Source organism: Pyrus communis, chromosome 15 (genome assembly GCF_041283825.1).
Source record: "Pyrus communis isolate YQ-2024b chromosome 15, ASM4128382v1, whole genome shotgun sequence".
NCBI lineage: Eukaryota > Viridiplantae > Streptophyta > Magnoliopsida > Rosales > Rosaceae > Pyrus > Pyrus communis.
In genome coordinates, this window is record NC_142579.1 from 6665057 (window position 1) to 6736376 (window position 71320).

The 71320-nt window shown below is 37.0% G+C and overlaps 6 protein-coding genes and 1 pseudogene across 11 annotated transcripts in view; 3 read left to right on the forward strand and 4 right to left on the reverse strand.

Annotated features, from left to right (window-relative positions):
- Positions 1 to 309: 309 nt before the first annotated feature.
- LOC137748793 (uncharacterized) lies at positions 310 to 5490 on the reverse strand. Its single transcript, XM_088684914.1, has 5 exons — positions 5415 to 5490; positions 4069 to 4314; positions 3135 to 3240; positions 2915 to 3029; positions 310 to 548 (listed from the first exon to the last, which is right to left on the reverse strand). Exons 1-5 carry the CDS (start codon positions 5488 to 5490, stop codon positions 507 to 509), a joined length of 585 nt encoding a protein of 194 aa, XP_088541040.1. The 3' UTR covers positions 310 to 506.
- A 498-nt stretch (positions 5491 to 5988) lies between these two features.
- LOC137748779 (14-3-3 protein 7) lies at positions 5989 to 9758 on the forward strand. Of its 4 annotated transcripts, XM_088685619.1 has the most exons (8): positions 5989 to 6185; positions 6949 to 7255; positions 7474 to 7561; positions 8349 to 8458; positions 8561 to 8706; positions 9109 to 9148; positions 9298 to 9431; positions 9531 to 9758. In XM_088685619.1, the coding sequence occupies exons 1-7, from the start codon at positions 6119 to 6121 to the stop codon at positions 9383 to 9385; spliced, it is 846 nt and encodes a 281-aa protein (XP_088541745.1). In that variant the 5' UTR covers positions 5989 to 6118; the 3' UTR covers positions 9386 to 9431; positions 9531 to 9758. The 4 variants fall into 4 exon arrangements, with proteins under 4 accessions (XP_088541745.1, XP_088541744.1, XP_068345073.2 ...); XM_088685618.1 differs by lacking the exon at positions 9531 to 9758 and having other exon boundaries at positions 5990 to 6185; positions 9298 to 9511; XM_068488972.2 differs by lacking the exon at positions 9531 to 9758 and having other exon boundaries at positions 5992 to 6185; positions 9109 to 9143; positions 9298 to 9511.
- On the reverse strand, positions 9664 to 12459 carry LOC137748762 (uncharacterized). 3 transcript variants are annotated; one of them, XM_068488946.2, is made up of 4 exons: positions 11605 to 12459; positions 10593 to 10685; positions 10348 to 10415; positions 9664 to 10103 (listed from the first exon to the last, which is right to left on the reverse strand). In XM_068488946.2, the coding sequence occupies exons 1-4, from the start codon at positions 12232 to 12234 to the stop codon at positions 9941 to 9943; spliced, it is 954 nt and encodes a 317-aa protein (XP_068345047.2). In that variant the 5' UTR covers positions 12235 to 12459; the 3' UTR covers positions 9664 to 9940. The 3 variants fall into 3 exon arrangements, with proteins under 3 accessions (XP_068345047.2, XP_068345054.2, XP_088541742.1); XM_068488953.2 differs by lacking the exon at positions 10348 to 10415 and having other exon boundaries at positions 11605 to 12428; XM_088685616.1 differs by lacking the exons at positions 10348 to 10415; positions 10593 to 10685 and having other exon boundaries at positions 11605 to 12362.
- A 37151-nt stretch (positions 12460 to 49610) lies between these two features.
- Positions 49611 to 53512, reverse strand: LOC137719531 (isoflavone 3'-O-methyltransferase 4). Its single transcript, XM_068458574.2, has 4 exons — positions 52963 to 53512; positions 51526 to 51836; positions 51372 to 51436; positions 49611 to 50064 (listed from the first exon to the last, which is right to left on the reverse strand). The coding sequence occupies exons 1-4, from the start codon at positions 53406 to 53408 to the stop codon at positions 49768 to 49770; spliced, it is 1119 nt and encodes a 372-aa protein (XP_068314675.2). The 5' UTR covers positions 53409 to 53512; the 3' UTR covers positions 49611 to 49767.
- A 13097-nt stretch (positions 53513 to 66609) lies between these two features.
- The window catches only part of LOC137728763 (amino-acid permease BAT1-like), a 5356-nt gene continuing 645 nt past the window's right edge, over positions 66610 to 71320 (forward strand). The window contains exons 1-7 of the mRNA XM_068467523.2: positions 66610 to 66777; positions 66918 to 67097; positions 67185 to 67304; positions 67393 to 67584; positions 70266 to 70571; positions 70885 to 71067; positions 71145 to 71320. The exon at positions 71145 to 71320 is cut by the window's right edge and continues 645 nt beyond it. Coding sequence (XP_068323624.2) covers positions 66694 to 66777; positions 66918 to 67097; positions 67185 to 67304; positions 67393 to 67584; positions 70266 to 70571; positions 70885 to 71067; positions 71145 to 71320 — 1241 coding nt within the window. The 5' untranslated portion in view covers positions 66610 to 66693. The remainder of the gene's footprint in view (positions 66778 to 66917; positions 67098 to 67184; positions 67305 to 67392; positions 67585 to 70265; positions 70572 to 70884; positions 71068 to 71144) is intronic.
- Positions 67641 to 69973, reverse strand: LOC137728773 (B3 domain-containing protein REM8). Its single transcript, XM_068467534.2, has 4 exons — positions 69931 to 69973; positions 69294 to 69724; positions 68307 to 68621; positions 67641 to 68071 (listed from the first exon to the last, which is right to left on the reverse strand). The coding sequence occupies exons 1-4, from the start codon at positions 69971 to 69973 to the stop codon at positions 67778 to 67780; spliced, it is 1083 nt and encodes a 360-aa protein (XP_068323635.2). The 3' UTR covers positions 67641 to 67777.
- LOC137720558 (U6 spliceosomal RNA) lies at positions 69086 to 69181 on the forward strand (annotated as a pseudogene).

Below are 71320 nucleotides of genomic sequence, written 5' to 3' on the forward strand. Positions count from 1 at the left end.
TAGCATTTCTGGTTAACAAAACATGCACGCTAGCATGAGGAAATTATAAAAAATAATCATGAACAAATTTAAAACCATACGTAATTGATTTCTAGAATGATACCTCTAATATGTGTGTTCAATGAGTCGAGGATGAAGATTTCAAGACTTCTACTTCAAGGATGAGTGTCTTTAGTTTCATTCGTGAGGATCGACTTGAAATGTCCCGGTCTAGATTTATTATTGAGTAGGTTTGTTTGGGCTCTTGCTTTTAGCCCCGTTTTTCAACCAACGGAATAAAAAAAGGATGAGTGCCGCCACTCTTATAAATAAAGCGAATAGTTGGGAGTTGACATTAACCCAAATTAGGTTTTACTTTTACAGTGCAAAACCCAAAATTGGAAGACATCTATTGACATGATAAGCTTCCTTATAAGTTTATAACTAAAGACAAAGTCATATGGCAACAAGATGGAACCATCAAACTACGACTTTGATACAGTCAGATCTAAGTTGGCAGCCCGCTGCTAGTCGTCGACATCCACGGAGACAATCTCTTTGTTCACAATCTACAGGAATGGATTCATACAAGTACATAACATAGCATAATCAAGATGTTAGTTCTGCAAAAACCAAGCAAATGAATTTCACTTGACGTAAAGAATTCGATTGAACAGGGAAAACTTTGAGTCTTTTTTTCACAAGAAACAATACCGATTTTCCATTACTAAACGATAACAGTTGCAAAGCTTGCCACATGGGCAGTGACTATATATTTGATCTGGAGGCACTTCGCACAAACAAGCAATAATGACAATCCCCTAATTGGCTACCACAAACGCCCACACACTAGCACAAGCACAATTGGTACAAATCTGCCACAAAGACGGCAGATGGATCAGACTTATAACAGAACACACAAAATGTCTCTGCGACACAAGCGAGACCACATCAAACCATGCTAACAAGCGAGGCCACATCAAAACCATCTCACACGCGGGCCGCATCACTCACTAGGCGAGACATCACCCACTAGATGCGGTACAAACGTACACTGAACCTACAATAATCCGAGAAACAAAATCCTCCGGTTGGCTCTTCGATGATTGGCTCATCTCCACCTGCAACTTTACCACTTCTAGTGAGATCCGCCACAACCGTGAGCCAAGCAAGGCAAGGCCGCCACAGATCTGGTCAGGGAAGGCGGTGCCGCCACGGATTAGTAAAGAGGAGCCACAAGACCCTGAAAATCAAGCCATAAAAGCAAGATCCGACCCACCAACAACCAATAACCTACCCAAACCCACGGATCTTGCGCTAAATCAAGGGAATAGGCCTTGTCAGCCAGTGGATCTCGATTTTTGGGGTGGAGGCTGCATCAAAGCTGTGAAGATTGGTTGCCCACAAAATGTTGGGGAGAATAGGGGCTGCACAGCACCAAGGACTGGATAGAAAGGGGAAAAAAGAGGGAGGGTCACAGAGGAGTGGTTGGGGGAAAAGGAGAGGGATGGGAGGCGGGGAGTGGAGAGGCTAGGGAGGCGGAGAGGTTAGGAGAAGGGGGGAGGCGCTAGAAGGAGGGGGGAGAGACTGACGACGGCCCCAAGCCAAAGCAAGGACCGGTGACTAAGACATTTACAGTGCTAGGGTTTCTGTTTGGGAAAGTTGAAAACTAATGGGATTCGTGACTTGAGGTCCCTAAACCCTAAACCCTGAGCTTTTATACAGAGCTAAAGAAAAACAAATCACATAACTGCAATGTTTTCTGCAACGAAGCAACAAAACCACCGAACAAGGCTTCTCCTGTCCTAATTTAGCAAAGCACTTTAAGAGTTGTAAATAAGCGGCAGCACCCTCGGGAAAATATTCTTTCAATGGTCTTTAATATCTTTTAGCTTTTATCGTTTTAGTCTTTTACTATTTTCTTTCAGGACATGGATGAATTTAGAGAATGTTTCAGCTACATATGCTTCTTTGTCTCTAGGGTTTTAGGAGTAATTATAGTATCCAACTAGTTTGATGGTGGTAGTTTCTACCATTTTCTTGCAACCTCTTATAGTTCCTTTTTTTCTTGTTCCGTACTCCCAAAAACAGAGTAGTATTTCCTCATTGTCCTAAATAGAATTGCTTGTATAGTTCATACCTATTCTTAGACTCTTCACCTCTATCCGTATTTACGCTAGTTCCATTTAATTTTTGGTTTGCTACTTTTCTTAGTAACTGGCTAGAAATTAAGTTGCTAAGCCAAAAAAATTATCATGTTCATCTTTTCTCTTACTCCTGCCTTAACCTGTTTTTCCTCTTCATTTGCCTTAGTAACGGGTGCCAACAGCGGAGCCACCTAAGGACTTGGATGGTTCAGGGCCCCTCTCTCCCCATCCAAGTTCTCCCTTCTCCACTCCCCAATTCCCGCTCTTTCTTCCTAATTTTCCTCTCCCTTCTATACTGCAAGGCCCCTCCTCCTCTATAACACAGGCTCAGCAACTCTGCACGCTGTCAACTCTAGTAAAGCCTATCTTTAATCTGGATAGAAAACCAATGTGTCCTTCCTCTACCTTCCTTAAATGTGAGCTCAATGTGTTGTTTTCTTTGCAATCTGCATTAACTGTCTACACTGTTCATTGCGTTATTCTGTCTACAGCACTACCTTGCACAAACTTTCAGGTTTTGTTTCTCTGTGTAGAGCTACTTCCAATTAAATAGTGGAGACACGAAAAACTTGAACCTCTAACAACCTTATGAATTGCCAAAATAGAGGGCAAACGTCTTCACGAATTTGAAAACCATGCAAGTTGACATGAGTAATTTTCCAAAGATACTTTTTTTGTTGTTGAGGGGGGATAATACACACTCCAAACAGGACGAACTTATAGCTCTTCAAAATACCTAATCATGAATAAATTATATTATCATTACGTGGTTAATCTCTAAATCATACCTCTGATATGTGTGCTTTAGTGCTCTCACTAAATGGTGCATCTAAAGCCCTCTCCCCAAGCTCATAAAACAAAGTATTGCCTTCAGGTCCACTTACTTTGTCTTTCTGCAAATATCTGAAACAAAGAACAATACTTGAGATAGATACCTACAGATGGTCAATAACATACAATCATGACGATACAAAAGAACTGCAAATAAACAATCCATAACAAGCCAAACTTTGCTGGACAAGTGTGTCCAGTGCTTGCTTTATGTTTCCTAGAACTGGATGGTTTTCATTGCTTTCGTCCAATCCCATTCGTCTCAAATTACGCCAAAGATCCGCTGCAGTTCCACCAGGACAGCAAGAGTTGGTTCTCTCACAACACGACACAAGGTAACAGAAAATAAATGCTTGCCTGCATTGGTTTTTGGCTATTTTTAAGACAATATGTGATGATGTCTGATCTATACACTTTGCAACACAATCTCATTATACCAGATGTGGAAGAGCCCATTAAGCAAGCAGATCACCAAATGTGTATAAAAGTATTCATCAATGAATTTGGGTTACATATAAGCTATTTCCTACCCAAATTGTTCTGCCAGCTATCCTGGCATCTTCCCTTTCACAATGATTAGCTTGTAGACATAAAATTATAAATAAAACCAAAAGGCAGCCATACCTTCAGTCATTTTACTGCCGGATATATGTACAAGACTCAGTAGGACAAAAGTGAACCATTGAGAGGAACCGTACTATCATTGTCATTCAAGACATACTTCTTATACACATCAGAAGGAAGCTTACTCGTGATGATAAGGATTTTGCCTCCACAGCACCTGAATAATGTGTTCATAAACTACTGTCAAAACCCAAATCTTCGAAATTTCTAATGAATGATATGCACTATGCAAAATCACAATTGAACATTTTCCAAAAGGGAACATATAACCTTTAATTGAAAAGAAAAAACACTACATTTCCTGCAACTTAGGAATCTCAATCTCCATTATATATGGTTTGGCCAATTCCAGCTCATATGGTTATCACATGGATCCTACCATACTCAGACCAAAACAAATCGCAACAAAACTACAATTCAAACAAATTTACAACCTTGAGCTTAATTAGCAACTCAATATCAAAATTTCCAAAGTAAAGAATATTACTCTGTTGAGAAAGGCGTCCCTGATTAGCGGAAGAAGGACGAGACCTCTGAAGCTCCTGCATTTCGTACCCGAAAATGGCGGAGAGCTTCTGTATAGCCTCATTAATGATGAACGTAGGAAGGTTACGCTGGCGATAGTTCTTGGTGGCACCTGGGTAAGCTCCTCCCTCTTTATCGGACACCCCGAGCTGTGGTGCGTCTTGAACAGCACGTATCGAATTACTTCTGCAACAAGCTTGTCCTTTTCCTGAGAAAAAAACAAGAAACCCAAAACGAAAAATCTGAAATTTGCGGAATTGATGCGAAAACTGAGAGTGAGAGTGTGTGAGTGCGTTCTTACCTCTTTGGAGATGTCGAATTGAGAGAGATCTACAACTGGTTGGGACATGATGGAGGGAATTTAGGGATTTTTGCCTTCAATATGAAACCCTAGTTCTCTTTTCTCTTGGGCGATTTTCTGGAGGGAAAATCTGTGCTCTCTCTGTCTCTGAGCCTTTCTCATCTCTCTCTGTGAGTTTTTCCATCTTTACGCTAACGGGATGCTCTGTGTAAGCGGTGGAGGCGTCTGCAGAAGGCTAGCGTGTTTTGTTTGTGGTGTTTTAGTTTTTGGGCTCCAACTAGTGTTTTGGGCTCTTTGTTGTGGAACTTTGGTTCCTTTTGTTTTTGTTTGGAACTCTGTGTTTAGTTGTTTATCGATAATAAAATTCGCATTTTGACCAATATAAAAATGAAAATCTCTAATTCTATGAGATTTTGAAGACCTACAGATTTAAATGGATATTTTAAAATTTTAATTTATTACTGTTGAATTTGAATGTATTCTTCAAAATACTTTTAGATCTTAAGTTGACTGCACCATGACTTAAAAATCTTTTAAAATCTTCTTTTAAAGCCTAATTGACTACACCGGATTTTAAAGTCTATTAAGGTGCATTTGTTGCACCGAACTAGCTCAGATTGGAATAGCTTCAAGGACTAAACTAGATTGGCTAAAATTATGAAGCATTTGGTGCAGTGTCGGATTATAACTAAATTTTAATTTTTTTTAAATTTGATTATAAAAACTAAATTTCACATTCTGATCTAAATAATTAAATTTAGATCTCCTTCAAATTCTTTTATCTTTTACTTTATAAATTGATGAACTTCAAGATAATCATGGTAATTCTAATATATTACAAAAAAAAAATATAATACTTAAGTTCATCAATTTCCCTTCTTCACGCCTCTCCATCTCTCTTCATCTCTCTTCATCTGCCATAGCCTTGCTAATCCCATCATCGCAATTATGAAAACAAATAGTTGCAGACCTGTTTTCTCCTAGCGATCTGCAGATCCGAAGCAAACCACAAAGCCCAGCCTCCTTCTCCAACCACGATTTAGCAACCGCGATCTGCAAATATGTTTCCTCTTCTTCCAGCATTCTCTTCGAAGCACCCAATTCCCATATCAATCCAATAGAGAAAGAGGGGATACTTGTTCTCACCAGTTCACTCAATGATCTATTTTTTATACGATAATAATTAATTTAGGATACGGTCACAATAATATAACACATATAATTATATAAATAAGTCATTTTCTTCGTGGGGCAGCCTCACTCTCGAAGATCTCTCTCGGTGAAAACAAAAAGGAGTTGACATAACATGTCGCTCAAAATGGAGACCACTTGCAGTGCACCACGTCACCCTTTCCAATATCAGTGGTTGTCCCGATCAATAAAGCATCCAACCATATCGCTCCATGTGATCCTCGTTTCGGATCCAATTCCATCCACCCGCCCGTATCTCACCGTCCGAGGATCCAAGGGAAGGGTTCACAAAATCCAGACCTATCTCACTCAGACCATTGATCCTACAACCTGTCCGCTAACCATATCCAACCGTCTGTCAGTTGCAGTATTGACTAGTCATGTGATAAAAAGAGATAGACGGAAGGTTACGACAAGAGATATATAAGAAGAGCATATTATATAGTTGTAGCTTTCCAAGGTTGCCAGAACCAGAGTTTCTAGAGAGAGAGAGAGAGAGAGAGAGAGAGAGAGAGAGGCTATGGAGATAGAGAGAGAGAAGCATGCTTACCAGGCAAAGCTTGCTGAGCAAGCCAAAAGATACGATGGTATGTATATGTTCTTCTTCTTGCATGGACGCTTCGTTTTCTTTTTTACTATTTCCTTATTTCTGACGTATTTTTGGTACTCAGTCTCATCTATTTTGTAGATGATATAATATAATTAAATTTGAGCAAGTGTATTGTGGTGATGTTATTTTTCATTTCATTTTCTTACTTTCGGGATTGGTGGTGTTATATTTTGTTATATTTTCTTGGCTTTGGAAGAATACTAAATGAGTTCACTCAACGAGCATCTAGTTCGTCTAAATTAATTAGACCAAGTTAATTACTGCATGTTCATCCTAAAGTAATGATTATCTCAAGTTTTCGGTTTGATCCTTGATCGCTTAGCCTGGTTTTTCGATCCCAAAAAGATAGCAAATGGAGAAGTGATACCTATACATTAGGTTTTCCTTAGCAGAGACAAAATTCCCAGTTGTTTACAAGCAAAACTGGTTATGTTAAACACTATTTGATTGTGAAACATGTCATACCCCATCCTCGATCACCTGTTCGTTCTCCGACTCAGTTGGGGACCATTTATTTGGTTTGTGTGTGGAATGTAAAGTTGATGGAAATTGTTTAATTTTGTTTGTTAGTTTTGATATGGTATTAGTCTTGTCTTTTTTGCAACAGTGTTTCCCGAACGTTGCTGATTTGAGTTTTGAAATCATCTGTGGTGGCAGTAGTGCAAAATTTTTTTGTGTTGATGGGTATTTTCTAGACTTGCATATTACATATTAATTACAGTTCATTTTTCTTGATTCAGAGATGGTTGAAGAAATGAAGAAAGTTGCCGAGTTGGATGTGGAACTGAGCGTGGAGGAGCGACATTTGGTGTCAGTTGGGTATAAGAATGTGATCGGGGCAAGAAGGGCGTCATGGCGGATACTGTCTTCAATTGAACAGAAGGAGGAGGCAAAGGGAAGTGAACAAAATGAGAAGAGGATAAAGGAGTACAGGAAGAGGGTTGAAGACGAGCTTGCGAAAATTTGCCATGATATACTAACAGTTGTTGATAATCACCTCCTCCCGTCTGCGTCCACAGGGGAATCCACTGTTTTTTACCAGAAGATGTGAGCTACAATTTGGTTTTGAATTTCTTACTTTTGTTGACTTTTTGTGCGTATTAGATTTAGATTACGAAGGATCTTCACTCCAATGCCTATTCCTTTTGACAGACTTTGTCACAATACAAGTTCATGTTTCGCTTTTCTTTGGCAAGTGAATGTGAGAGTGAGAGAGAGAGAGAGAGAGAGATTTGAGTTGTGATCCTTGTTGTTTCGTGTGACAGGAAAGGAGATTACTATCGATATCTAGCTGAATTCAAAGCTGGTGATGATCGTAAAGAAGCTGCTGATCAGTCGCTCAAAGCCTATGTGGTATGCTTTGATTCTTTTGTTTTGTTTTGTTTTTTTTTTTTTTTTTAATAAAGGGGATCAGCCCCCTCCGCTTATTAAACTATTAAAGAAGCAAAAAGGTAGGTACAAAGAGGGGAGGGACAAAGAACCAAACCCCGAAAAAGAAACCATGCCAACAAATCAAGAAAAACGATAGCTAGGGAATCCTGAAAAATCCCTAGAATAAGCTGCGATCGTAAAATATGGAACAGGATCCCACCAGTGAGAACCAACGTGATCAACCACATAATAGCTAAGGAATCAGCAACCTGATTGCCCTCTAAAATATGACAAAAACGAGAACGCATTTTAGTTAAGAGAGTGGAACAGTCTAACAAACGAACCCTAAGACACCATGGTCCCAATGAAATTAAATAAAAGTGAACATCTAATCCAATGACGAGTCACATTCAATCCATAAATAAAATCAACCTTAAGACCAAGCGTGAGTGCCGCTTCAACCCCACCAAAGAGTTCAGCTTCTAAAGCAGAAGCTGATTGTAAAGACCCGGCAAAACAACCGAAGGTAAAGCCAACAGAATTTTGAAAAATACCCCCAAAACCCGCTAAACCAGGACAACCACGAGCAGCACCACCAATTTTAACTTTAAACCAATTATTTAGAGGAGGATGCCACAAAATCTCAACAATGTGTTAAGCTTTGATCTGCTTTCTTGCTGGATGTCCTCTTCCCTGTCATCTTTTCACCGTCTTGTTATATTCACGTGCCAATAACTAGATCCTAACGAAATTTACATATGTGCTGCAGAATGCCATTGATACTGCTGCCTCTGAGTTGTCCCCAACACACCCAATCAGGCTTGGCCTGGCTCTAAACTTTTCTGTTTTCTACTACGAAATTCTAAACTCCCCTGAGAGGTTTCCCTAATCTTCCTTTGTCTCTTCCCCCTTGGCTGCCTCCTTCTGGTTATTTTACGTAGTGTTTACTTTTGTGTTCCATTTGCAAATTGCACCATGCAGAGCGTGTCATCTAGCTAAGAAGGCATTCGACGAGGCTATTGCCGAACTTGACAGCCTCGACGAAGAATCCTACAAGGACAGTAGCCTCATTATGCAGCTTCTCAAGGATAATCTCACAGTGTGGACCTCGGATCTGCCAGAGGGAGGTGATTTTATGAGTCATTTTCTTTATTTCTGCATTGTTTTGAATCTTTTTTCCAACTTTCCAAATTATCTTCAAGTCATGTCACTGTGATTTCTACAAGTCCTGATAATCCCTCTTAATTGGAGTCGTTGGGTTACAGGGCAAGATCTTCATAAATTCATTATTCTTTCTCATTCTTTCGATAGCGTAGTGGTTAGTTATCTTTTGCTCAATGAAAATGTTTGCTTTTACGTTCTTTTTCGTTGTTTGCATCAAGAAATACTTCCCCGTCTGATCATGTTCTCCTTCTTAACAATCTTTTGTTGTTGGTGCTTGTGTAATTAATGAAAAGTGAATCAAGTTAGTTGTTCTGAGTTAATGCACTTAATTCATAATTACTGAATTTTTTTCATTGAATTGTCAGGTGAGCAATTTAAAGTTGAAGAACCCCATCCAGAGGTAAGGCAGGTAATACTATGACAGAAAAAAATGCACTTTGATTTCGCGAAAGTTCATTTCCACTGTGAGCCGTTTATTTTCAGACATAGTTTTTCTGGTTTGTTTGTTACATTGGCTTGCTTCCTTCAATCCCTAATTAGTAATCAATGTGCAGAACTAAATGGGGATTGGAGAGAATAATTATTTGGAACTGGCTTTCGGCGATGGAGCAACATAAGCCGTGTGACTCAACAGATTACTAAGTTTGTAGTGCAGGGAAAGTGAGTACTGCTATTGGCTTGTATCAGTGTATGTATTGTCTATTAACATAATCATACTCTAAATTTGTGATCCTGAGGGAATTTGTATGCCAAAATGTTGAACACTTACATATGCTCTCCCTATCAGATTTGTTTCTTTCTTCGTGAACGAGACATGCCTATTGATTTTCGGCCATCATGTTCCTTGTTGTATACGTGCATTGGAAGGAATCGAACCCTTGGCTACTTTGGCTTGTTCGTTAACTATAACATGTAATCTATCTATTTGATACACATCTCTCATTGAATAAATTAGTTTACAGGGTAGGCATATTATTTGCCCCTTATGCTATGAAAGTTACATTCACTAGGATCCTTCAAATGAATCTCCTTTTCCATCTTCGGCGGAACACAAGCTTGTGTTTGGATGAAGCATGTGCCGGCAATGTGCTTGCGTCAATCAGCCACGCGTGAGTGGGCAACTCCAGGCCGCTGATGCATGAGAGAGTCAACAGTTGAGAGTCGTCCACCTGCACGATTTTTCTCTACAATGATTAATTAGTCTGGCTGGTTTTGATGTTTAGCAGATGAACTTATCGGAGGGGGCAGTGACTCGAGTAAGAAGGACTTGATGTGCTTGTGGTACTCCTTGGTCTTTTCTGCGTTCAATGCATGCCCTGCATCCTTGATTACTACAAGCTGAGCATTTTCTCCCAAGTGCCTATGTTTTTTCAAAGAATTCAAAATTCCGAATGAGTGAGTGAGTTTGATAATCATTTCGTTTTCAGTTTTCACCTTTCAAAAAATAACAACGAAAAACGAAAACTAAAAACTATTTTTTTTCAGTTTCCAAAATTTGATTTTCAGTTTTTTGTTGTAGTAACCAAACCAAACTGAAAACTAGAAACCAAAAACTGCCCGTAAACAAATGCATTTGGTCAACACTCGAGCATCAGAAAACTGACCTCTTTAATTTGTGAGCAAATTCAACTGGAAATACTTGATCATGTTCTCCCCAAACTATAAGGGTTGGCTACGAAATGAAATTTGAAATGTATTATTTAATAAAGGATTTGCTAAAGATAATCATGCTCACACAGCCGGGAGATTTTCAACCGTTGGCATTGCATGCATTAACAGTTGAAAATCACTGGTGCGTTTGAGGAACTGACTTAAACATTTCTTAATTAAGAAGATTGAACATTTGAACCTGAGGAATCTTGGGGAGGTCTGAAAGTTTTCGGTTTTTGGGGATGGCGTGGATCAACTCTTTCTTCTCTTGCACAAATTCGGAGTACATTGCCTGCTCATTTCACCAAAATTTTAGTCCTATTTAAACTGAGAACTTTTTCTAGGGATTTTCCACAATTTTCTAGAGTATTTTAATTGTTAAATCTTAGTCTTAAAATACAAAAACCAAAATTTAACTGCTAAGAAGCTCAGAGTATCTTGTACTCCAGAGTATCATGGAACTTTTGCTTTTATCTGTCGGTATATAAATACAAAAATTTTACTCATCACATCTTTCATACCACATTTGTACTGTATTTTTAATAGAGAAGAGATCAACATGTATTAGTGAGTTCTACCTCTAAATGTGGTATGAAAAATGTATATGAATAATTTGTAATTGTTTTAAGAGTGTTTTTATACCAAACCAAACCAAACTATGTTGTTTGTTGATTTGTCAATTGTCATGCACATGACTAATGATTCAATAAGACAAGGGATTATATGCCTAATCATTCCCCACCAAGAACTTAAGATATGATATATTTTTTAATAGACTAAATTTTGACGTGTCAACTAGCTGTTGATTAGATACTTCCAGAAAATAAGTTATCACTTTATTTTTAATTAACGGTGAAAACCCTTCGCAGCATTTGGAATACTATATTATATTTTATCCAAATCCTAAAAATAAGTATTTGTTTTGGTAGATTTCGTTAGCACTTTAAAAAAATCCTTTTGCATTCCACATTTTAACTTTAAAAAAAAAAAATATACTTAACAAAAGTGCAAAATAATCTTTTTAAAGTTTCCGTTTAAACTATCATGTTGAAAGGATTAGACTGCTAATTTCTTCCTCTTAAACTATCATCTGAGGGATTTGATTGAGTAAATATTTATTATGTTAATCCATAATTTTAATCTAATTCTCCATAATAAACGAAGCTTACAACAATTAAACTGAAATCAAGATATCAGTAAGTTCAATTTACCTGAATGAAATCCATGAGCAAGCAAGAGGGCAGCAACCCAACCGGAGGTGGCTTGAAAAACGTGTACCTAACCAACTCCTTCAGCTTCTCAGGCGTCTGCGGCGTCAAAATCCCGGCCGCCTCATCCAAATCCGAGATCCCAAACGCACCTTCCCAGAGGTCCTTCTCCTCCAGACACACGGCGGCGCAGCATATCACAACCCTCTCCACCGCCTCCTTGTACATGGCAGCCAAGCTGTAGCCCACAAACCCGCCGTAGCTCAGCCCCACCAGGCTCAGCCTCCGCACCGAGTGCGCCTCCATCGCCTGCATCACGCACTCGGCCTGGAACCACTCTGACCGGTCGGGCCGGGTCGTGTAGGAGTCGCCGAAGAAGACGAGATCCGGCACGTAGACGTTGTAGTGAGGGGTGACATGGCGGAGGAGGTCAACGAACTGCCACATTGCGTTGACGCCGAAGCCGTGGATGAGGAGGAGGTTGGGCTTGGAAGGGTTCGGGGATTGCGGGACCCAGCAGTGCATGGTGGTGGCGCCGTCTTTGAGGTCGGTGATTGCAGACCGGAGGCCGGCTCGGGCAAAGGTGAACCGGTGGCATGAGTTTTTGGATTGGGTGATGCTGAAGCATGGCATTTTGGGTTAGTTTTGGAACTGTGTAGTAACTAAATTGAGGACCGGGTGATATATTTTGGGTCGGTTTGAGTTGGGTGATGCCGATTGGTGGGTTGGATAGGGTTGCAATTTTCATTTGGATGTGATGTTACGTGTAAAGAAATGGGTGCTGGAGAACTTATGCATAGGTTGAAAAGTAGCCAAGGATGAGGAATGAGAGGTTTTTGGGGAGTCGAGTCGTACTAAGAGCAACTCCAGCGTTGGAGCCCTCCCTCCTGGCAATACACTATTCAATTCACCTAATGAACAGTAACTGCCCTTAATGAACAGTAAGTAGCCCTGGCAATAGAATTTGCATCTCCACCGTTACACTTCAATAGCCCTGGCAATAGGCAATAAAATATTAATATTTTTTTTATTTATAAAATAATACAAAATAATTTTAATTGTAATATCGGATAAGATTTTTAATCGTTCTTGTTGCGCCACGTGTCATTATCCGAAGTATTATTAAATAATACAAAATAATACAATTATTGGTGATGGATTTCTGATAAGATTATTAACCAATCATGTCGCGCCACGTGTCATAATCGGTTCACAATCTTTGAGGATAGATTTCCATCAGATTTTTAACGAATGACGGCATGCCACGTGTCATAATCTGTTCACAATCTTTGAGGATAGATTTCCATCAGATTTGTAACGAATGACGCCATGCCACGTGGCATTATGCAGAACCTAATCCTTTCTGAATCTGATAGGAGCATATTTAGGCGACTTAACTAGCTTATTCTTGTGCATTTGTGCTATTATTTCTTAGTTAATGTCGTATTACAACTCAATTTCGTGTGTTTGTAGGTCCTATGGGTTAAAGTATCAAGAAAGTGCATTTTGGTGCATTTTGGAGCTATTTTGGACACTAGGTGGTGAGCTTGCATGTGGGCTAACATGGATGGACGAATTTGGACTTCAAGAAGGTGGAAATGTGATAAGAAGAGGAAGGAACTAAGCTTTGGACAAAGTGGATAAGGAAAGTGCAAGAAAAGAGGAAACCTTATCCAAAACATTATTTAAACATTATCCAACCTTATCCAACATTATCCAATTATCCAAAACATTATCCAAACCTTATCTCATCTTATCTTATCCAAACCTTATCATGTCTTACTCCTAATTACATGGGGACCTAAATGGATCATTCTAGAACCTATTTCTAGAAGCATCCTAGTCTAGAAGGGCCAAATCTGCCACAAAACCTATTCTTTCTAGAAACCCTAGAAAAGTGGCGCCCAAACCTTTCTAGAAGGCTTTACCTTGCCTTGCAAGGCAAGCTACCCTCTCCCCTAAATCAGCCGCACCTTCCTAGGCCCAATCCCTTTGGGATTCTGAATTCCAAGGCCTAATCCTTGTGGATTTGGGTATACAAATCAGTTTATAGAACTATGTGGGCCAAAACCTTCTTCTAAGTGGATTTGAATCACCATGGCCGAATTCTAGGGCCCTAATCCACCAAATCAGCTAAGTAAACCCTAATCTAATAAACCCTAGGACTATATAAACATATTTTCAGCCACAAATTCGTACCAACCCCTTATGCTATTCAGAAACCCTTGTGCCGCACCTCCATTCTCCATTCTACACATCCATACACCTCCCTACACATCCATACATCTCTGCCGCACCCTTCCCACCATAATCAACCATCCTCCATCCCTCCAAACTAGAAAACACCATCCAAAACCACCAATTCCATCACCCTAACTTTGTGCCGCAGCAAGGAGGAGGAAGAGGAGCCAATCTGTGCATCGAATCCATCTTGGAATTGCTGAGCATTTAGGTGTATTCTTTCTTATGATTTCCATGTTTAAATTCAATACTTTTTGTTGTGCAAGCATGAGGAACTAATCCCCCCTTTGGCTAGGGGGGAATTTCGAAACCATGGTTATATTTGCATGATGATTTGATTACTTTTAGTTGTGATTTCATGAATGATGAATTCAATTTGCTTATCTGTTTTAATTAAAACTTGCTTATGTATATGAATTGAGAGTGCACGCTTAATTTGCATGCATAAACATGATGCTAGGGTATGAGGGAACTTCACCTAATCGTTGGGAACTTATATTCATGAGTAGTTAAGATTGTTGGTCGCAATTATGTTAAGTAAATTCTTGGCATAAGTATCATGCGCTTTCATAGTTACGAATGCCTCGTCAACACCTATGATTTCCATAGAACCTAATGATCTTTGATTGTCCTTCTATTATGCGCTTTCATATAGAAAACTTTTAAGGAATAATTTGATTGCAATGCGCTAATTCCATTCAATTCAATGACCTAAGGGAAATCTGATAGTTAATTTAAGCGTACCTAATTAACTTGGGGTGTTGAGGTTCATAAATTCATCGAATAAGCAACTGGAGATTATTTTGTATGCAAGTATGCCATGTGTGGAGAAAAACCTCATAGCCATCTCACCATCCACTTAATTTCACCAATTTCGTCAGAATCTGCCTATTTTACATATTTGTTTTGTTTGTTTGATTTTCGTCAAAAACCAAATCCCCAAGTGTCTTAGAGTGTCTAATTAGTTAGAATATGTTTTAGATTGTGTTTTTGAGTGTTTTGATTCAAGTTGTTACCCAAATTCGTCCAAATTAGTGAAAGTGCTCAAAACTGCCCAGAAAGTGTTTTTAAGGCAGTTTTGAGTGTTTTGGGGCTGTTTTGAGTCTTTTGGTTTGTTTTAGTGTTTTTATTGTTTAGCTTTGCATTCTTTGAGTCTAGTTTAGTGTTTTAACCTTTGTTTTACGTTTTTGAGTCAGTTTCCAAGTGATTTAGCAATCCCTCCTAATCCCCGGTTTAGAACGATCCCTACTTATTTATATGCTACAATTGTCAAAAGAGGGTTAATTTGTGTGTTAAGTTAATTTTCGCATCAGAATCCTCTATATAATCCACCATCCATCCTCACAAATCTCACACCAAAATTCTCAAGATCTCTATCATTATTCATAGTTTCTGCTTCCTTATTCACAAAAATCTGTATCATTATTCATAGTTTCTGTTTCTTTCTTTCAATGTCTTCTTCTTCTTCCTCAAGGATGATGTGGGAATTCAATCAGGAAGAGGAAGAATTGTTTAACGAATCTGAAGCAATCTTCAATCACCAGGGGGTAAGAAATGAGAGGGAAGAGGATGAGGAGCGTCAAATGAGAAATGACGAAGTAAGAAGGGGTAGAGCCTCACATTCCCGTAGAGTCATCCAAGTTGCGGCTCAGATCTGCAGGCCCAGCCGTTCCGGAAACCTTGATAGAAGCAGGCAACGACGAGGTATGGAACTCTTGGATGATTATTTTGTTCCTAATAGTGCATTCCCTGATACGTACTTTAGACGTCGTTTTAGAATGGAACGACATTTGTTCAACAAAATCATGATTGCTGTTTGCAACCATGATTCTTATTTTGTGCAAAAAAAAGATGCTTTTGGTGCTATGGGTCTACTGCCTGAGCAAAAAATTACTGCTGCCTTGCGGATGCTTGCATATGGAGCATCTGCAGACCAAGTGGATGAGATAACGAGGATGGGGCAATCAACCATTCTTGAGTCCCTGATGAGGTTTTGCGGAGCAATCGAATCTATCTACACCGCTGAGTACCTCCGCAAACCTACACACATGGACTTGGAGCGGCTGTTGAAGAAGGCGGAGATGCGTGGCTTTCCTAGGATGATTGGAAGCATTGATTGTATGCACTGGACGTGGAAAAACTGTCCAAGTGCATGGCAAGGCGCTTACGGGGACAGAAAATGAGCAAAAAGTATCATTCTGGAGGCGGTGGCATCTTTTGATACATGGATTTGGCACGCTTTTTTCGGGGTCCCGAGAGCTCAAAATGACATCAGCGTCCTTGCCCAATCCCCAGTGTTCAACGATGTCCTGCAAGGAAAGGCACCAAAAGTTACGTATGAGGTCAACGGATGTATGTACGACGGGCCATACTACCTAGCTGACGGCATCTACCCGCGCTGGTCAACCTTTGTCAAAACAGTGCCACGTCCGCGGAGTGCAAAGGAAAAACACTTTGCAAGCTGTCAAGAGGGGTGCAGGAAGGATGTGGAGCATTGTTTCGGTATCTTCCAAGCTCGCTGGGCGATCGTCAGGGGTGCTGCCAGATTGTTTGATGTAGAGTCGCTTTGATCCATCATGATGACGTGCATCATTCTTCACAACATGATTGTGGAAGATGAGTACGATTATGAAGCTGTTGATGACTATGAGCCAGACCCGATGAACAATTCAAGAACACGTATATATTGTGCTCATGACGCCATCGATGAGCCCGTGCAACATGAGCCATTACAAAGGGATGGACGTTACAATGAAGGGCTCATTCAACGATATACTGCATTTCAAATGCCAGACATGCACAATGCCCGACAAATTGACTTGATAGAGCACCAGTGGGCATTGAAACAAGCTGAAGATAATTAAGTTCATTTAGTGTGTTTTTTTGAATTTGGTATGTTTATGTTATTTTATTTGGTGTGTTTTATTATTTGGTATGTTTATGTAATTTTTTTATGTTTATGTTTATGTAATTCTTAGTATATGTAATTCTTAGTATGTTTATGTTTATGTTTATGTAATTTTTTTATGTTTATGTTTATGTAATTCTTAGTATATGTAAATTTTTTATGTTTATGTTTATGTAAAGGACTTTTAATTAGAACGATGGACTTTTAATTATTTTATACAAGGACTTTTAATTAGAACAATGGACTTTTAATAAATAACTTACCAAATTAATTTGAATAAATATTCTAGAAATTGGAAACAACATAAATAATACAAACAATAAATAATAAATTACAACCCAAAGTGATTGGAAAATTATGGGCTCCGATTACAAAAAGTACTCTATTCATCATCACTTAACCAATTTGTGGTGCTAGGATGATCTTCTCTTGCGGTGCTAGAACCACCTTGGCTTGCTATCGTTTCTCTTGCACGCCTCCTTCGCACCAAGTCCGCTTTCTCTAACTTCCAAAAAAATTTAGAATTTGGAGACTTCCCTTCTAAAGACATGTTCATAATCTCACGATCTTGTTGAGCCCGTCTTTCTTCTCTAACATGTTCCCTTTCTTGCCTAAGTAGCTCTCTTTCTCTCTCATTAGCATAAAATTCTCTGTCAACAGCTACTTGTTTTGATGCCTCTCTAGCCTTATCAGCCCCATCTTTCGCCAGGTCCCTCGCCAAAGTCAATTCACCTTGGCGAGTAAGTTCTTCCATGAACTTTGCATAATCGTTCTTGGAAGCACTCCCTTTTCTCTTTGAAGCCTTCTTACCTTGAGGCCTAATTGGAAAACAGGTCGAACCCGACGCTTGTTCAGGGAGGGGCGTTTCGGGCACTTCTTCTGCATCATCTTCATGAACATGATCGGGTGTAGAGTGTAGAGGGGTGCTGTTCATGTGCACTTCTGGACCGACTGGCACAACTCTAAATTTAGGACAATCTTTGACAATATTCCAACATTCCCACCGGTTGAATGATTTATTTTTGCTTTTGGTTTTGGCAGCGTACCAAGCTTGTGCTTAAAGTTCCTACACAATAAAAATAAGTAACAAATAAATAATTATAATGAAAATAAGTAACTAGCAAATATATACATATATATATAAGTAACAAATATAATGAAAATAAGTAAGAAGGCTTCAAGTTTAGTAAATAATGAAAATAAGTAACAAATAAATAATTATAATGAAAATAAGTAACTAGCAAATATATATACATATATATATATATATATATATATATATATAAAAGTAACAAATATAATGAAAATAAGTAAGAAGGCTTCAAGTTTAGTAAATAATGAAAATAAGTAACAAATAAATAATTTTAATGAAAATAAGTAACTAGCAAATATATATATATATATATATATATATATGTCATGTTAATCATAACATGGGGCTAGAGTTCCAAGTTTAGTAAATAAATAATACAAACAAACAAATAAATAAATAATACAAACAACATAATTATAATGTAACAAATAAGTAACAATAAATAATAAATTTTGTACGTAACAAATAAATAATACAAACAATAAATAATAAATTATGTAGATAACAAATAAATAATACAAACAAATAATTATAATGTAAATTTGGGTATCAAATAAATAATATATTGTTACCTGATCCGAGTAATTTTCCCCACTTCGAATATTACTACTAGCTTGTGCCAAAGCGTCTCTCCACGTACTAAACGATTGACTAAGTAATTTCCAACGACTAGACATCGATTATTTGATTCTTTTCCCACCAATTTTCTCAAGAAAATTGGTATGAATAAGACTCCACATTTCTCGCAACTGCATCTCATTACCCGTAAGCGAACTATGAGTAACTTCAACCCAGCTATTACACAACGCAACATCTTCAATAAGCGACCAATTCGTACCTGCACCAGTGGTCATTTTGTTGAAAAAAAAATGGATTCAAACTTTGAGACAAAGAAAGGAATGTGATTGAAAGTAGTTGAGAAAATATGAAATTGTTGTGTAAGGTAGATGATAATGAGAAGATATTTATAGAAAAGTAAAAACAATTTTTTTTACAATTTTTTTTTCAGATTTTTCAGATATTTTTTTGAATTTTTTTGATTTTTTTTGAATTTTTTTAAAATTTTTATTCAATTAATTAATCTCTGCCGTTGGATATAAAAATATTTGAATTCCAACGCTCCAGATTGTGCCACGTGTCACAACGGTAACTTTTCAGATTTTTAAAACTATTTTTTCATTTATTTTTTAATTTATAAAGCATTTTAATATCCACCGTTGATCTCAGATCGAACGGTGGATATTAAATCTGACTTTTTTTTTTTTTTTTACCGTTGAGATCTAACGGTCCACATTAAGTGACCATTAGGATCTAACGCACCGTGGGAAGCCACGTGGCTTCCCAACGGTAACTGACATTTGCTTTTTTTTCTGACTTTTGTGTCGGGACGCGCCCCCATGCGCGGGTGGGGTGCACGCGCCTGACACAAAAAAAATAAAATAATGCGCTGACGCCACCCTGGCGTCAGCCTTGCGTCACCCCCACCTCGGGCTCAAGGGCTGGCAATCCCTCACGGGCCCTTTGCTCGGGCTTCCCCCTTCCACCGGGCTACCTCGCTGCTGGAGGCTTTCCACCAGCCCTCGGGCCATTGTTTTGGACCCTGTCCCCCGAGTAATTCCCAACGGTGGGAATGCTCTAATACCGTCGACATGGATCTGGCAGTTGAGCCCATAAATGGAGAAATTATTTTCAATGGGACATTCGCATATCGGCATCAAATACAATAGCGTAGGATGAAAATTATTTAGAAACAATAGTAATATTGGATGGCAAGGTAAGTTGAAGAAGAGAACCAATGCTTCATAATTCAATATGCAAAGATGGTATCTCCTAATAGAACAAGGTGGTTGAGATGGAGTGAAAATAGATAATGTTAGGAAAATCAAACTCACGAACTGAAGAACATCCGTTACGAACTAAAGATGCTACGGAACTAACGTCAAGGGGCAAAAATACGTTAAGTAGATATTTTTAAGGGACACTTTGTATCCGGTTCTAAGTTGGTATAATTATTTGGTTGAAACCTTATTGAATTTCATTTTTTTAAATCAAGATCCCTATACTTTGTACATATCAGCATTTTATTATTCACATATTTCTATGTCAGCTTTTTATTTTATTTATTAAATTTTTTTAATTTATAAATTATACTTCATATCACTCATTACGACAGCAAAGCAATGGGAGAGCATTGTAACTGAAATTCCCAAATTTCAGTCCCCCAATTCAAGTTATTCATGAAGTCTGTCATTGAAAAGCTGATGTGAAGTCTCCATATATGCTAACAGAAAAATGTACCCCATGCAGTAATTTTGTACATCCCCATGCGTATGGCCTTTTTAGTCCCATAGATTGCAAAAATCTTCCAGTATTGATATTTACCTGATTAGCTAGTTTGTACCCCAGATTCTAAAACTGATTTTGCAGTCACCATATATGCTAACAGAAAATGTACCCAATGCAATAAGATTGTACCCACGCCTGGCCTCTTAAGGCTCATAAGGGGCAAAAAAAAAAAAAAAAACTTATGCAAACATTTTTACAAACACTTGTTGTGTATACGAGGAATTTGCCTAAACAAAAATACAAGCTAAAATGAAATGCTCTCATATTCAAATACAAGTCATTAGTTGAAGATACAAAAACATCTTGTCAAAAAAGAAGGTAAAAAAAACTGCCTTGAACTGGTTGGAGGATCTCCAATGTCACATCCCGGCCCGGGCCCTCACCATATTTCGGGCTCGACTTCACCATAGCACGACTATTTACAGGATGGGTGACCCACTAGGAAGTTCTCGTGTGAGTTCTCAAAAAGCTTCGTATTAGGTAGAAATGAGAATATACATATAAGGCTTACATGATCCGCTTTCCTAAATGATGTGGGATGTTACATCCAAGTTCCTCTGCAAATGCAATGTAGTTCTTCCCCGCTTGAAATAACTCCAACTGGGTAGAACTATGGTACAAAGATTACCCATTTAAAAATCTTAACAAAGTCTCTCCGATGTAAGAAAAAACGAACGCAGTATCTTTAAATATTATGCAAAAATCTGCATTTGTTTAAATGCTCGTAGAGAACAAATGAATACGGCTCAAATTTTCGCAAAATTTGAATTGATCAATTTGAATGCAAACGTAAAAACCAAAAACGTAAAAAGTGTGCTTTGTCTATTGGCTTGTAATATGGTTTGGAGTGAGGTCCCGGATGCCCTCCTCTAAGACTCATTGTAATCTTTTTCTAAGTTAATGACATTATCGTTTTCCTTTAAGAAAAAAAGAGAGATAAATAACCTTCTCGTTACAAGAAATTTTTCATTATGACGGGAATATATATAGTACATCACGTGTTTTTATGTAAGTAGTGTGAAATTTTATTTTTTAAGTTATTAACTTTTTAACACACATATCCTATTATTTATATAGTGACAAGTGATGTATCATCCCGTGTGATGGTCACATTGAAATATCTCTCCCTGGTTGCCCTATACCTCATTTTAATCAGTAAACACATGATATGATATGAATGTGAATGGTATCAGTAGAATTTACCCATATTTCTCTATAAAGCATATCATTGGAGCTCATTGAAGAAGGCACATATTCTCTCATGCACTTATGTAAGCGTCTTGGTAGTTCATCTGCATATAAAAGGAACACAACATTCTATCTACATTCTCTTAATATGTAAGAAAAATATTACTAATCAACAACATTTTACACCAATTTTCTTTTTTCATTTAGCCCCATGCTATCTGAATAGGACGTGAGAGATTCAAATTCAGAACTTCTTTCGGAACGAGTGTGGTTTAAATTGGCTTGATCATTGTAGATCAACTCTCAAAAATATTTGTTTCTTGCATATGTGTTCCGGCATCAATCCTGTAATTATTCTTTTTCCTCTTTCAGTAGTGAAAGTTAGACGAAGAATTTGTATTGTATCATAAAATTAAATTAAAAATAACGAAAAAGGTATTATATGTGTCACGAAGCGAATAAAAAATCTTTTGCATGGTAGGGTTAATAGTTTTTTTTTCGTTCTTTTTTTATTTTTTAAGTAGGGGATTAATTTGTGGTTTTTTCACGGCAGTCTACTTTTTCGGAGGTTGAGAAGACTCACATAAACATTTCAACTTCCCCTAGCTGCCATCATATGATTCACTAACATCAAGAATAGAACGTACCGTGTGAAATCCAAACCTCGAATTCATCCTCAACCACTAGATCACCCCATGGTGGTTGGGTTAAAAGTTTTTTAGCTATCCAGATATCCTGCAAATAAATATAAAAAAAAGTTTATAACGCAAACAAGTTCATTCAAATTAATACAATAGAAAATCGTTTCAGCAAGGAACCTCTGAACTTTGAACATGTTATATGCATGTGTGACTGGCCACAGTACAAACCTACTTACGTATGTTAACTATGTCAGTTTTCACACCATTGAGATTTTCCTCTCGTATCCACGTCCCTTTTTTCATGGTTTGACTTAACTTCTTCAAATCTGTTCAACTGGTGTCCGCCATCCTTGCGTTCTTCGTTATAGTACTCAACATTGCACCCTCTCTGACTGAGGGAATTGGATGGAGTCTGGCTTAGGGAATTAAAGAAATCCATATCGCTCTGGTATGCATCGACCAGTAAATGACTTGGTGGTGATTCTGAGTCGTTTCTGTCCAGCTCCTTCAAAGTAATGCCACATTTGAGGTAATCAGCACCAGCCATTGCAAGAGCTTCAATTGAAGGCAGCATGTTGATTTATTTTTTCGACCGCAGAAAGATTAATCTTAACTGTATCGAGACAAACCCTTGAGGAGTATATATAGAGGGCGTCTACCAGTAGGTTTAGTTAAAATCAGACTAGGATCAGGAAACCTATTTGTTGTCCAATTAGGTTTTGGATTGTGTAAAATTCTTTATTTTCTTTTAGAATTTCAGTTAGGAAAGAATTACCAAGTCCTATGTCCTTTCCTATTAGCAACTTCATTTGGTCTAACTTCCTAGTTCTTACTTCCATTGTTCTTTGGCACTGTTTAATATAATAGGAATCTGTGTTTAGATCTTAAGCTCTATTTTTTACCTTGGGAGACACGGCACAAGATTGAAAAGTCTAAACCTCCCCTTTGAAGCTGAAACTGACGTGGGCAAAATTATTTGGTTCGAGTTCGCCAACTAGCATAACCACATTCAGAATACCCTTTTTTAAGTATAAATAATAAATGTTATACGGGCTTCCAAGTGAAAAAAGCTCATAATTTGATTTAGTACTTAGGATCAAAGATGATTTCAAGATAAGAAATTCCTTTACACTCAAACGAAAGTTGGAAACAAAGTTGATGGATATACCAGGTTCAACTGATATCCTCGTCAAACATCTTTCTCAGACTCCCGCAAAAATTACTCTGTTCGATCAAAGTGTCTCCAACTCTCAAGAGCCAACGGTACAACAGATCGCCAACTGTACAATAGATCATCATGCTGGGCCTCAACTTATGCTTTTTGCTCAATCAAGTGTTGTCGAACCTCAAGAAAGCATGGCGTTGCAAGTAATCAAACACGATGATGGCAAACGCACCTTCAGTTAAGACCAACATCCATGTTCTTAGTTTTTCGGACACCTTGTCCACACAAGATTATGGGTTCGAACATATTTTATGAGATACAGTTTGCTTATCTCAATGTTGTTTTGCTTGAAACATTAGAATGGATCATGGACGTTGTTAATCAATCCTTATCTTAGTGCACAAGTTTTAATTAGTCGCACCCAAACAGTCACTTGTATGGTAGAGATTCTACTCTCGAGATATTGGATAAATGGGATGGAATGAGATTCGATCGATAATACAATCACCACTTACAAAATTGTTCGTGTTTCTCAGAACAACTCTGGCACATATTCTCTCTCTATGAACCGTCGTTGATACTTCATCTCATGGTGAGAACATCAACATTGAGGCGTGGATGTTGAAATTTTTTATAAGAAAGAGTGGACGCGAGATTATTGCACCACAGTTACGCGTCCTTGGAGAATTTATGCTTGTGCAGTGTGGGGAGCATGACATTTTTATTAAAGCAGTCAGAGAAAACGTGAGATTGGGTGCACCCGCATTCTATTTGGATATGTTGGAAGAGCGTACCTACCTTTGTGCGGAAGCTTGAATCTTGATACGTTTCTACAAACATAAACAAGTGTTTTGTTCTTTTGTGCAGATGGAAGAAGACTGTTCCTCTTTTGTGCATATGAACCATTCCTCTTCTATGCGTATGAACTATTCCCCTTCTGTGTGAAAAGAAATTATAAGGGGACGGATAGATTTCTTATGCCTTTAGTATTTATACCACCGTCCCTCAAATCTATCAAATCTTTTACCCATTAAAATTCTAATTTCAAAATCTTTTAAAATCTTAATTTAACTACAACATAATTTTAAAATCTTTTAAAATTCTCTATAAAAGTTCTAATTGACTACACTGATTCCAAATTCCTCTTTTAAGTCTTAATTTGACTATACCCCTAAAGTCATTGACATTCAAACGTATGCACGTTACCCTTATTTCGAATTGTTGTGCCTTGGCTGATTATCTTCACCAACATACAAACCCACAGTTGAATAGTTTAAAATACGAGAAATAAAGACATCGAGAAATTTACGAGGTTCGGCAAAAACCTGCCTACGTCCTCGGAGAGATATTGCTCTTCACTATGAGAAAAACAGTACAAGTTACACATGAGTTAAATCGACATAACCCAATCCCATATCCCTTGTACACCCACTCACAGAATTTTCCCAAGAGCCTCACTCTACCCCAAGAGTTCTTTCACAAGAGACCTTTCACTCTAGCTCTCTTGATTTCTCTCTGCAACTCTCTCTCCTTCCCAAAACTGAAATGAGCTCCCTCACTTTTCTCTACTCTCGGTTCTCTCACAAAAGGAATACTGAAAAACAAATGGTGCCCTTCCTTCTTTTTCTCTACACTCGGCTGCACCCTTCATTCCCTTTTAAAAAACAACCAAATACAAATAAAATAATAAGGCTACTTGCTAGCCTTTTCCTTTTCTCCTCAAAACAAGGAAAGCAACAATGATTTTGTCCACCTTATTATTTTATTAGCCGAAAGTGGATGTGAGTTGGCCACTTGACCACATATTCCAACACGAATAACTCCATCCAATTTTGTGCCTGATTACCGCATACCCACAAAATACCCAAAATCCATTGAAATATAAAAAAAATTGTGTTTAAGGCAAAATTAAGTATCAGATTTGACCCAATTAAGAACAAGGAGATAATATGTATACCGCGCACAAGTATATAAATAATAGGGTAAATTACATTTTCATATCTCAGGTTTGGGGTTTATTTCAATTCCTTACAATATCTTTAAAACATTTTACTTTCATACCTTAAGTTCAAAATAATACCTCCGTTACATTTTTCATCCATTGATCCGTTAAATTCTGATGTGGCTGCCACATATATGCCAGTTGGCTGCCAAATGTCTGCCACGTGGGAAAAAAAAGAGGAATTTGGAATCAGTGTAGTCAATTAGAATTGAAAGGAATTGAAATAAACCCCAAACCTGAACTATGAAAATGTAATTTACCTTAAATAATACTTAGTATAGGACAGTCTGTAAGATAGTCAAAAGGAAATGTATTTCACAGAACAAAAAGATACAATAAAAAAATACAGAGATTTGAAAGGGGAGATTGAGATGTTCCAAGCAAAGGGCAGCAAGAAAAGCAAGAAATACTAATCCGGCAATAAACCCCAAGATTTTGGAATCAATTTATGCCTCCAGAACAAAGCAATGCAAGAAATTGATCGAAGGATCTTAACCCTTGCAGCCGAAAGAAGAGGCATTTGTAGATAACTAATTCGCATGCTAATCATGTTTATTGCTTAAACTACCCAGAAAACAGAGAGAAACAGAGGACGCAGAGGTAGAGAGAGAGAGACGTAGAGGAGAAGAGGTAGAGATGTTGGAGGATATGATGTTAATCGTGTGTTTATATAATAAGCGCTGGCTTAAAACCCTAACTGCGAGGTTTGGGATTTTGTAGACCGAAATTGCGGTGTATTAGACTATTTCTAACCTTTAGGTTAAAGTTTAAAATTTTAATAAAAAAATTAGGTTTTAATCTAGAAACAATTTTTCATCTATGGGTTAAATTTTTAACCCAAGATTATTAAATAATGAATTTAAGATAATTTTGTTTTTAAAGTAACTTTTCTATAAAAAAAAAATATAGAGTATCCTAATTGTTGTAGCCTATTTTATCTAACTAAGGGGAAGGGGCCAGCGGCAAGGAGAGAGAGAGAGAGAGGAGAGATGTGTTGTAGAATGTAAGGGAATGTGTGTGTTATTCCCTCCTACGTGGTGCCTTTATTTATAGTAATAAGAGGGAGAAGAAATCCTTCATCCCCTAGGAATACAAGTCTATATAGGAAAGAATAACTAGAATCAAATCTAATCTAGGATTTACACAATCATACTTAAACTAGGAAAGTTCATAACACTCCCCCTTCAATGTGTAAAAACTCAAGGTAGATTCAGCATCATGTAGAAGTTGAGGAAGTCTACTCGTCGGCACTAATTCTGGGAACAACAATATTCTCAATAAGGTAGGAACTTGCATAAGGAAGTAAGTCTCACTAAAAAACCCTAAGGCTATGGCAAAAACCCGAGTAGGGAAAAATCCATAGTCTAAGGAAAAATACGTGAGTAATGCAAAGTCAAATGAAACGTCTATGGGACGTCATCAAGGATGTGATCAATCTAAGGTGGGTGCCTCATTAAAACCTAGTTAGGTAACAAAAACCCAATGGGAAAAATGCTCCTAATCGTAGGGAAAAAGAGTATATTAAGATCAAGCAAGTATACTTTAGGATACTCCCTTTAAGTTTGACATAATTCCAAAAAAACTAGCAATGTTACAACTCAGAAAGTCTATGCATACCAATTACATGAACAAGCTTATGAACGCCGCATTCGGTAGATCGGTAGTGATTTGGTGAAGAGGTCGGCCAAATTGTTTGGATTTGTGTGACTTCAATCTTCTGATGCTCTTGTTGTTGATGTGAGAAGAAGAACTTCAGTGCAATATGCTTGGTGTTGTCTTCTTTGATGTAGCCCTTCTTGAGTTGTTCGATGCATGCTCCGTTGTCTTCATAGATCATCGTCGGGACATCAACGACAACGTAAAGATCGCAAGAGCTTCGAATATGGCCCACAACTGCTCTCAACCAAAAACATTCAAGAGTTGCTTCATATAAGGTGAGAATTTCAGCATGGTTAGACGAAGTGGCAACTAAGGTCTGTTTAGTTGACCTCCAAGAGATTGCGGTGCCTCCAACGGTAAAGACATAACTCGTTTGAAAATGCGCCTTATGCAGATTAGATAAGTATCCTGCGTTGGCATAAACAACAAAGTGAGAATAGAATCGAGAAGCGGGGGGTGCGTCATCCGAACAAAAACCCACTTATAGCCAACGACCTTCACATGTGGAGGAGTAGGAGCTACAAGTCTAAACACCTTACGTTTCGCAAGCGAAACGAGTTTGACTTGGATTGCTTGTTTCCAGTTTGACCAATCGGTTTTACGTCGACATTCATCAATGGAACAGGATTCTATGTCATCCCTCAGCATGATCTCAGTAGCTAATGCATTGTTCTACACCACACATCATCTAAGCTAGCATAATAGACCGAAATCTCACGATTCTCGAGAAGAGGATTCGTTTTTTCAAGGACGCTTCCATTATCTAGAATCTCTTCATGAGTTGGATAGAATGAGTAGGCGACAGTTAGATTCATGGTAGGCTCTTTAGAAGCCTGTGTCATGGGTTTCCACTTCCGGGGATGTGAATCCTTTGAACCAGGAGGTCTGCCATGCTTTTATATAGGGGCAGATGATTGGCTAGCCGCTAATGTACGTGGATCACCAAAATTGGCATCCCGAGCCTCCAGGAAGGAAGTCTGTCATACATTTGGTACATCCATCTTTGCAGGCACATTCGCAGCTGGAATATGTGATCTTGTTACTCATGCTAGATCAATAAAAGCATCTGGCATGATCTAAGCTATGCATTGAAGATCTAATATGCACTGCACTTTAGTTTCAGATTGAGCGGTGCGGGGATCTAAATGAGACAAAGTGGGAGTCATTTACGATAATTCGAATCATTCTTCAGGAACGTTGATGTTCTTATCTCCCCCTAACGATGGGAAGACTATCTCATAAAAGTGACAATTTGTGAAACAAGCGTTAAACAGATCACCTTTCAAAGGTTCTAAGTAATGAATAATCGAAAGAGAATCATATCCGACATAGATTCCCATCCTTTGTTAAGGCCTCATTTTTGTACGTAAGGGCGGCGAAATCGGCATATGGACCGCACAACCAAAAATACGCAGATGCGATATGTCGGGTTCATATCCGATAACCAACTGAAGGGTGCTATATGGTTGGGTTGCAATATGACTCAGGCATATCAACATGGCTGTGTGTAACATTGCATAGCCCCAAGCAGCGATCAGGAGCTTGGTACGTATGACTAACGATCGAGCAATCATTTGTAAGTGCTTAATGAATGCCTTTGCCAGACCATTCTAGGTGTGAACATGTGGTATAAGATGTTCAACTTCAACCCCAACCGACATGCAATAGTCATCAAAAGTTTTAGATGTGAATTCTCTAGCATTATCTAAGCGAATAGATTTAATCGGATAATCAGAATGGTGAGCCCTAAGCTTGATAACCTAAGCTAATAGTTTGGAGAATGCAACGTTCCTTGCGGACAACAAGCACATGTGTGACCAAAATGTGGAAGCGTTAACCAAAATCATAAAATATCTAAATAGTCCGCATGGAGGGTGAATCGGTCCACAAATGTCCTCTTGAATCCTTTGTAGAAAAAAATGGTAGAATTCGAACAAATCTTGTCATAAACTTCGGTTTCCCATAGAACATGTTTGACATGTGATTCCTTGAATCGAACCTAAACTTCTGGTTAGTGGATGCCCGTGTAATGATTTGAGGATACGGCGCATTGCTATTCGTCTAGGATGTCCCAAACGATCATGTCAAATTGTAATTTCATACGAGGTCCTATAGGTAGAGCCAGCCACATAGTGGCTCTTTATGGGGCATATGGTCGTAGTATACGGACCACTCGGGATACGCATTATCTTATCTAGAATACACTTATAGCCATATTCGTAGGAAGTTATGCACATAAATTCAACTCCATTTTCTACATGGGTTTCAGCATGGTAATTATTATCTCTAATGTCTTTAAAACTCAACAACGTTCTTCCAAAACGCGAAGAATAAAGTGCCTTATCAATGGTCAAAATTGTACTATTGGACAACATTATACGTGCTTTACCATATCATTCGATTAGATTGGATGGGCTTGAGAGGGTTGTCAAAGGTGCATTCTTACATATGAAGTTAGTGAAATGGATGCGTTCATGCAAAACGGTGTACGTGGTTGCACTATCTGCCAGACAACTAACTTCCCCACTAGTCATACCTGGAATGAAAAATTAATTTGAATCGGTTACATGCGTAAAAGTTCTTAAAACAAATATCAATTCAAAATAATTTTAAGTATTGAAGGATGGAAATTAATTAAAACTTAATATCCAAAAAACAAATCACCAACAAATAATCCAAACATAAAGGAAAAATGTTCAAAATTAACCAAAAAAGATAAGGGGGTTTGGCCACTACTGTGGAATTCGGCCCCATTGTCTTATTTCAACTAAAAAATAGTTTATGTCTAAGATTCTAATCTTCCATAAGGGTGATAGCCTCTTGACAGTCAGAAACCTCCATCTTCGAACTCTTCGGTTCGTCCACTTGCATAAAGTTTGATTCAAACTTCTTACGACAAGAATGATATTCAACTGCAACCTTCTAGGGAGCTCGGCAAACACATAACCTATGGTCCTTTGAACCATAGCGATAGCACATATCCACATCCATGGTTTAAGGTGCTTTGCCCTTATTCTTGAAGTTTAGGGCCTTGGGAACGTGGTTAGGGCTCTTCTGGGCTTTGTTTCCTCCCTTAGATGGGCCTTAGCTCTGTTGACCTTGACGGGTGGCTTTTGGCTGCCCCTACCACACTGTTTTTGGCGTTTTGGGCGTTGGTTTGTGCTATAGTGTGTTTCAAGCATAACAGTCGCCTAAGGAGGTTGAGCCTGATGATTTTTCATCAACAGCTGATTCTTCTTTTCAGCGAAAAGTAAAACAGAGATCAAATCCGAGAACTTAGTGAACTTTTGAGCTCTATATTGATGCTGCAGGACAATATTAGTAGCAGAGAAGGTCGAGGTTGTCCGACTCATCTTTAACGGCGGGACGCAAATTCTTTAAGTGAGGTGGAGCTTCACATCTTGGACCCACTTGAGGTAGTTCCTTCCAGAGACCTCCAAAGCGGTGAAGTCGAGTTTGTTCAAATTAAACAGTTCCTATCACAAAATAGATGAACAAGATGTGGTTAGTGCGATGGAGAAAAATATCAATCCATTCACATAGGAGTAGAACATTCAGGTTCTAATAGACATGTATTGGTTAAAATTCGCATGAAAAACTTCAGGTTTTATGGGTGATGTTTTTAAGCAAAACTTTAGGTTTTCAAACAAGGCATGTTTCTAGAAACTTCAGGTTTCGAAATAATTATGAATATCAGGTTCATATGTTCCTGCAAATAAACGCAAATATATATAGAGAAATATGGAACAAGAAAATATGCAAATAGAACTTCAGGTCTATGATTATAATTGAATTAATTGTTTGGACTTCGGGCCAAATTTAAAGTGTGGGTGAAAAAATATAAAACCCATTGGGCCTAAAAATAATTAGGCAATTAAACTCGGCGCCCAAAAACTTGGACCAAAGCTCACAGGTGGGCTATGTAAATTATGACCTTACGGCCCAGGCCCAAAATGGGCTAGGTATAGAGTGGGACGAGCCATCAGAAAAGGCTGCAGGCTTTTCTGGGCTATAGGAGCAAACCCAACATTTTGGGTGAGGTCCAAGATGGCTCGTGAAGGGCACAGATCAAATACAGTGGAGACACGGGGACACCCAAGCCCAATTGGGCTGGTGTCGCAAGTGGGTTAGGGGATCAACAACTGGGCTTGGTTCATAGTCCCAAAAAAAAATTCATTGATAGGTCTAGAAGGACTTAGGCCCAAAGAGCCGAGTGTTAGACTGAACACAAATCCCAACCGTGATGGGTGTCCACATCGGTGGGGATGCATGGCGCCGCCGCTTTTGACGATGTGTCTGGGTTTTTAGGACTCGGGACAAGTCATGGTGATCTTTGACGACCTTGGTGGTGAACGGAGATGGTTTAGTCTTAACGTTATAACAATCGAACCCTAGAAAATTTTGAATCAGATTCGTGAAAAATTCTGATGAGAGTTAAGTGAATCTCTGTCCAATTTCCGTCAAGGACGACTGCTGGTCATCGGTGACAAGAACCAAAGGTTCAGGGCAGCGACTGCAGGCCATACCTGTGGTCGACGTAGATAAGGACACCATTAATGGTGTCGGGTTTTTATGGGTTGTAAAGCTTGGAGCTTTTGGCTCTGTGGCTTGGTGGTTCTCGGTTTGGCATAGCTCAGCCACACAGGCTGCGGGCTGGGTGAGTAACTCAAGGTCACAGGTTCGAAGAACCTTAGTGTTTTCGATTTTTTTTTTTTTCAGATTATAAAATTCAATTATATGGATATACAATTTAACAATTTAATGCATGTACATATATTTGATGCAATTTATGGCAAATATCAAATTCACATTATTCAACAATTATGAATATAATGCATACACAATTTATGTTGAATTTAAAATTCGAAAAACATAAAGTTAGGTCATGCATTATGGTGAATGTTCATGCTATCAAGGCTGCAAAAATATCAAGATAAAAGTCATTCTTTTGGAAGAACCTGATTGCATGATGATATGGATGAACTGGTTTGATGCAGAAAAAGCTTTAATGTCAGATTCCAAAGCGCAGCAGTAGAAGCGTGCTGATAACGTGTTGTAGCCTATTTTATCTGATTAAGGGGAAGGGGCCGGCAGCAAGGAGAGAGAGAGAGAGGAGAGATGTGTTTGTAGAATGTAGGGGAATGTGTGTCTTCTTCCCTCCTACATAGTGCCTTTATGTATAGTAATAAGAGGGAGAAGAAATCTTTCATCCCCAAGGAATACAAGTCCATATATGAAAGAATAACTAGAATCAAATCTAATATAGGATTTACACAATCATACTTAAACTAGGAAAGTTCATCACACTAATTTAATTTTATGAATATTTTAACTTAAAAATATTTAGATTTCGATAAATTGGACTGTTAGATTTGTTTTTTACCGTTGGATTTAATCATATTAGATCTCAGCTATTGAATTCGATGAATTGATAAATATAAAACAAAAAAAATACAAATGTATGATGGGACATCCCACTAACTCAAGGGGAATTCTTGCCCCAATAATGAGTTTTGGGTTAAAACTCATATTTGGCGCAAGGGTTGGAGCAAGTTGGGGTATGTTTAGAATAAAAAATTTGAGTTTTACTTCAAGGGTTGAAGTAGGTCTTAGCCACTGGCCCTCATGCTTTATATCATATTTGCATATTGGGGCCCCTAAAAAGTTGGGATTTATGATTTTGCCTCAGCATTTTTTTTATTTTTTATTTTTTTTTTGAAACCTACAAAATATCATGTCTAAAAAATAATAATTTGAAGGCAATAGGAAATGTCTATAAAATGCCACGTCACATGTTTGCCAAAGAAACACACAAAGGGAATTGCTTGCAATTAGGCTTCAAACCGAACTATTTTAGTGGGCTCGAATGCAAAGTGTTTTCTTGTGTGTGTCTTAAGCGAATGTAGATAAGAATTCTCAAAATCTAGAAGTGGGATAATGGATTGAAGAAATTTTGATGCGTCATCCAAAGTGTATTCACTTGTGTCCATAATACTCATCATCTTTGTCGACACAAAGATATATTTTCGATTGTCAAGGAATTCTCTCCATGGGGCTTTAAATCAGACTAATCCTTCTTACCATATCAACTGAGTAGCCAGTCGACCTTGTGTGGCACTTGGTTCCTGTTGCCAGAACCCCCATCATTCGAAAGCACAGATTGCGGGGAAGATCCACTCAATTGCCGATTGTTTTGCATCTGCAATATTTCTGGATTGTTCTGTGAGCTTTTTACATGGAAAGAGTGATCCACACCCTGGATTGTGTTTGCAGATGACTGTGCGGGATGGGTACAAGTCATTCCATTTCCAATAGGAACTTCAACTGACTGCCTAGGTCATATCTGGTTTTCTTTGTCATGAACAGAAAACTGCTGCATGGGAAGCCTGAACCAAAAGGGTTAGCCACAACTGTCTGCCTTGCTTTTAGAGAACTAGACTGTCCAGATGCATAGCTTGATGTATTAGCATCTGCATTAGCATGAGGGGAACTTTGACTCGCAACTGGAGAAGAAGTAACATGCTGCTTTGACACTGGAACAGGTAAGGATTGTGCACTCATGTTGCTTTCATTATCTTTTCGTTAAGCACCAATCCTCGACTGCAACAGTGGAATGAGCTGTAACATCAAGATAGGATTTCTAGTCTGTGAAAGATCAATGTTGTGCTCAAGTGCAAATGCTTGAAACTAAGCAGCCAAAGCAATCTAGTTATTTGGCATGTTTTAGGCACTTGGCTAAGACTGTGGTGCCAGCATTAGCCTTAACATGTTTCCGGGCATGAATTGACCCATAACTGATGCGTGGGCTGAAGGCTTCGGTTCATTCCTTTGGTCAGAGACTGGTGGCCATCCTTGACCCATCTGTTTTTTTTTTTTTCCTCCACGAGTAAAATCTTCCAGTGCCTGATTAGTGACGCAGTTAACAAAAGTGTATACAAATATTCTTAAATTGGACCAAACCTCACAGTTAGAAGAATGTCTATACGCAAACAAATATTAAAACTTAAAAGTCCTAAACGAATGCAATCGACTACAGTTGAAAAGTGTCCTACAGATAGAGAAAATATTGCAGGAAATGGTGAAAACACATGAAGCAACTCAAGTGTCGTAATGATGGAGAAAATAATGCAGGAGATGATTACGGTATTAGGGAAAGTATTATTTCATTTCATGAGAGATAAGATTACATGTTCACATATATATACTAGTGACTAATTCACTTGTATTAGCAACTAATTAAACTTTGTCTAACTAATCACTAACTAATTACAAAACTGTTACAAATTGTCTCATAACAAACTCAACTAACCTGAGTAGGTTTATTTACAATATTACGTTTACTATCCACCCCCCCTCTCAAACCTAACTTAGGTGTCTGAAGGGAGAGTTTGTCCCTAAGAAACATAAATCTTTGCTTAAAAAATGCCTTGGTGCATATATCTGCAACTTGATCCTGAATGCAAATAAATAGAATAATGATATGTTTTGCCAACACTTTCAACCACAATGATCTTGCATGAAAAATTGGATTTCGAGCTAAGGAAATAGCTAAAATGCTATCACACTAAAGTTGTGGAGGAGAAGGAAGAAGAATAAGACCAACATCAACCAAAAGCTTACAAATCCTTGTTAATTCTAATGCAGTATTAGCAAGGGACAGATATTCAGCTTCTGTGGAAGATCTTGCCACAATTGGTTGTTTCTTAGCACTCCAACTAATAAGAGAATTGCTTAGATAAACACAAAACCCACCAGTTGATCTTCTATTAATGCTTCAACCAACACAGTCAACATCTGAGAAAGCAGTGACAGTGAGAGGCTTAGTACATTTGGGAAACCACAAACCAAGAGATAAAGTGCCCTTAAGATATCTGAGAATGAAAGTGTGATTGTCTGAAACTTTGCATGAATTGGCATACCAAATTCACTGCAAAAGATAAATTTGGCCTTGTTTAAGTTAAGTATTGCAATCCACCAACCAATGACCTTCTTCAGGATTAGCAAGTAAATGTGACTCATGATCCAGCTTTGAAGTACTCAGTGGAGTAACACAGGGCTTTAAACCATCCATATTGGCCTTCTTGAGTAAGTTAAGAATATATTTTGTTTGAGTGAGAAATATACCAAATGAAGATTTCTTGACTTCAATGCCAAGGAAATTGTGAAGAAAGCCCAGATCTTTAACAGGGAATAATTCATTGAGCTGAGAAATAACATCTTGACATAACTGAGCATTAGGACTAGTAACAACTATATCATTAACATGGATCAAAACAATTACCAAGGCTGGATCCTTCTTTACAAATAAAGAACAGTCATTATGTGAACCTAAGAAGCCAAGAGATTGTAGAGCAGTGGTTAATTTGTCATACCAAGTCATGTGGGCTTGTTTTAATCTATACAGAGACTTGTGCAAGTGACAAACATGATTAGGATTGGATGGATCCTCAAATCCAAGTGGTTAAACCATGAACACAGATTCTGTTAAATTTCCATGTAAAAATGTTAAAAGAGCTTTAGGTTTGTAAATTTCAGATTTTAATCTGGTTTGCATGGAATGACTGTTGATTGTAGACAATGAGGGTGTAGGTATAAGGTATGATATTGAGACAGGGATTGTTGCAAGGATTGATGCAGAAAGTGATAGAGAAATAGATGCAGGGTTGGAAAATGTAGCACTAGGTGAGTTTGAATGTGAAGGTGTATAGACAAATGTATGGACAGTTAATGTGGTTGGAATGATATTGGTTTGATGAGATATGGAAGAACTAGGTCTTAATTGCTCAATGTTTTCCTTTTGAAGAAAAGGAAAAGTAACTTCATCAACTAAAACATGTTGAGAGATGTATACCCTTCCAGTTTGAAGATCAAGACACTGGTACCCTTTATGATTCAAACTATAACTGACAAAAACACATTCTTTGCTTTTGGGATAAGCTTGGAGGTTGTATAAGGCTTTAACTAGGGAAAACACCTGCAACCAAAGACCTTCAAGGATTTATAGTTTGGAGATTGATGAAATAGAGATTCCCATGGAGACAACTTTGTGGCTGTTAGCATTCTGTTGATCAGATATATAGATATTGTAAAGGCTTTTACCCAATAAGACTTAGGAACTTTAGATGCTGCAAGAAGGGTTTTAGTAGTTTCAACCAAGTGTCTATGCTTGCGCTCAGCACAATCATTTTGCTTTGGTGTGAGGGCAGCTTTGCTGATGAGAAATGCCATGTGATTGAAAATAATTTATGAGCTTAAGACTGAGAAACTCTTCACCATAATCAGATCTTATAATGACGATTCTTGAACTTAACAAATTCTCAACCAAAGCTTTGAAATGCACAAATGTATCAAATACATCAGACTTGGATTGCAGAGGAAAAAACCAACTGTATTTTGTATAGTTATCAACAAAGATGATGTAGTATTTGTAACCATTTACAAGGGAAGTGGTGCAGGATCCTACACATCTGTGTGTAAAAGTTCTAGAGGTTTACTTGAGGTACAAGAAACATAAGCAAATGATAGCTTTGAACATTTGCCTAAAGCACAGCTAGAACACATAGATTTGTTTATTGGACTTGAAATTGAAATATAGACACGACTTAGAGGCTAGCTGATTTAGTATTTTGAAAGCAGGATGACCCAATCTTTGATTCCAAATATCTTAAGAAGTTTTAGCATACGCTGCAAAAGCCATTTGATTGCCAGTAATGGTAATGCATGAAATGGATAGAATCCAGCTCTCACATGCCCTTTAAAGAGTGTTTTCTTCAAAGAAAGATCCTTCACAATAAAGTCAAAATGATACAAATGAATAGAACACCAATTGTCAAGTATAAACTGATTTTGCAGAAATCAAATCTTGCTTAAGATTAGGAACATGCAAGACATTTTTTAGAGCAAAACAGTGAGAAGAAATATTAAGAGTGGATGAACCAGAATTGAGTATAAACATGCTCAGGACCATTGTATGCCTTAGGATTTTTCAAAATGTTGAATGAACTTGTCATATGGGAACTAGCACCAAAGTTAAGAAGCCATGTGGGAGTGGTAGTAGCATTGTATGTAGTTTGAGATGATTTAGAACCAAAGGTTGGTTCATTCATTGAGGGCACTCCACAGCTTCATGATCCATTTGACGACAAATCTGGCAAGAAATTAGTCTGTTAGAATTGTTATACTGAGAGCAAGAGCCACGATTGTACCTTTGATTACCTTGATTGCCTCAATTGTACCTTTCATTGACTTGATAACCCTGATTATACCCCTAAGTTCCACAATTCTGATTTCCATAAGAATATAAGTTGGATCCACTCTGAGTAAAGAAAGCCTGAGAGTTTGATCACCAGTCGATGTTGGGAGTAGTTCGTTAGAAGAATTATGGCGTCGATGAAGATGCTTTCTTGTGATTAGCTAATTGGAGTTCCTTGCTTAGAAGAAGACCATTAAGCTCATTAATTGTGATAGAGCTAAGGAGAAATTGAATCACATCAATGAATGATTCATACTCAGAGGGAAAGCCATGTAAAGTGATAGAAATCAACTTACAGTCCTCAACCTGAGCACCGACACTAGCAAGAGCATCAGCAATTTCTTCAATTTGTTGAAGATATACGGCAATTGTAGAATCACCTTTGGTAATGTTACAAAGGTGAGTCGTAGAATCACCCTTGGTAATGTTACAAAGGCGAGCAAAGCTCATGGATGTGTGATTGTGAAGCAATTGCAAGTCTTGATTCCAATTTTGACCATAGCTTACGAGCTGAATTAACTCCAACAATGTATGGAATGAGAAAATCCGAGAGTGTAGAGTTGATCCAGATCAAAATGTTCTGATCATTCTCGAACCAGCTTATGTATTGAGGATTCAAAGTAAAAGTTCGTTTTACAAATGAATCAACAAGAAATTTGGGCGGAGCAACCATGGTGCTTCCAATGATTCTGGTGAACTTGTAGCGAGGAAAGATCGAAGCAAACAAAGCACTCCATGTGGGATAATTCATTGTGGTGAGCCTGATTGGAACCATAAATCCAATATTTTGGATCGTAATGGAAGAAATTGGGGAAAATTTTGAGGAATTAGGGCAAGAATTCATAGAAGAATGATGAATTTGAGAAGCAGATTCAAAGGAATGAGATCTAGTAGTCGCCATTGATGAAGATCAAGAGTTTCTAAGGTTTACAGCTTCAAAGAAGATGAGCGGGAAGCAGAAGAAGAAAGATCAAAGAAGTCGTTAGACACAGGTGAAAGATACCATATTAGGAAAAGTATTCTTTCATTTCATAAGAGATAAGATTACATATATGATACACACACACACACACACACACACACACACACACACATACACACACACACACACACACACATACACACACACACACACACACTCTAGTGACTAATTCACTTGTGAGCAACTAATTAAACTTTGTCTAACTAATCACTAACTAACTACAAAACTGTTACAAATTGTCTCATAACAAACTCAACTAACTTGAGTAGGTTTATTTATAACATTACCCTTATTATATGGCATATAAAGCAAACTCATGTAGGTATGGTTCGCTCCAAGATAAAAAGGGACGAACAAGATTTAAAATGTAGTAAGACCGGTGAAAGGCACAATCACAGTTCTTTTGAAAGTTGTCTAAATATCACCCAAACAGTTTACCTGGTTGTGTTTCGATAACTAAAGCTGAAAAGAGAAATCATGATTAGTATTATTAGAAGAGTTGGTAAGGTGAAAGTCATTGTAGCTACTTCTAAGCTTAGATGGACCATAACATCAGACAAACAAGAAGACATGCAAATTGCAGAGACCAAATCCAAGAAAACATATTATCAATATACAAATATGTTAATAGAAGGTAGATTGTTAGGTTGATATTATATGCATATTTTATACCTCTTTTGTTTATTTTTTAGTCATGATTTTATATTAAATTGTGAGTTTAATGTGTCTTGTTCGAGCTTTTGTAGAGAAATAATTTGTGAACAAAGCATAGAATTTGAGTCTTGATTTGGAAAAGCACAAAAAAATCACCAGTAGACCGTGAGCTGTGATGGGTCGAAGCAATTCAAGATGAATTTGGATCCCTAAAGTTAGCCCACTTAAAGATGGTGGTGCCATTAATGTTTCCCAAAATGAAATGATTTTGGAATTCATATTTGGCAAGGATTAATAAAGAAAGGAAGAAGTCATGACACATAGGGGTGGGCAAACGAGTCCAAGACTCGCGGGTTAGGGCGGGGCTAAAATTTCAGAACGGGGCGGGGCTGGTATACGAATTTAGCAGGGTGGGGCGGTTCTTAAAATAGGAGTGGACGGGCCCCCGGCCCCGCCGTTTCTAGCACTTCTAAGCTGAGTTAGAATCAGATATCTATTCTTTTATTCAGATTCCCTTTCCCTCACTCTCTCGGTCTCTCCTCCTGGCTCTTCTTCTCTAACTCACAGACGTTGATCTCTCATCTATTTTCCACCATCATCATCAAACGTCAATCTCTCCTCCGTCCACCATCATCATCTTCTCGGTCTGATTTCTCTCCCTCATTTTCTGAATTTCCTTCTCTCTAACCTTCACTTTGCAAAACTCTCTTATTTCCACTGAGAAACCATCACCCACAACCATCGTTTTCCTGGCCAGATTCAAATCAGAACCACCAAAATCAGTTTTTGGGTGGCTTGAAGATCATGTTGTGTGCAGTTGAGTGTTGGCTCACCACAACTACTAGGCTTTGAATTTCATGGTTTAAGTTTTGTTTTAAAGTGCATAGAAACATGCTTCCGCCATTTAATCATTAAATGCATGTATTATGTTGCTTAATGAACTTACAATTTGTTTGGATGAGGAAATTTAAGATGACTAAGGAATTTTACAATGATGGAAATTGAAATGACGAGATTTATTTTCTAGAATGTGTGAATTTTCTTACTTGGTTAACCCAAAAGAACAATATAATTTGAATACATAATTTGTTATTTTTAAACTCTCACTCATTGAAATTTAGAAATGACACCTATTTACATGGAATTTAAACTTGGGAATTGGAGGTCCAAATTTCAGGGTTTTTTTTTTTTTCCACACAGGAACTCTAAATTTCTATGTTTACAAATCCAAACAAGGGAATTAGTGCATGTCAATTTATAAATTGACTTTTGTCACAATTCCAAGTTTATTTCCCTCATCCAAATATAGCGTTAGTTTTTCAAAAAAATTCCTTCAACCTGGTCATCCAATTTCCTAATGTCTATCCACGTCTACCTAGAATACCGCCTGATCGATAAGTGGATTCAGTTCTCTTTCACTTAGTTTTGTGTGTTTTCCTAGGTTTGAGGAGTAAAGATGAAGCCACAACAAAAAGGATGGATTTTGCAATTGAAACGAGTTGTGTCTTGGAAGCAGAAACTGTCTGTGCGGATCAGCCAACTTGACGAAATAAATTGTGCTTGCTCAGAATGAACTAGTTGTTTTGCCTAATCTCGTTGGAAAGATATGGATGTTAGCTTTAAGAGGAATTTTACAGATTGTGATTTTACGGCTTAATTTTCATGCATTGCATAATTGGGAATATAATACATACAATCCTTGTTCTCCAAGGTAAAATAAAAAAGGACATAAGAAATAACCTTCCTAATAAAGGACTCTAATACTTACACAATATTCACATTCCTATTCTAAACCAACTCATGCAACACTCCACCTCAAGTTGGAGCATAGATGTCACACATGCCCAACTTGACAAGTGAGTCACCAAAAATTCTACTACACACAGCATGAGTGAGGATATCCGCAAGTTGCTCTTCTGAGTTCACAAATGGTATTGACACAATCTTCTTCTTGAGCTTTTCCTTAATGAAATGTCAATCAACCTCCACATGCTTCGCTCTGTCATGTTGTACTGGATTCTCTGCAATTTCTTGTGTTGACGTATTGTCACAATACAACTTTATAGCCTCCTTTGGTTTGAAACCAAGACCCCAAAGCAACTTCCGTAACCAAAGAACTTCACACACTCCATGCGCCATACCTCTGAATTCGGCCTCCGCAAAAGACCTAGACACCACATTCTGTTTCTTGCTTCTCCAAGTAACCAAATTTCCACCAACGAATGTAAAATATCCAGAAGTAGAACGCCTGTCAGTCACATCACCTGCCTAATCAACACTAGTGAAACCCTTAATTTTTAGATGACCAAAATTTCTATACAAGATTCCTTTCCCTGAGGCTGACTTTAAATACGCCAAGATACGCATAACAACAGCCATATGATCCATACATGGTGAATGCATAAATTGACTCACCACACTCACTGCATAGGCTATATCTGGACAGGTATGAGCTAAATAAATTAGTCTTCCTACCAGCCTCTGATATTTGCCTTTATCCATTGGTTCTTGATCCGGAAAAATCCCTAAGTGATGTTTCTCCACAATAGGCGTATCCACAGGTTTACACCCAAGCATACCTGTTTCCTTTAACAAATCAAGAATATACTTTCTTTGAGACAAGAAAATACCTTTGGACGAACGAGCAACCTCAACTCCCAGAAAATACTTTAAGTCACCCAAACTCTTCATCTCGAACTCGGCTGCAAGGGTCTTCTCCAGTTTGACAATCTCATTTGAATCATCCCCTGTTATTATCATATCATCCACATAAATAATTAAAGCTGTTACTTTACCGTTCCTCCGTTTCACAAATAGAGTATGATCAGAATGACTCTGATAATACCTATTATTTCTCATGGTCTGAGTGAATCTTCCAAACTATGCACGAGGTGATTGCTTTAGGCTATAAAGAGACTTTCATAATCGACACACTCCCGTTTTTCCTCCATTATCATATCCTGGAGGAAAATCCATATACACTTCCTCCCCCAAATGTCCATGAAGAAACGCATTTTTTACATCAAATTGTTTCAATGGCCAATTCAAATTTGTTGCTAATGAGATAAGAACTCGTACCGTATTTATCTTAGCTACTGGACAAAAAGTTTCCCGGTAATCAACATCATCCGTTTGAGTATATCCTTTTGCTACCAACGGCGCCTTATACCTGTCGAGTGAACCATTAGCTTTGTATTTAAGAGTCAAAACCCATCGGCACCCAACTGGCTTCTTCCCTTTTGGCAACTCCACTACTTATCATGTATTATTTTTCTGTAGTGCCTTCATCTCTTCATCCATTGCTTCCACCCATTCTTGACTCTTCAAAGCTTCCTCTGCTCGAGTTGGCACTTGAATTGACTCCATATTATTCACCTAAGCTTGACGTTCAGGTGAAAGGTTTTCACACGACACATAATTTGCTATGGGATATTTTACTTTTCCTTCTGGAGAGAACCTGTCAGGAGGTACACCACGATTTTGCCTTGGTGGGAGTTTATATGTACTTATAAAATCATTAGTTACATAATTGTCATTGAAATAACAATATACTGCATAGCAGTCACTACACACTGCACAACACTGACAAAACAGCAAGTACGGCACAATACAGATACACAACAAACCACACAAATGTAGCCAACAGTTGCAGGCAACCACGCGGCACAACATTGCAATTCCAGAGTAGACATGCAAAACCTCACGGTATAAAAAGGAATCCCTTACACGCTGCCCAAGGACAGCAAGCGGTAACAATCTTTTTTGTTCTTGGTTAACAGCAGTGGCCACACTGATCTACGGACAGAAATAAGTAACACAAACTACAGCCTACGGTACAAGATACAATTGACACGCTACAAGCAGCAGCAGATCCCTCTTATTTTTTATTATTTTGGTTTTGGTCACATATTTACATGCTGCAATCGTGCAACAAGCAACATCAAATCTCCCTTTTTTTAATTACTATCAAGCATCATCAATTCACACGGCACACTATACGGTATACTCATGCCTGTAGCTCTTACATGGGTAGAACAAACATACCAATACACAACACAATTGCAAAAGCACAACACCACACACGGGTGCCAAGATCAGAATGCTGCAAATCCAATATACACGGCCTGACCGATTTCTGCAACAAGAAGCGCAGGAACAAGTTGACCGAACACAGTAGCAGAAGAAAATATTGTTTTTTAGTTTCTAGGGTTACGAAAAACCTGGCTCTGATGCCAAATAGAATTTTACAGCTTAATTTTCATGTATTGCATAATTGGGAATATAATACATGCAATCTTTGTTCTCCAAGGTAAACTAAAAAAGGACATAAGAAATAACCTTCCTAATAAAGGACTCTAATATTTACACAATATTTACATTCCTATTCTAAACCAACTCACGCGACAATTTCGAGTTTTCTAGACGATGTTTTGATGATTTTCGTACAAGATGTTAGTCAGCCAAGTCTATTCGGAAATTGCAAAGTCGATTGGGATAATTCAATTGAAGCCCAAAGCCCAAGATAGAACGTGTTCAACTGACCTTAATCCTCTTTCAAATGGGTCTGAAGTAATTACTTGGGAAGTTTACTCGCCACATCATCAGTCGTGCAATACAAATGATGAAAGGATATCACAAGAACTAAATATGAAAGGATTTGTCTATTATATAAAGTAGAGGTTTTTGGAGAGACCAAAGGGGGGCGTGTTTTGAAGAGGAGAAGCAGCAGCTATAGACCATCGTTCGATTCTTCTATATTTCAATATCGTTCATAAGTTTTCGTACTCTATGAATAACTAAACCCTTTTCTAGGGCTAGGATGATGCCCTAACATGAATCTTTATGGTTTTCAATGACTATTTAATGGATATTTAGTTTTATTGGATGAATTCTTATTCACTACAAGAATTGAATGCTTTGTGTTGAAGTTCTTTGACTAATCACCTTAGGGCTTTGCATATAGTAATTTGAAGAAGGATTTGAGGCGTAATTGCAATATAATTTGAACTAGCTTCTTGTGAATAAGGGTTGTGAATTACATAGATGCTCTAACAAGCTTTATGGTTGCATGATTCTCTAGTTCTCTTGTACGCAATGATTTCTACATGTTAAATTTATGCCCTAACCGGATAGACTGCATGTTAGGATATACGACATTTGCTCTAATCGGAGAGAATAATATACTTAAGGAGAACTATGGTCTATAGTTCCTTAACCAGACTTAGATACTGGAATTGTCATCTAAGAGACGGAATATTCCATTGAATGTATTGAACCTGAATCGGATTGCTTGTGGTTGATTTTGAATCCCTAGATTTTCATCACTTACCTTAAAATTTAGCGTTTTATTCTCTTTAATCTTAGTTTTAGTTTTATGTTCTGTTTTTGTTCACTTATAAAATCATCACAACAAACTCTTCATGTTCTTTGATTGAATTATTAATGAAGATCGAGTCTAGTTTGTTGTTTGGGTTTATATTTTCGTGTTTGCATGTTTTTAATATAATTAGATTCAATTGAGTTTATCAAATTGGCGGTTGAACTAGAATCCTCATAGGAACGATACTTGTACTTGCAAAACGCTATATTACAACTATCTTGTGCACTGGCAAGTTTACACCAACGTGATCTTAGCAGATGGTTTTCCTGTCGATCCTAAAAGGTTGTAGCACTTGAAAATTGGGAGCATTCATAATATGATATGGAGATACGAAGTTTCCTTGGCCTCGTTGGCTACTATCGGTGCTTTGTGAATGATTTCTCAGTCATAGCCTTACGTTCACAAAGTTAACCTAGAAATGAGTCAAAGTTGATTTGGAAGATGAATGTGAGTAGAGTTCCAACAGTTGAAGTACTATCTCACTCAAGCTTCTGTCTTTGCACTTCTTGACAACAACGGTAATTTCAAAATCTAGAGGATGCTTTACTGAATTGTCTAGGCTACATGTTGATGCAGTATGGCAGAGTCATTGCCTATGCCTCCCGTCAGTGACTACAATTGTACCATCAAGTACGACCCCGGTTGTGCTAATGTAGTGGCAAACGCCACTTAATAGAAAACCCTATGAAAGAGTGAACACTTTTCAAGCTAGTCAGTTTCCAATTCCAATAAAACTCGGGAGTATAAGTGTGGCGTTAGATATTGATCATTAGGGAGCTTTACTAACCAATTTCCATATTTGACTAGTCCAAGTGGATCATGTCTAAACTTTTCAATTTAGCGATCCGAAGTCCTTAGAATTGATGTAGGCATTGATGAACAAAAAAAGAAAAGACTTAAGACTACGAAGAATAGATGGACTACTCATGTAGGGTAATTAGATGCATGTGCCACATAGTGATAAGCTAAGAATATCCTTGACGAGGCACACATCTCAGCTTATACTATGCATTCAGGTACCATGAAAAAAGTACCATCATCCGACCTTTCTACCATTGTCTTGGGATGAAAAAGGAGATCGCCGAGTACGTAAGCAAATAACTAATTTGTTAGCAGATCAAGGTAGAGAGGAAGAAATTCAGGTTACTATGGTCACTTCATGTGCCTAAGTGAATATGGGAATATATAACCATGAAATTCCTAGAAAATTTACCTCGTAAACCAAAGGATATGATGGTATTGGGGTAATTTTTTCGACTCACCAAATCTACACATTTTCAGCTAGTCTGCGAGAACTACACCCCCTAGATTGCTTGGCAGAGTTTTTCATTACTGAGTTTGCCAAATACCATGGTGTTTCAGTCAACATCATCCTTGATCATGACCCTAGGTTTACTTCTAAGTTTTGGAACGCATTTCACAAAGCCTTGGGCTCACATCTACTTTACACTATTGCTTACCATCTTTAGACAAACGGATACTACAAGAGAACTATTTAAACACTTGAGGATGTGCTCTTATCCTTAGTCATCCAGTTTGTCGATCAGTGGCACAAACACTACCTTTGATTGGGTTTGCCAACAACAACTTTAATTCGAGCATTGGTATTTCATTGTTTAAGGCGCAGTATGGTAAACCTTTCCGAACACCTTTGTATTGGTCAAAAGTCGGTGAAAGAGCTCTAATAGGTCCAGAGTTAGTGGACGATATGACATTGAACAGGATAGACAGAGGAGCATCGCAGTTGGTCATTGATTATTTCTAAAGCTATCACCGTGGAGAGGCGTTGTGCACTTCGGCAAGAAGGGAAAGTTAAATTCCTGCTACATCGATTCTTACTAAATCACTGAGCGAGTCGAAGATGTTCGAAAGTACACAATGTCTTCCACGTGTCCATGCTTCGAAGATACATATCGGATCTTTCCCATGTCATTCTACTACAGCCACTAGATCAATGTGAACTTGACATGCGAAGAAACACCAACGAATATCCTAGACTGGAAGGAGAAGATTCTGGAGAACAAGACTATCACTTTGGTGAAGGTATTTGGAGAAACCATTAAGTTAAAGAGGCAACATCGGAGATTGAGAAACGCATGAAAGCCATCTACTCCCATTTGTTCTTTATTTGAATCTTGCTGTTGAATTTCGAGGATGAATTTTCTTAAGGGATGTAGATTGTGATATCCCATCCCAAATTTTATTTTATTTTGGAAGCAATGAAATTACAAAAATTCCCTTAAATGCCACGTGGAATTCCTATGTGTACAATTATTTTCATTACTTAATTTACCCTTTTATCATCCTATTTAATTAGTACTCATTAATACGAACACGTGGGTACAAACATTATGTAATTTAGACGTGTAACAAACAAGTTATGCTCATTTTAAGATGAAGGATAAAATCATAATTTTACACCCTCCGGAAATTTCAAAAATGTTTTCAAGTTATGCGCATTTTATGAGGAATTAACCCACACAAGCCCAACCAAACCCCCTCTCTCACTCTCTCCTTCTTCCCTCAAGCTCTGTTTGCACACTCTCTTTATTGCATTGTGCAACAACGAGACCGTCACCACCACCCATCTCGCTTTCTACGGCGAGACAACCATCGCCAAATAACCATAACTCTGTCTCTCTCTATGCCCCTAACACAGGAACACCAAACAAACCCTCGAGTTCGCACGAACTCTGTCCCTCTCTATGCCCCGAACACAGGACACCAAACAAACCCTCAAGTTCGCACGCAAACCCGAGAACCCAACGAGCTTTATTCGCATCCGAGAGCTCCGGTGAGATTCCCGACGACTCCGACCGAGGTTATTCTCGAGCACAATCCACCCAAATCTCATCGATTTGTTCAAGGTTTAGACGACCTCCTCACAACTCCCAGGACCCAGATTCGAACTTGCATACTCGAATATGGCTTTATTCCAACAAAACCAAATTGGGCTAATCCTTTCAAGCCAATTTTTTAGCATCTCCGATTAGTTTTTGGCGAAATTCCAACTGGCGAACGGCAATCGACTCGCGAGGAAGAAAAAGACGAAATATTCCGTCCATCTTGACAAAATGTTCCTAACGGCATTAACGGCGTCAACATATAACTTCAACCGAAGGAGAAAGCTATCTAGAGGAATTTCATGGGAAAGCTAGGCTAGACGACTACGACACTGCTACTTACTAGTGGGTGGGTATTTTCTTTCAAAAGTATTATTATATTATAGTTTACCTACTTGTGAGTGTGTTTATTTGTGTGACATGACATTATTAACTTGGAAAATATTAAAAGCCTACACTTTATGATTTTATGCTTATTTTGTAAGTATAAGCTGTGGCATGTACATACTTGTGATTTTATTTGCTCATTATTATATGTATACAATGTTCGAGCCAAGTACTTGCTTCACGTATATGTTTATATGCATCATTTAAGTTCACTTTGGATCAAGAGTAGGTGTTAGTCTATTCCTAGTTTTGCATTTGGCAACAAGAACCCGATGTTAGCACTTAGCGCCAACTTCACGTGATTGTAGTAATAGAACGTAATTATACACCTAGAGTTCATGTCGCTATTTTCTGTATGACTTTCGTACTTACATGATCTGCTTTGCAATGACTATTTTTATCACTATTGCTTTTAATGTTCAGTACTGTATCCTTTTATAACTACATCTGATGGGTGTTATGCAGGATACTTATGAATAGTATGTTATTGTGGAAACTATATTTGCCTTACAGTGAAGGGTTACAACTTTCACAAATGACAGGTTTTACAAAAATTTACTTTTATGCTTACTCACCTTTGTTTTTTGCTCTTTCTAGACTAAGAGGTTGAGCTAGGGATGGGCAAATACCCATTGGTTATGGGTAACCGCGGTTATCCGCCCATTTAAATTTGACGGTTAGGGTTATAGGTAACCGTTTAGATAAATAAACGGTTATGGATATAACCGTTTACCTGTGATATTTAAATGGACAGTTATGGGTATTACCCACGATTATAAACGGGTACCCATTTAACCGTTTATTTTAATATATGTAAAACTAAAAATAAAAAATAAAAATAAAAAGTTTCTAACTAGCTTTAGTATCCCGATATATATTTGGTTATAAAGGGCCATAATATATATATATATATATATATATATATATATATATATATATATATATATATGCCTCACTTGAGAAAAAAATATAGTTGATAGAACGGGCTAATATTTAATATATGTGATTGAATGTGCCAAAGCATTAAAATGTTCGACAGTTTTGTTTTGAAGTCTTTTGGAGCTTTGACCAATTCAAGATAATGATTACCTTCAGCATTTAGAAACATGTTATTATCAGATGATGCCTCTATATATATATAATTGGCCTCAAGAATATTTGACCCCAAAATTAGAAATCGATTAAAGGGCTTGGATCGATGAACATATGCTTCTAAATAAAAATCCAAATATTTATCAAATTAGCTTATTAGCAGACTGATGCGTACATATATGTATGTATGTATGTATGTATACAAGAATATTAATTAGCCTACAACCATGTATGATTATTGCAATAGATTGACTGTCAAATAATTGGGAGACATCGCATATATTCATACATAATATTGCCGTTAATATAATAAATGTTAAATGTACTTATAACAGTACTTAATAGTTAGAAAAAAGAAAATTATGACAAATTTCTTTTTAATTTTCAAGTTGTTAAAAAAATACGTAGACGGGTAAAAAAAAAAAAAAAAAGTAAACGGGTACGTGGTTATAGATAAACGGGTAAGCAGTTATAAGTATGGTTAACTGTTTATAAACGGTTATGGGTATGGGTATACCCGTTTATGTAAATACTCAATGGGTAAATGATTATGCGGGTAAAAGCTTAAACGGTTATAGGTAAATAACTGCGGTTATCCGTCCACCATAACCGTTGCCCATCCATAGGCTGAGCTATTCTAAACGAGGAACAATAACTGACCAGAACTTCTGATAACATATGAAGGCTTCACCTTTCTGTAATAATTTTCATCATTTTAAGGTGTGAATACTTTTTACTTTTGCTGCACTTATACTTTGGCATTGATGTTTGTAATAAGGGTTCGATTAGCTCACATATGCACTCTTGTTTCATTTAATTGAAGTTTTAATTATTCACACTTTTCCGCATCAATTACACCTTATGCATTACACTTTATGGTTTGGGTGGCTGACAAAGCTCTCAGGGGTGGGCTGCACCCAATCCGGCTTTGTTGTGCGCAAAAGCATGAGGTTCGTCAATGCGCCTTGCATGAGAAAATTCCGGGTGCGTCCACGCACATATGGTGGGCCACAACATAATCTTGGTTGAAATTTTGGGCAAAATCTAACCCAAGAATAAGTTTTAATCCAAAAGTTTTTCTAAGCCCAATGATTGGTGCAGTTTTGAGGCGGTTTAAACTCAGATTTTGGGTTTTAACCCAACCATTGGAGTTGGTCGAGTATGCGTGATGGGTACGTATGAAATCAGGCCAAAGTTCCATGCCTTATAATTTATTCCCATAGCAGTAATTGTAGAACAAAGCTACATTTGCAAATTACAAAAAGCAAACAAAACCTGTATTATGCATTCGTTCATTCTCATACCATGTATGAAAGCATGTCATTTTTCTGTCCTACTTGTAGAACTCAACGACACCAAAATGGGCCGCAAAGCATGCTAATTTGATGCCACTAAAACCAGCAGCAGTTGCCAAGTCCATGAACTCTTCTGCGCTCCTCTGCTTCCCTCCCGGGGTTTGGACCATCATATGTACATCGAGGTGGAAGTTACTTTTCGTAATACTACTACTATTTGGGATGTTTGGCAGAACTGCGTCCACAACGATCACTTTTCCATCCATTGGAAGAGCTTTGTAACAATTTTTCAACAATTTTATGCAGTCCTCATCAAACCAATCGTGAAGTATGCCCTACAGATAAAAGCGTACATTATTCAACAATTTGCCGTACATAAGATTTGAACTTAAAATTTCCTCTAATGGTCACTAAATTCAGTAAAGCGTATATTGTTTGAACAAACTTCTAAATGGAACGCTTCACACATAACATATGTATTCCAACCATGAATGCAATCTGATGGTCTGAACAATTTGACATTTAGGACTTCCAAATATTATTCTGACCAAAAAGTTAATCGAATCCAAAATTATCTTCTTATCAAACAATAACATAAGAAGCAGATAAACATAATTCATGATGATAATCAGATGGTCAAAGAATTTTGGATTTCAATACTTTTGTTGTAAAAATATAACGATTCAAAATTAAACGGTTTGGATTTTAAACTTCATTGTTGAGTGCCCTAATCCGTCTAAAATATTTTATTTATTTATTTTAGAAAACCCATCTTTTTTTTAGAAAACCCATCTTAAGAAGGGTGTCATAACATATGTAAAATATATATATATATATATATATAGGCCCTTTAAGAGAAATGATCCTCAATTTATTCAGATAATAAGGATTAGTTGTCGAATCCACTCTACATCGAATTTCAACAATTTGAACCGTTATTTTGTAAGTCTCAATTCATAGATCATCTTTGCAAAAATTCAATTCAATCTTAAACCATTTGCCAATTTAATTATCATGATGAAATTTCAATGTTTTTCTTAAACAAATTATTCGTCAATTCTTTGAACTTAATTAGATGCTTCAAATATTTTCGATTTGGTCAATATTTTGCAAAAATTATCTATAAGGTATAACTTGAAAAGTAGACAGTTCTGATCTTTAAAGTGCGATATGATGTGGATCCCACAACTAATTCTTATTTTTTATAAATAAAAAATAATGAAAGTATGTTTCCTTAAAGGCCTCGTATCTATATATATAAAGTGAGAGCCCCAGTTTGGTGAAGCATTATAAAATACCAAGAATGCCCTCATTTCAAAAAAAAAAACAGCACAAACCCATTCCTATATAGAAGGACTATAATTGTAATACACAAATAAAATAGGGTTAAAATCGTAAGTCAGGAGGCAAAAACGAAAGTAATATTTAAAATGAGGACAAGACAGTAAAATCAGTGGAACAAAACAAAACACGGAGAAAGCACACGGGTAATGGATCGGAAACTGCTATGCGTCTAACCGGGAACCGTTTTGCGGAAGGAGAGAACGTGCAGAGTGGGTTGAGGAGTCATTTACAAAGAGTCATTTACTCGTCAACTTGTATATACTAAAACGAAAGTACACTTGAGAAATTAAAAAATCACCTTCATAAAAACAGCATCGGCATCGGGAATACTTGCAAACATGTCTCCTCCTACATGTTCCACCCCTGAAAAATATTGCATAAAATAAATGTTATTTACCAGATTAATTAAACTGTACTTGTCAAAGACATGCAAAACAAATATTAAATCGTACCAGGATATTTAGGAGCATCTTTTACAACATGAGGCAAATCATAATTGATACCCTTAATCTGAGGATATGTGGCAGTGATTAGACTAATGGCCACCCCGAGACCACCACCAACATCCACAACTTTCTTAAGGTTCTCAAAACCCTTGTAAACCTCAAGAATCTTCTTTACAAGCATGGTGGTGGTGTTGTTCATTCCTGTGTTGAAAGCTTGATTAAACCGCTGGTCGTATCCTGCATACTTGAAGGCGTGCGAGCCATGAGCCATTTCAAATGGAATTCCTCCTTCGATAATTGCATTTTTCATCTGGTACCTGTTTAGATATCTATAAATTAATTTTCACGTACAAGATTTTATCAATCAATAAAAGTTACAGGGATTTTCAATGACTTGTTCCCTGCATTTGTGAACTAGAATCTTTACTTTAGCCATTTCCCTTCATGAACTTTTATTAAAAACTAATTATCTGCCCTTCCCCGTAAGATTTGCCAATTTCTTTATACATCCTTCCGTCCATATTGGTCGCGTGGTATGTGAGCTACTTAAAAGAGGGTAAAAACATCATTTTATACACACTTTGATAAATTGGCGATATACATGGATCAAAAGAACAAAATGAGCAATGTTACATTTATCATCATTTGTACTATTTCTCTAATAAAGATAAGATCTACTTGCACATATGTGCTTCATCTCTATTAGAATGATAATAGATATGATTAGGAGCGGGTTCGAAAAACTGAAAAAAATCAAACCGAACTGAAATTCTTTGGTTAATTTCGGTTTCAGTGGTTTAAAAACCGATCCGAACCAAATAATTATATTAAATTAATATTTATTTAATTATTTTATCATTTAATCTGTTTTGGGTATTATCTTCAAAACCTAATTTCTAATCCCATTGTTCCCAAACTTTTAAGCCCATATATTATTAGAAAAAGCCTTTTAACAACTAAACCCTAACATATCTTCTCTCACTTTGTTCTTTCTTTCACCCCAGCCGCACCACTTCTCTCCATGTTCTTTCTTTTTCCTTTCTCCGTCCTCCATTTTCATTATTCACTCCCTCTTCTTTTTTTTTATATCTATTTGTAAAATTTAGGTGAGTAATTGGCTGAAATAAAATTCTAGAGTAAACAGTAAGAGATCAAATCTGCTGCATCCAAAATTAGTATGGTCTTTCTGTGGTTTCAATTAATGACTAACACGTATTTATACAGTTAATTTTTCTCAACTTTATTATCGTAAATTAAATATGTATCAAACAACAATCGGAGAAGTCATACTTATTTTAGATGCAGAAGATTTTATCTCGAAAAGTAATTAGGTGGTATAAATTCAAAAGTAAATCAGCGAAAACCTCTTTTAAGAATTCAATGGGTGCCAATTAATAATTAAATAAGCAGTGCATGTCTCAATCAAAGATATAGAAAACAGACCAGCTCTCTGTGAAGATCTTGTCTTGAAGCATCAGCAGCACAGGGCCAAAAGAAACATCAGCCTCATTAGTCACATAGTGCTTGGACACAGGAGTCAGGCTGTAGAGCCTCTTCAAAGACTTGTGATCGCCATCATCACCAACGACTGAGCAGCTGAGGATCGAGTGGCTGGCGAGGAGCCTCAGGATGCGATCCAGCATATCGGGTCCATCAGGGTTCTTTGTACCAATAATGGCTGCAATCTCTGATGCAGAGAGCTTGCCATTTGGACCCTCTCTGGCTATGATATTAAAAACGTCAAGCTCAACTGCTGCCTTCATGGTCAGGGGCAGCACGGAAGAAACCGCCAACTCTACAGCGGCGAAGTAACTTTCATCCTGTTCGTTTGTTTGGGGATCAAGAGGAATTTTGGGTTGGATTTCTGTTTCAACGACTGGAGTGGCCATTAGAGTGGCAACTTATCTCTCCCTCTCTCTCTCTCTCTCTCTATTAGTCTTGATTTAGTTGGCTGGAGGCTTGTAACTTCTTAGCATCAGTTGGTTTATTTATAGGGATTTTTTCATAGTTGATAGGATACTGTTGGTAATATTTGTGCAAAGCTGGGATATGATGATATTGTTAGTTGAAAAGTGTCTTAGAATCATTGGTTGATTGTTGTGGTTGTTTGTTGATGGTTAGTTGGGAAAATAAGGTGCAACTGCCTTAGCATGCAATCTGGTATAAATACTGGATATTTGTGCAAATACAAGGTTATGATTTGTAACAGAAGTTTGTTGGTAATACAAGAGGAATTATCAGCATATAAGTAGAGGTTAGAACAAGGGTTCTATTAATAGTAAATTAGAAAATGTTACATTATGGACCCGGTCCAGAACAGTGAAAAACTTGGATTACTCACTTGTGCAAATCAAATTCTTTATTAAAGTGACCTCTCCAATCCAGCGTGGCAACTGTTATTGAAACAATATTTAAACATCAAATAAATTTCTATAATTGCCGATGGTCTATTACAAAAGTTAACAAACAACATAAATTCAAAAAACAAAAATCATTCAAATAATCCCAAAAATTGCAGATACATATCTAATTTTATGATTGGGTGTTTTGTGAAGCCTAAAATAATCCTGAAAAAATTCATCGAATTTTATGATTAAGTGTTTTGCGGAGTAAAAAGTCTCATGCTTACACATGTTGAGAAAATCCTGAAACAACTGATCTTGACATGAGCATCTTGAAGTAACCTACTTTATCAGAAGAACGAAGAAAATATTTAGGAGGCAACTCACGGAAAAAGAAAATAGAAAAATATATATGAAGGGTTGCAGAAGCCGAGCACCCGCACGTCATGTGACATTCCATTATAAGATTTATTGTATTTTAATTTTAATAATAATAAAATTATCAAAATATCTTTGAGATGCCACGTAAATCTTTTACATGAATTTGGATTTTCCTTTCACTTTTACAATCTTATTTTACTATTTTGAAATACTATTCACTTTTACGTAGCCGTAAACGGAACTTAACTCAGAATTTTAACGAACAAATTACATTCGAAACAGTGTAAATTTAACTGTGGCTTCGTTCAGTAGGCTGCCTTGGTCTTGTCTGTCTGATGACCCTCGTGTGAGGCATGCATAGGTTTGAAAAATTGGCCATCACATGGATTGTGGACAAGTGTGCCATTAAAATAATATTTCTTTAGGATTTTAAAATCCCACTTGTTCCATCACAACACTTCACCATAATTTTCTTCTATTTGTTTTGGCCGGTCCATCTTTTTCACGGAAAATTTTTCCAAATGCCGGGAACACCATGACACATGGTGTTCCCTCGCTCACAAGCCTCTCTTTCTGACACACATGCCTCATTTGACCTTTTTAGTATTTTTTTATTATTTTGAAATAGTATTCATTTTTAACTGTGGTTTCGTGCAGTAGGTCTTTCTGATGACCCTCGGGTAGACTAAGGGCATGCATAGGTTTAAAAAATTGAACATCACATGGATTGTGGATAGACCTGGCAATTTCTGACACGACCCGATAACCCGACACGACACGACACGAAATTAACAGGTGTTTGGGTCGACACGATAACGAATCGGGTCTTATCGGGTAACCCGATAAGCACCTGTTAAGATAACGGGTTGGGTCGGGTATACACGTGGGTAAACACGATACACGATAAGCAGAATATTATTTTTATAATTTTATAACCCTCAAAAAATACTGTAATAATTATATACATTAATTTTACAATTTTATACCCCTAAAAATTATAATAAATATATATATATATATATATATTAAATTAACTATAAAATTTATAATAATTATAATAATTATATATACTATAATAATTATACCCCCAAAATATTAAGTCTATCTATACTAATTATATATATATATATATTAAATTTTATAAAAACTATAATAATTATTAATTAATAATTTAATATGCATGATCATGCATTGCATATTTGCATGATTTTGCATCCATTGAAATTTGATGCGTCAGGACTCATATGTGATTTGTTTCCATTCTCAAATTTCAATAATCAATTTCTTGCCATTGCCATTTGCCAACTTGCCGCCCTTTTTGAAAAAAAAAATGGAGGGAAAATGAAAATGTTAAGAAAAGTTGAAAATAAAACAAAAAAGTGAGGGAATTCAATTAGGGAAAGATGTTGGAGGGAAAAGTGAAAATGATAAGAAAAAGTTGAAAAGGAAACAAAAAAGAGAGGGAAAAATGAAAATTAATAGAAGTGGTGAATCTAAGTATAAATAAACTCTAAGTGTTAGTCAATCTAGCGTTTTACGAATTCTCCAAAACTAATTTCAACGATCCAAACCGTCAAAATTGTTTGTATATGCTTGGAGATCACATCAGCAAAAAATCACAAAAAAAAAAACATTCAGAGATCAAGTAAACGGGACAAAGCTTTTCAACGGTTATAAATGAAAAATCACGATTTAACGGTTATTTTAACTCCGATTTTGATGATTTTTTATAACTACACTCCTTGACCCTATATGAATACAATGAATGAATTCGATATTCAATTTAAAATATTTACACAAGTGGATACCACAAAATCTTATGTTATACTTAATAAAAGTATAAATAAACTCTAAGTGTTATCAATCTATCGTTTTACGAATTCTCCAAAACTAATTTCAACGATCCAAACCGTCAAAATTGTTTGTATATACTTGGAGATCACATCAGCAAAAAATCACAAAAAAAAAACATTCAGAGATCAAGTAACGGGACAAAGCTTTTCAACGGTTATAAACGAAAAATCACGATTTAACGGTTATTTTAACTCCAATTTTGATGATTTTTTATAACTACACTCCTTGACCCTATATGAATACAATGAATGAATTCGATCTTCAATTTAAAATATTTACACAAGTGGATACCACAAAATCTTATGTTATACTTAATAAAAGTATAAATAAACTCTAAGTGTTAGTCAATCTATCGTTTTACGAATTCTCCAAAACTAATTTCAACGATCCAAACCGTCAAAATTGTTTGTATATGCTTGGAGATCACATCAGCAAAAAATCACAAAAAAAAAACATTCAGAGATCAAGTAACGGGACAAAGCTTTTCAACGGTTATAAACGAAAAATCACGATTTAACGGTTATTTTTACTCCGATTTTGATGATTTTTTATAACTACACTCCTTGACCCTATATGAATACAATGAATGAATTCGATATTCAATTTAAAATATTTACACAAGTGGATACCACAAAATCTTATGTTATACTTAATAAAAGTATAAATAAACTCTAAGCGTTAGTCAATCTATCGTTTTACGAATTCTCCAAAACTAATTTCAATGATCCAAACCGTCAAAATTGTTTGTATATGCTTGGAGATCACATCAGCAAAAAATCACAAAAAAAAAACATTCAGAGATCAAGTAACGGGACAAAGCTTTTCAACGGTTATAAATGAAAAATCACGATTTAACGGTTATTTTAACTCCGATTTTGATGATTTTTTATAACTACACTCCTTGACCCTATATGAATACAATGAATGAATTCGATCTTCAATTTAAAATATTTACACAAGTGGATACCACAAAATCTTATGTTATACTTAATAAAAGTATAAATAAACTCTAAGCGTTAGTCAATCTATCGTTTTACGAATTCTCCAAAACTAATTTCAACGATCCAAACCGTCAAAATTGTTTGTATATGCTTGGAGATCACATCAGCAAAAAATCACAAAAAAAAAACATTCAGAGATCAAGTAACGGGACAAAGCTTTTCAACGGTTATAAATGAAAAATCACGATTTAACGGTTATTTTAACTCCGATTTTGATGATTTTTTATAACTACACTCCTTGACCCTATATGAATACAATGAATGAATTCGATCTTCAATTTAAAATATTTACACAAGTGGATACCACAAAATCTAATGTTATACTTAATAAAAGTATAAATAAACTCTAAGTGTTAGTCAATCTATCGTTTTACGAATTCTCCAAAACTAATTTCAACGATCCAAACCGTCAAAATTGTTTGTATATGCTTGGAGATCACATCAGCAAAAAATCACAAAAAAAAAACATTCAGAGATCAAGTAACGGGACAAAGCTTTTCAACGGTTATAAACGAAAAATCACGATTTAACGGTTATTTTAACTCCGATTTTGATGATTTTTTATAACTACACTCCTTGACCCTATATGAATACAATGAATGAATTCGATCTTCAATTTAAAATATTTACACAAGTGGATACCACAAAATCTTATGTTATACTTAATAAAAGTATAAATAAACTCTAAGCGTTAGTCAATCTATCGTTTTACGAATTCTCCAAAACTAATTTCAACGATCCAAACCGTCAAAATTGTTTGTATATGCTTGGAGATCACATCAGCAAAAAATCACAAAAAAAAAACATTCAGAGATCAAGTAACGGGACAAAGCTTTTCAACGGTTATAAATGAAAAATCACGATTTAACGGTTATTTTAACTCCGATTTTGATGATTTTTTATAACTACACTCCTTGACCCTATATGAATACAATGAATGAATTCGATCTTCAATTTAAAATATTTACACAAGTGGATACCACAAAATCTAATGTTATACTTAATAAAAGTATAAATAAACTCTAAGTGTTAGTCAATCTATCGTTTTACGAATTCTCCAAAACTAATTTCAACGATCCAAACCGTCAAAATTGTTTGTATATGCTTGGAGATCACATCAGCAAAAAATCACAAAAAAAAAACATTCAGAGATCAAGTAACGGGACAAAGCTTTTCAACGGTTATAAACGAAAAATCACGATTTAACGGTTATTTTAACTCCGATTTTGATGATTTTTTATAACTACACTCATTGACCCTATATGAATACAATGAATGAATTCGATCTTCAATTTAAAATATTTACACAAGTGGATACCACAAAATCTTATGTTATACTTAATAAAAGTATAAATAAACTCTAAGTGTTAGTCAATCTTAAAAACAAAAACTCTTTATCCTTGCACATTTAATATTTGTAATAGATTAGTAGTGTATGTATTATTTTTTTTATTAGGCTTTCATTTTCGAGTGTAGATATAGTACTTGAACGAGAAATGTTTTAATGTTTTCAAGTAATATTTATGTCGCAATGTGTGGTATGTGCAAATTTTAAAAAAAATATATTTTTTTCTTAACGGGTCATAACGGGTCATAACGGGTCGGGTCACTTTACCCGTTGGGTAAAGTGACACGACCTGTTAAGGACCCGTTAAGATAACGGGTGTGACACGACACGACCCGTTAAGATAACAGGTGTTACACGAAAACGACACGAACACGACAGACACGACCCGTTTGCCAGGTCTAATTGTGGACAAGTGTGCCATTAAAATAATATTTCTTTTGGATTTTGAAATCCCACTTGTTCCATGACAACACCTCACCATAATTTTCTTCTATTTGTTTTGGCCGGTCTCTCTTTCTCACGAGAAATTTTTAATTGTGACGGAAATACAGATGGTACATCACGTATTTTTATATAAATAATGAAAATTTTTAATTTTTAAATTATTAAATTTTTAACACACATAACCTATTATTTATATAAAAATATGTGATGTATTACTTTGTGTGACAATCACATTAAATAAGCTTTCCTTTCTCACATGGCTCTCTCACACTCTCTCTCTCTCTCTCTCTCTATGTGACACAGACATGCCTCATTTCCCTCCCACTTTCTTTTCTTTTGTTTTACCCGGTTCTTCATCTCTCCCTCTCTCCATACCCACACGATCATCAATTCCCATCATCACTCGCACATCACCATTATTTTTCTTTTTAGAGCAAGCCCAACGTGGGCATTTGTTCGAGGGACAGGTGGCAGAACAGGGGCCCGAGGCCCCGTGGATCAGCTCCAGCGTGGGTAGGTCCGAGTGAAGGTGGAGGTCCGAGCTCTGGACCTGTGGAGAATTGTCAGTCCGAGAGCCTGAGGCCATGTGACGTCAGCATTGACATCAGCCTGGCGTCAGGCATTATTTAATTTTTTTTGTGTCAGGCGTGTGCACCCCACCCGCGCTTGGGGGCGCGTCGCCGACACAAAATCAGAAAAAAAAATTTCAGTTACCGTTGGGAAGCCACGTGGCTTCCCACGGTCCGTTCGATCTCAACGGTTATTTAATTTGGACCGTTCGATCTCAACGGTCAAAAAAAATAAAAAAGTCTTATTTAATATCCACCGTTCGATCTGAGATCAACAGTGGATATTAATATGCTTTATAAATAAAAAAATAAAAGAAAAAATAGTTTTAAAATTAAGAAAAGTTACCGTTGTGACACGTGGCACAATCTGTAGTGTTGGAATTCAAATTTTTTTATATCCAACGGCAGAGATTAATTAATTAAATAAAAATTTTTAAAAAATTCAAAAAAAAATCTGAAATTTTTTTTAAAAAAAATTGTTTTTACTTTTCTATAAATACCTTCTCATTATCATCTACCTTACACAACAATTTCATATTTTCTCAACTACTTTCAATCACATTCCTTTCTTTGTCTCAAAGTTTGAATCCATTTTTTTTCAACAAAATGACCACTGGTGCAGGTACGAATTAGTCGCTTATTGAAGATGTTGCGTTGTGTACTAGCTGGGTTGAAGTTACTCATAGTTCGCTTACGGGTAATGAGATGCAGTTGCGAGAAATGTGGAGTCTTATTCATACCAATTATCTTGAGAAAATTGGTAGGCAAAAAACCAAAGAATCGATGTCCAGTCGTTGGAAATTACTTAACCAATCGTTTAGTACGTGGAGAGACGCCTTGGCACAAGCTAGTAGTAATATTCGAAGTATGGAAAATTACTCGGATCAAGTAATAATATATTATTTATTTGATACCAAAATTTACATTATAATTATTTGTTTGTATTATTTATTTGTTACCTACATAATTTATTATTTATTGTTTGTATTATTTATTTGTTACCTACATAATTTATTATTTATTCTTTGTATTATTTATTTGTTACCTACTTACATTATAATTATGTTGTTTGTATTATTTATTTGTTACTTATTTTCATTATAATTATTTCTTCTCCCGCATTGTGTAGGAACTTCAAGCACAAGCTTGGTACGCTGCCAAAACCAAAAGCAAAAATAAATCATTCAACCGGTGGGAATGTTGGAATATTGTCAAAGATTGTCCTAAATTTAGAGTTATGTCAGTCAGTCCAGAAGTGCACATGAACAACACCCTTCTACACTCTACACCCGATCATGTCTCGCATGTTCATGAAGATGATGCAGAAGAAGTGCCCGAAACACCCTTCCCTGAATAAGCGTTTGGTTCGACCCGTTATCTAATTAGGCCTCAAAGTAAGAAGGCTTCAAAGAGAAAAGGGAGTGCTTCCAAGAATGATTATGTAAAGTTCATGGAAGAACTTACTCGCCAAGGTGAATTGACTTTGGCGAGGGAACTGGCGAAATATGAGGCTGATAAGGTTAGAGAGGACGCAAAAGCTGCAGCTATTGAGAGAGAATTTCAGGGTAATGGGAGAGAAAGAGAGCTACCTAGGCAAGAAAGGGAACATGTTAGAGAAGAAAGACGAGCTCAACGAGATCGTGAGATTATGAACACGCCTTTAGAAGGGAAGTCTCCAAATTCTAAATTTTTTTGGAAGTCAGAGAAAGCGGACGTGGTGCGAAGGAGGCGTGCAAGAGAAGCAATAGCAAGCCAAGGTGGTCCTAGCACCACAAGAGAAGATCATCCTAGCACCACAAATTGGTTAAGTGATGATGAATAGAGTACTTTTTGTAATTGGAGCCCATAATTTTCCAATCACTTTGGGTTGTAATTTATTATTTATTGTTTGTATTATTTATGTTGTTTCCAATTTATTGAATATTTATTCAAATTAATTTGGTAAGTTATTTATACTAAGAGAATATTTATTGAAATGACAAAAACACACCAAATAAAATTACATAAGCATACGGAATAATTAAAAACTCACTAAAAAAATTACATAAACATACCAAATAATAAAACATACCAAATAAAATAACATAAACATACCAAATTAAAAAAAATACACTAAATGAACTTAATTATCTTCAGCTTGTTTCAATGCCCACTGGTGCTCTATCAAGTCAATTTGTCGGGCATTGTGCATGTTTGGCATTTGAAATGCAGTATATCGTTGAATGAGCCTTTCATTGTAACGTCCATCCTTTTGTAATGGCTCATGTTGCACGGGCTCATCGGTGGCGTCATGAGCACAATATATACGTGTTCTTGAATTGTTCATCGTGTCTGGCTCATATTCATCAATGGCTTCATAAGGGTAAATGCCGTCAGCTAGGTAGTATGGCCCGTCGTACATACGTCTGTTGACCTCATACGTGACTTTTGGTGCCTTTCCTTGCAGGACATCGTTGAACATTGGGGATTGGGTAAGGACGTTGATGTCATTTTGAGCTCCCGGGACCCCGAAAAAGGTGTGCCAAATCCATGTATCAAAAATGCCACCACCTCCAGAATGATACTTTTTGCTCCTTTTCTGTCCCCATAAGCGCCTTGCCATGCACTTGGATAGTTTTTCCACGTCTAGTGCATACAATCAATGCTTCCAATCATCCCAGAAAAACCACGCATCTCGGCCTTCTTCAACAGCCGTTCCAAGTCCATGTTTATAGGTATGCGGAGGTACTCAACGGTGTAGATAGATTTGATTGCTCCGCAAAACCTCATCAGGGACTCAAGAATGGTTGATTTCCCCATCCTCGTTATCTCATCCACTTGGTCTGCAGATGCTCCATATGCAAGCATCCGCAAGGCAGCAGTAATTTTTTGCTCAGACAGTAGACCCATAACACCAAAAGCATCTTTCTTTTGCACAAAGTAAGAATCATGGTTGCAAACAACAATCAAGATTTTGTTGAACAAATGTTGTTCCATTCTAAAACAACGTCTAAAGTACGTATCAGATAATGCACTATTAGGAACAAAATAATCATCCAAGAGTTCCATACCTCGTCGTTGCCTGCTTCTATCAAGGTTTCCAGAACGGCTAGGCCTGCAGATCTAAGCCATAGCTTGGACGACTCAACGGGAATGTGAGGCTCTGCCCATTCTTACTTCGTCATCTCTCATTCTACGCTCCTCATCCTCTTCCCTCTCATTTTTTGCCCACTGGTGATTGAACATTGCTTCTGATTGGTTAAACAATTCTTCCTCTTCCTGATCGAGTTCCCACATCATCCTTGAGGAAGAAGAAGACATTGTAAGAAAGAAACAGAAACTATGAATAATGATACAGATTTTTGTGAAGAATGAAGCAGAAACTATGAATAATGATAGAGATCTTGAGAAAATTAGTGTGAGATTTGTGAGGATGGATGGTGGATTATATGGAGGATTCAGAAAAGATTAGGTTGTACATAATGCCACGTGGCATACCGTCATTCGTTACAAATTTGATGGAAATCTATTCTCAAATATTGTGAACAGATTATGACATGTGGCATGCCGTCATTCATTAAAAATCTGATGGAAATCTATCCTCAAAGATTGGGAACAGACTATGACACGTGGCACGACGTGATTGGTTAATAATCTTATCAGAAATCCATCACCAATAATTGTATTTTCGGATAATGACACGTGGCATAACGAGTATGATTAAAAATTTTATCGGAAATCCATCCCCAATAATTGTCTTTTCGGATTTTATGACAAATGGCGCAACGACAATGATTAAAAATCTTATCCAAAATTACAAATAAAATTATTTTGTATTATTTAATAATACTTCGGATAATGACACGTAGCGCAACGAGAACGATTAAAAATCTTATCCGATATTACAATTAAAATTATTTTGTATTATTTTATAAATAAAAAAAATACTAATATTTTATTGCCTATTGCCAGGGCTATTGAAGTGTATTGGTGGAGATGCAAATGCTATTGCCAGGGCTATTACTATTCATTAAGGGCAGTTACTGTTCATTAGGTGGATTGAATAGTGCATAGCCTGAGGGGAGGGCTCCAACGCTGGAGTTGCTCTTAGAGGTATTCATAAATTTACCCTCTGAACTTATAATCATTGGTTAATTTCCTCCTTCAACTTTAATTTTGATTAATTTTTCCCCTCAACTCTCATAATTAGTCAATTTGCACTATATGATTGCGTTAAGTAGGTATCCGTATGATTGCGTTTGAAGGACAAAAAAGTCAATTTGCACTCTACTGTCATTTTTTCAATTTGCACCCTACTGTCATTTTCCGTTAAGTAGGTTTCCCTACACCTTACCAGAGGTAGACGAGTCCGAGGGAAGAGGCAACAGGGTGTGGGCAGCTGCAAACTGCAAAAGCTACATATAAAATGGATTGGGCTGCAAACAGCAGAGGAGGGAGGCGTTAGCGGTAGTCACGGGCTTGGAGAAAAGGAAAAAGAAGAGAAAAGGAAGAAGAAAAGGAAGAAGATAAAAGGTGTAGGGAAAATGACTTTTTTGCCCTTTAAAGGCATTCATGTGGATACCTACTTAATGAAAGAATAGATGGAAAACTAAAAAAATTAACAGTGGAGTGCAAATTGACTAATTATGAGAGTTGCAGCGCCCGGGGGGAGGGGGGAATTGACTAAAATTAAATTTGAGAAGAGAAATTGACTAATTATGAAAGTCGAGGGGGAAAATTGACTAATTCTTACAAATTCAAAGATAAATTGATGAATATCTTTTATTTTTAAACCAACTCTCTCTCTCTCTCTCTCTCTCTCTCTCTCTCTCTCTCTCTCTCTCTCTCTCTCTCTCTCTCTCTCTCTCTCTCTCTCTCTCTCTCTCTCTCTCTCTCTCTCCCCCTTACTTTTTTGAGCACTCCTTTCTCTAACTCATTTCCTTTGCAATCGTCTCCATTTCTCTTTCTAATTTCGAACACCACCGTGAAACCATACTCCCTACCACCCAACTTTCCAATTCAAATCTCAAACCAATACTTACAAATTCTTACTCTGTAAAACCTAGACATAGTAATTCAAAGGGTTGTTGACAATATGGCGACTTTCATTATTTGTTTAATCAGGGTTTGCTTTCTTATCATAGTAGTTAAGACAAGAGAGCAAAAAATATTATTCTTCAAAATATCTTAATTAAAACATTAATATATTTTGAAGAATAATATTGATGGAAATGTATTGAACTCTTGCATAGTAATTCATAGTACTGGAAATGTATTGAACTCTTGCATGACGGCATGAATTCAAATTCCGTCGGTGGCTAATCTAACATCTAATCTAACAAAATTTATTATTTGACAAAAAAAAAAAAAGTCGGAATCAATTATATGAGATTGTGAAGTTCAAGAATCCTCTTATTTGAATGGTCTTTATTATAGTGTCGCGCATCGTTACGCTACTACCATATTGTGCACGTACTCATTCTACGAACACTAAATTTTGTAAATCAAATAATGTGGTTGTTAATCATTGATTGCCACTTAACCGTTGATTAACGTGCTTATTTTATATTGGTAACACATCATTTAGTTTGCAAATTTGGTTTACAATTTTGATCTCTCTAGCATTATTCTTGTATTATAGCATAACAAAATATAATATCTTAGAATCATTCAGACCAAAAGAAATAGGGTGAGGATTATTGTAATCCCCACCGAGAAACGTCCTTGTTTGAAATCTATCAATTATATATTCTTGTGACCAATCTTAGTGTTAATAGACGATTACGAACTATTCAATTTGTTTTGTGACCAATTTTGGGTGACACATCTATTTAATTCTATTAGTTTAACTTTTATGTTTATGTGGTATTTAATACTACGGTCGAGTAATATTCCTCTTCACTTGGAAGTGAGAGGTTTTAAGTTTGAATCTCGTGAATGACGAATCCGATACCAAATTAGGTTGCCCATTGTGTGATTAGCCAAACTCTCCCTCCCTTTAGTGTAAAAATATCGATTTACTTCAAAAAAAAAAAAAAAAAACTTTTATGTTCACGTATTGTAAATGTAATTAACTATTATTATGATTTTGACATGTTATTTCGTCTAAATAATCCATATACTACTAGTTAAAGAAAATATTTTTATTTTTACCTTTTCTAATAGGCGGGTAATATATTACGCAACAAGGACGGGGATAGGGAATTCTCGAGTGGGTGGGTATTAAGTCAAGGATGAGATAAAATACTTGACGGGATGCGAAACATAACGACATACCAAGCTACGCTTTGACCCATTTGCACTTGATTTGGTTATTGTCTCATTGTATGGTTTAATTCAGATCTTCACTCCCATTAAAATAGAATACACCGTTATAAAAAAAATATAAAAAACATTTGTGACCCGGACTCGATACGGTTAGTCTAACATTTGAGTCCAATCCACAATTGTTGAACCGAATACAACCACACACTCACCAAATCTTAATGAATTAATGTGGGCAATTGAATTTCCAAACGTTGTTTTATTGATTTAGTTTTACGTGATATAGTAATTGATGTATACTTATTACTATTATCGCATCAACTAATATAATTCCTCTTGAATGAACACATATTCTAATGGTTTTATACATCGATATTTCAGACACGTCTTTTGAACCATTTCCCTGTATCCAAAACCCAAAAAAACAATGTAAGTGTCAAAATATCAATGAGAGTTATTGGCGCATAGCATATCAACAGGAAGGCCACCGAGCAAACTGGCCTGCTTAAATTTGACCCTCTCTTGAAAACTCTTATGATCACTTAGCTCTTGCCTTTTACTTGTTTGAATTTTAGTTGGTCAAGAAATACTAGTTATTGTACTAGTGGGAAGAAAAGGATGTCAATATCTTTATATTTTATTTTGAGAATTGTTATTAATATTCTAAAAATCTCATTTTACAATTCAAATTTTCTATATTATGAAAGAAAAATACACTTATAGGAAATGTAGAATAAGATTTTTAGAGTGCGAATATCACTTCCCTTTATTTTCATCAATATTCAAACTTAGAAGTTTTTTGTCATTATTTGGAACGTAGAAATTTCAAACTTTCCGTCTGCTTTCCCTTCTTCTCTGTTACTTGGAGTTAAAATATAAAGACGTGCAAAGAATGCCATAAGAGAATCATATAGGTTCCTGATTCTCAGATTTCCTTTGACTTTGGAAATTCTTAATCTTACGTTCAAACTTACTTTTCGCCGGAAACCGTAATGAATCACCAAGCTTTGGAAATGGATTCCGGCGAAAAGCGGCTCAATGAGCTGGGATACAAGCAAGAACTCAGAAGGGAAATGGTTCTCTCTCTCTCTCTCTCTCTATTTGTTGTTCTCTTCCTAGCCGTAGCTGGGTGTTAGCTTCTTTCATGTTCATAAACTTTCTTGCAACCATGTTGAGAGAGGTTGAAATCTAATGTTTTTCACTTGGTTTTCTACAGTCATTGTTCAAGACGATGGCAATAACATTTTCGTGCATGTCGGTGTTCACTGGTACGCCTCTCTACGGCCAAAGTCTACGCTATGCTGGTCCGGCACCCTTAATATGGGGTTGGATTGTTGTCACATTCTTCACATGGTTTGTCGGAATTGCCATGGCTGAGATATGCTCCTCTTTTCCGGTACGCGGTGCTTTTTTTCCCTTTCTTTTTCCTATGGATTTGTAAGCAACATCTGACATGATCTTGGTTGCTTTAAACATTGATCAGACCACAGGTTCTCTTTATTTTTGGGCTGCTCATCTGGCCGGACCCATGTGGGGGCCATTCGCGTCGTGGTGCTGCGCTTGGCTTGAAACCATCGGTCTTGTTTCCGCAATAGGTGCTCAGGTATAGCCACTTCCTCTGCATCAAGTGACTTTGAATCACAGAGACTAACATGTTTTCTTGAATGCCTTTTATTTTCTTTCCCCTTTAGGCATATTCCGCATCACAAGCGTTGCAGATGGTCATTCTTTTAGCCACGGGGACGAACAAGGGCGGAGGCTATTTTGCATCGAGGGGTGTATTCCTGTGCATGTATATCGGTCTGACCATCATATGGGCAGTGCTCAATACATTTGCATTACAAGTGATAGCATTTCTCAACATAATTTCGATATGGTGGCAGGTGAGCCCTTCCAACTCCTTTGTTTTTGCATGTAAGATTCAATTGCAACATCAAGATAAAAGTAGCTAGTTATCAATCTGATACCTTAACCCAAATCTAATACAACTTACAGTATTAGGGGCATCTAAATGTTAGTTCACATTGTTCAAAATCTAAAAACAATCAATGAAGCTAACAATTGACTTGGAACTGCCTACGATCCAAAGCGGAATATCTTGACATTCATAATGACGGGTTTTGATCTTGACCTTGGCACCCGAATGAGCTCAAAGATGCAAACATCTGCGTCCTTCAGTTTGTTGGCTTTGTAAAACTCAATCCACCCTTTACTTTTTAAATACATACGACAACTCCTAGCAACTTCAATTTTCTCTTTATCTTTCACAATTCCTATGTCCATTGGCCATGCTTTTCCAAACGGATCTTTAACACGCATGCAGGATTTGTCAAGAATGCCAGTTGATCTTGCGAAGTCAAGGGGGATTGTCTGTCATAAACAATCACAAGTTAGACGGATTTTCCCCTAAACAAAATATCTTCAACATGCTAAGTTGCTATCCAATGTTTAGTTGTAAGGATTGCAACTCAACCTGAACAAGCAATCTAATATGACACCTTCCACTAGGTTCAAGAATACTGTGAAAACAACTTCAGAAAATTGCGGACATAACAGCATGAGTCAAGAAGACTTGATATGGAGAAAGAGAAGATAGAAAACTTACCGCGCTAGGACATTTGACGTTCCAATGAGTTTTTGCCATGATTAACCTGAAGGAGGGAGGAGGAAACTTTTTCTCACAACCTAGTGGCTCATAGACTTTCACATTAAAGACCATGTTGCCTTTGTGTTCAAAGACTAGGAACTCTCCAACTTCCAGGCTATGATTCTTCACAACTTCCTTCCAACCTTGTTTAAAACAAAACACTCCATCGCAAGTCCTACGAACTTTAACATCCCAGGATCCTTGACAGCTCTTAATAAGTGCTTTATCCAATTTCTTTTCGCCGAGGCTTCTAGTAAAGGCTATTGGAATTGCCTGTTCATATGCATAACAAAAAATCAACCCACATTTCCTAATCACTCAATTTGACCGGAAAACTAAGAAAAATTGACATGTATGTTAGCATGTGTACACCTACAGTTAGATTTTATTGGATGTTCAAATGCAAGAATCAAATCGTTAAGTAAGCAGTCGAAAATGGTATGCACCATCCAAAAGCTACAAGTATTTTCTTTGAACAAATATCCTTTTCGAAAACTGTCGGGTACCGAAGTATCTTTTTCAAAAGCAGAGCATGTGAAGTTAATCAAGAATTAACGAAAATGTGTTGCAAACCCTGCAAAATCATTCAGATGTTCATGTGGCTCACAAATATCAAAGTTTCAGCTCAGATTAGGTACGACATTGCCCATCTTCCTTTAAAGGTCTAGTTTTTTATTTCTCAAAAATCTTGCTTTCTTGAAAAGAAATCTCCAAACAGATAGAAAATGAAAAACCATGTGCTTTCGGGTACATCCCATAAAAATGGAAAGACAAACAGAAGATTAGCATGACCCCTGCGCAACGTTTATGTTCATTAGGTGCCCCAAATAAAGTGGTATGTGCTCTCGAAAAACACATTTCAAAATAACTCAGAAACATGCGAGTGAGTGTGTGTGCGTGTGTAGAGAGACACATAGAGAGAGAAGGGGAGAGGGAGAAGCATACCATTCCATTTTGGAAGCCAGGCGTCAAAGGCTTGAAAAACTTTCTGGGAAAAGGAGGTGACCTGGCCATGAATCTCGACCAATCTGCCAAGTGCAGATAGAAGAAATGTGAAGAAAAGAGGAGAAATTTAGAGGGGAGGTGAAAAGTTAGGGTTTTTTTGGTTTTGCGAGCTGCGGCGGAGGAGGAGAATAGTGTTGAATATATAGGTTGAAGGGACAGTACATAGGAAGTGGCCAACGCAGCAGTGGGTGGCAGAAAAGGGGTGGCGAATCCATGAATGCCATTGGCTGGAGGTCGTACGGCGAGTTCGTACTCTGCAGAAACGCCGCCTGAAACTATTGCATCACCCAGCCTCGCTGCTAATTTGAAAGAAGTCCCGTGACAGGAATGTGGTTTAAATTCACTTTGGACATGAATCGAACCTAAAATCTCTTATTTACAAGTGAAAATGAATACGATTGTCATAAATAATTTAGTATCAAGACACATACATTCCTTAGAGCTAGACGTGACCACCAGCCCTTAACACATTTATATATTTACTCGCATTCTACATCGCACTAACTTGACACACCTAAACGAATTATATAGACATAATAGATCTTAAAACCCTTGCCTTTGGTTGCCACTTTTTTACTTTCACAAGGTGATTTGTTATCCGCATGTTGCGTGCGGGGCATGCTATACTAACCTGAGATTTTAAGACGTGCTTAATTTGATCTAAATAAGAGGTGATAATGAATCTCTTACCCACTTAACTTATCTTTCTATATATTTAATTACAAGTCCATACTACCAGGCTCAGTGCTTTCATCACCACTTGAGATATGTTTTGTATTTTTTAGACCAACAATTTATGATGTGCTCTCATTTTCTATAGTGTTACACTCTATTGCATTTGTCTCATATATTATTCATACATGTACTAATCTGGTTTAACAACTACTAATTAACCTAACTGAAATTATACAGCTAATTGGTGGATTGTTAATAATCATAATGCTACCTCTGGTGGCACAGCCAACACAGACAGCTTCCTACGTCTTCACACATTTCGAAACATCTCCAGAGACAACTGGAGTTTCCAGCATACCTTATGCGGTGATTTTATCAGTGCTTCTTAGCAACTACTGTTTATATGGTTATGATGCAGCCGCTCATCTCACTGAGGAGACAAAAGGTGCAGATAGGACTGGTCCTATTGCCATTCTCTCTAGTATTGGCCTTGTATCAGTATTTGGTTGGGCTTATTACTTGGCTCTCACTTTCAGCATCAAGGTAAGCGGTTTTCACACGCCTATTTTAATTATTATATGCATTCTAAACTGAATATTTTACTATTACTTATTCACTCACTGTTGAAAATTACTAGTGCTGTGTTTTGGTCAAGCTAAAGACGTTATAACTGAAAGGAAATGATAAGCACACTTTTCAAATTTCTCACACTATCCTGTTTAATCTTGTTCTTTCGCTTGATTTATTTAATCTGACAACTAAAAATAAAGAAGGAAGCGTGAGAAGCTAACAAATGTGTGTAAAAATCGTCTCCAGTAACTATTGGATGCTTATTAAGGTTAAATTTTTAATGCAGGACTTGGAGTATTTATACCGGGAGGACAATGAGACTGGCGGTGCACTTGTACCAGCACAGATAATATATGATGCATTCTATGGGAGGTTTCATAGTTCAACTGGAGCTGTTCTTTTCATGATTATCATATGGGGTTCCTTCTTCTTCTGTGGACTATCTGTAACCACAACGGCCGCCAGAGCAGTAAGAAAATTCGAAACTCTTAATCCTGCATTTCTATATCCTGAAGCATCAAGTTAACTTTGTTTCTTCACTCCAAGGTTTACGCTGTATCAAGAGATAAATGCATCCCATTTTCGCCAATCTGGAGGAAAGTGCATCCAACGAGCAAGGTTCCAATAAACGCAGTGTGGCTTTGCACAGCAATCACTTTGCTGCTGGGATTACCGATCCTGAAACTTGACGTGGTGTTCACCGCCATTCTTTCTGTCAGTAC

Excerpts from the sequence above, each read along its gene's own strand:
- LOC137748793 (XM_088684914.1), bottom strand. The coding sequence starts at position 5,490 with ATGCTGGAAGAAGAGGAAACATATTTGCAGATCGCGGTTGCTAAATCG. Across the intron at positions 3,030-3,134 it reads GACACACTTGTCCAGCAAAG|ATATTTGCAGAAAGACAAAG; the intron begins TTTGGCTTGTTA and ends TCTTTGTTTCAG. Across the intron at positions 549-2,914 it reads CTAAAGCACACATATCAGAG|ATTGTGAACAAAGAGATTGT; the intron begins GTATGATTTAGA and ends CCATTCCTGTAG.
- LOC137719531 (XM_068458574.2), bottom strand. The coding sequence starts at position 53,408 with ATGGCCACTCCAGTCGTTGAAACAGAAATCCAACCCAAAATTCCTCTT. Across the intron at positions 51,437-51,525 it reads AGATGCTCCTAAATATCCTG|GGGTGGAACATGTAGGAGGA; the intron begins GTACGATTTAAT and ends AATATTTTTCAG. Across the intron at positions 50,065-51,371 it reads CCGATGCTGTTTTTATGAAG|GGCATACTTCACGATTGGTT; the intron begins GTGATTTTTTAA and ends TTTTATCTGTAG.
- LOC137748779 (XM_088685619.1), top strand. The coding sequence starts at position 6,119 with ATGGAGATAGAGAGAGAGAAGCATGCTTACCAGGCAAAGCTTGCTGAG. Across the intron at positions 8,459-8,560 it reads ATTCTAAACTCCCCTGAGAG|AGCGTGTCATCTAGCTAAGA; the intron begins GTTTCCCTAATC and ends TGCACCATGCAG. Across the intron at positions 9,149-9,297 it reads GAACCCCATCCAGAGGTAAG|AACTAAATGGGGATTGGAGA; the intron begins GCAGGTAATACT and ends ATCAATGTGCAG.
- LOC137728773 (XM_068467534.2), bottom strand. The coding sequence starts at position 69,973 with ATGCCCCGCACGCAACATGCGGATAACAAATCACCTTGTGAAA. Across the intron at positions 68,622-69,293 it reads CTGGCTTCCAAAATGGAATG|GCAATTCCAATAGCCTTTAC; the intron begins GTATGCTTCTCC and ends GCATATGAACAG. Across the intron at positions 68,072-68,306 it reads ACGTCAAATGTCCTAGCGCG|ACAATCCCCCTTGACTTCGC; the intron begins GTAAGTTTTCTA and ends TGTTTATGACAG.
- LOC137748762 (XM_068488946.2), bottom strand. The coding sequence starts at position 12,234 with ATGCCATGCTTCAGCATCACCCAATCCAAAAACTCATGCCACCGGTTC. Across the intron at positions 10,416-10,592 it reads ACCTCCCCAAGATTCCTCAG|CCAACCCTTATAGTTTGGGG; the intron begins GTTCAAATGTTC and ends TTCATTTCGTAG. Across the intron at positions 10,104-10,347 it reads TTTGCTCACAAATTAAAGAG|GCACTTGGGAGAAAATGCTC; the intron begins GTCAGTTTTCTG and ends GAAAAAACATAG.